At 45.6% G+C, this 71,575-nt stretch overlaps 2 protein-coding genes across 2 annotated transcripts; both read right to left on the bottom strand.

Annotated features, from left to right (window-relative positions):
* Positions 1-34,000: 34,000 nt before the first annotated feature.
* Positions 34,001-56,642, bottom strand: MCM5 (minichromosome maintenance complex component 5). Its single transcript, XM_066633410.1, has 17 exons — positions 56,571-56,642; positions 55,058-55,233; positions 54,696-54,822; positions 53,446-53,574; positions 52,023-52,195; positions 50,997-51,152; positions 49,926-50,092; positions 48,669-48,840; positions 47,452-47,563; positions 45,790-45,933; positions 44,155-44,220; positions 43,448-43,624; positions 40,277-40,389; positions 37,515-37,643; positions 36,445-36,587; positions 35,526-35,653; positions 34,001-34,384 (listed from the first exon to the last, which is right to left on the bottom strand). Exons 2-17 carry the CDS (start codon positions 55,222-55,224, stop codon positions 34,283-34,285), a joined length of 2,205 nt encoding a protein of 734 aa, XP_066489507.1. The 5' UTR covers positions 55,225-55,233; positions 56,571-56,642; the 3' UTR covers positions 34,001-34,282.
* A 4,072-nt stretch (positions 56,643-60,714) lies between these two features.
* On the bottom strand, positions 60,715-70,741 carry HMOX1 (heme oxygenase 1). The gene is made up of 5 exons (XM_066633570.1): positions 70,502-70,741; positions 70,146-70,266; positions 64,223-64,714; positions 62,835-62,940; positions 60,715-61,358 (listed from the first exon to the last, which is right to left on the bottom strand). Exons 1-5 carry the CDS (start codon positions 70,519-70,521, stop codon positions 61,228-61,230), a joined length of 870 nt encoding a protein of 289 aa, XP_066489667.1. The 5' UTR covers positions 70,522-70,741; the 3' UTR covers positions 60,715-61,227.
* Between the last annotated feature and the right edge of the window lie 834 nt (positions 70,742-71,575).

The raw sequence follows: 71,575 nt of genomic DNA, 5'->3' as shown, positions 1-71,575 counted from the left end.
GGCAATCTACCAGGTGGTAAGTAAAAATATACTTAAGTAAAAAAATATTTTACTTAAAAATATTTTACTTACCTCCTGCTGGCTGTCCAATGGCTCCCCCAGCATGGCTACATCAGCACCAATGGTGGGGGATGCAATTGGGCAGTACCTGATCAAGTATATACTGGCAGATCTCAGTTCACATGGTCTTAATTTGCACATTTTTGAAATAGTGCAAATTAAGACCAGAAGTGTGATTAGTGCAGGCTCATTTTTTGAAATAGTGTAGTGTGTGTGTTGTAGTTTTTTTAAAATAAATAAATAAATAAGAAAAAGAAATAGTGTAGTGAAGCTTCCTGTGCTTCCACATGTTTGACCAGCAAAAGACAAGTGTGGGATATTTAGTGTGCTTTTTATTGTAAGACTGTATCTAGAAAGCTTCCATCTGCATTGCCCGGGGAACCTATAGCACAGAACCCATTATAATGGAAGTTAAGTTAAATGTGATCAACCAACTCCAGAAAGGGGATCAAATTTTCAATGAGAACGAAATAGTTCTGTTTTGGAAAAGAATGCCAGCACAAACATAAATTTTTCGGGGTTGCACCGCGGCTGTACCAGTGCTGGAAAGTTGGATCGGATTGGGCCTTTGGACTCTCACAAAGAAGAGCTTACAGCCCAAGATTTGCTTGAGCTTGAGAAGCAGAAGGAACATGACGAGGCGGAGAGCAAAGAGGAGGTTGGTGTTGAACAAACTCTGACAGCTAAGCAAGTGACAGAGGCCGTCAATTTAGTCACGAATGCTTTGGCTATATTTGATGAGGATGATCCAAATACTGAATATAGCTCCAAAGTGAGTAGAAATGTACACTTGGCTATGTAGTGTTACCGAGAAATCTGTTGGGGAAAAAATGAAATCCTACTTCTCAAGAACACCTAGTGACAATGAACTGTTGGAGCCATTGACAACCTCGCTGTCCCACTCTCTGTAGCCTCCCTTCGTAATCTCCAGTTGCAACATGAGCGCTCGCCGACTTTTCCCCTAACCCATACCAATCCCTTTGCTCCCTATGGGAAGAGCCGTTTGAAGGTACATGTCTGATAAACGCTTCATTTTCCAGGAACGTAGATTGAGAGCTGCCTGTAGCTGGTTCTTTCCATCTTGGAAATCTCATTTCTACCTTGTATTTTTTCATATTGTTCTCCATCCCCAGTCTCCCTTCCACCAGTGAGAGAGAGCTCTTCTCTCTCACTGATATTGCTTGGTGTCCCTTCTGCAGCTTGTTTTTATGTGTCTGCACTACAGATGAGCTGACTTTGCAAGTGACTTTGCTTCATGGCAACAGTGAAGTCTCAAATCAGACAGAGCATGCTGGTTGTAGGCAATTTTTCTTTACCTTTGTTTTAAACTATTGCCACCCACTCCAAGAATTTAAAGCTATTGCATAGACATCTTGTGCAAGTCCACTCAAAAGTTAAGTCCCATTAAATTCAATAGGTTTTACTCTCCAGGAAGTGTTTATACTAAGATTCGAAGTAGAAATAATTAGCTGGAGATTAAGCACTTTTGCTGAAATGTAAAATTGATTTTTGTGTTATGTAGTTGTAGTGGGGTGTAGTTGTAGTAGGGTGTGGCTATAGGAGGTCATGATAAGCTTCTGTGTGTCTTGGCAGAGGATAAGATTATACTGTATGTTACGGAGCTTGGCATCCTTCTGAGCCAACTGACAGTGAATAATTGACTTTCTTCAGTGACTCGCAGAGCAGTAGCCAAGAGGGCTGGCTGCTGTAAGCACCCACATTGGTTGGGTGAAGAAGCTGGTGGTGAGCCAAGGTTTTCCAAAGTGACTGAGGGAAGTAAAAAGGCCAATAAATAAACCAGTATGGTGAGGCCACAATTGAATTGTTGGACATTGTCTCTGACATTCTGCCTTGTTCATGTCCTTTGGATGCTGCAATCACACATATTTTTCCCCATAGCTGGAGAAAGCAAACTCCTTCTCTTCCCTCCTGTTCGGAACTGTCAACGTCAGTTGCCCTCCTTTGCAATAAACAATCAATGTTTCAACTCGCTGTTCCCTCCCACGTGGATTCTATAAGTAAATCCCTCGAGTTTCATCTCCACCATGTTGTTTATCAGGGATGTCAAACATCCAGTTCATGGGCTCGATGACTTATCATATCTGTCCACCAGTCCCTTCCCCCTTGACAGATCACGTCGGCTTAGTCTATAACATGTTGAAATAGGAAAATAAACTTCATCTGTATGGCTGCAGGACAAAAAAGAAAACAAAAACCTTAGCACTTCTTGAATAGCCTCATAAAAAGGCCTTCCAAGCATCATGCAGAATCGAAAGAGACCACTGACACCAAACTGAGTTTAAGGCTTTTATTAGAAGGAATGGAACCTGAACCAAACCAAACCAAACAACCTTGTTCCAAATTCCCGCAACTGGCACTAGGCACTAGGCAGGCAGGAGGCAGCAGGGCTTGAGGCAAAGGCTGGATGGTTGTTCCCTGGTTCTCAGAGGCTCTCCCAGGGGCTCCATCCTGCAGCTCTCTCCTCAGCTCCTTTCTGTAGCTTGGTCTCTCCCAGCTCACTCCTTGCAGCTCCTTCTCTACCAAGCTTCCCAGGTGGTCCTTCAGCTCTTTGCTTGTGCAGCCCCTTTTATAGGCCTCAGTTCCTCTGCACACAGCAGCCTCTACCTTTCCTCTACTGGTACTGCAGCCTTCTCTCCTGCAGCAGTTTTCCATTTGGTCCTCCTCAGACAAACTCAGACTGACTGTCTATTGGCTCATGTTCAGGCTACAATCCCCTCAGGCCAATTTACAGCAGTCAACTGAGCCCAAGTTCTGCACATATCACAAGTTATCTACAGCAGTGGTTCTCACAACTTTTAGACCGAGACCCACTTTGAATGACAATCTGTCTGGGACCCACCGGAAGTGATGTCATCAACCTGGAAGTTATGTCATCAAGTGACATCATCAAGCAGGAAGTGACATCACTGTTCTCACCTAGTAGTTCATAAACTGCAAATGACAAGAGAAAATAGTCCAGCTCAGAAGCTTGTTTAAGTTCTCACTGCACCCCCCCCATTGCTACTAAGCATCCCACCTGCTCACTGTATTAAAGGGAGAGTATCTCATGGTGTTTTATTAGCTTGGGTTGGGTTATTTCTCAGCCATTGTCCAATAGCAAAGTATAAGGAGAAAAAACCCATTTAAATCTTGTCACATATTTAAACCTATTTAAACCTCCCCCATTTCAGGGATCTGCTGAGGTTTAAGTGCCTGGAGGGGGGTGGGAAGGGCAGAGCTGGGCTGGATGCAAGTGAGGGGAGAGGGGGCTGGATCATATTGCAGAGCTTGAGCTGGAAGGAGGTGGTGAAAGAGAAAGCAAAACAAACACACCTGCCCCTCATTTGCAGGGAGAGGCTGCAGCCCACCTCAAGACAATCCAGCAGCGCTCCCTGAGACACTCAGCAGCCACACTCACTCCTGTGCAAGCCGCCCTTTTGCTCCTGGGAGGAGCTGTGACTACAGACAAGCAAACTGAGGCAAAGGCAGTTCCAGTTTCAAGCTAGCTGCCTGCCCTATTTGCCAGCCTCCAAGATGGCGTTGCACGTACACAGAAAGCTGAGGCAAAGGCAGTTCCAGCTTCCAAGATGGCGCCGGCTGCCTAATTTGCCAGCCTCCAAGATGGTCACACAGATACAGAGCATGCTTAGGCAAAGGCAGTTCCAGCCTCCAAGATGGCGCCGGCTGCCTAATTTGCCAGTTTCCAAGATGGCCACCCGCATCTTTCTGCGACCCACCTGACCGCAGTTCGCGGCCCACCAAGTGGGTCCCGACTCACAGTTTGAGAAACCCTGATCTACAGGAAAGTTTAATTTTTAGACTAATGAGAATGCAGTCATCCTTCCCCCAGTGCACAACACACAACAGTCACTCTGAAAGTTGCTGCAGTAAAAAGGACAAGAAACAATACTGGTTAGACAACAATCACCCACCCATCCTGCTGGTGACTCAGCTCCATAGTCATTGCTGCACGGAGCTATTAGGTCATTTTCACATGTGAGGCTTAGGCAAGCTTTGATTTAAATCAGCTCTGCTTTGAACCAACTCCTCATGCAAAAGTCAAAGCAGCACCGGCTGAGATACACATTTGATTTCCTCCAATCCCAGTTAAATGCTCTCCTGTATCAACAGCATTGTTGCATGACTCAAAAGTGTGATGAGAATAAAACAGGATTCTTCAGTCTAATCCAGTGGTTCTCAAACTCTCAGGGAGAGTTTGAGAGCCACTAAGCCTTTGCCTCCAAATGCAGGAGGGCAGGGGGAAGGCAGAGATGCAATGCTCAGCATTGCGCCTCTGATCTGGGTGCAGGGGCGTGCTGCCACTCACCCCTGACTGCAGCAGCCTCCAGGGGGTTGGGGGAGCCTGGCGCCAGCCTCAGCAGGGCTCCCCACGCAGCGCAGAACCCTCCAGAAGATGATCACGACCACCTCCAGTATTGCGATCGTGAAACCGGAAGTGGACGCGAGCATCTTCTGGAGGGTTTTGTGCTGCGTGGGGAGCCCTGCTGGGGCTCCCCCAAACCCGCGGGAGGCTGCTGCAGGCAAGGGTGAGTGGCAGCATGCTCCTGCACCCAGATCAGAGGTGTGATGCTGAGCATAGCATGTCTGCCTTCCACCGGCCCCTCCACTTAAGGGAGAACTAGCCAGGGCTCTCGTGACGCCCCAGTCTGAAAACCACTGGTCTAATCCTATGAAATAAGGCCCAATGAGGACCAGAAATGAATTTTTTTTGCAATAATGAGCCATGAGTAAGAGTATGAATGAAAACTATCCTCTGCTCACCTCCAAGTTGCTGCTTGAAAAAAATGTATAGTACTTTTAGTACTTTTAATACATATACTTACCAAAGCAAATAGTTTCAGGGGGAAAATTTTGTTAGGCAAATTGTACAGGGAAAAAGGTTAAATCCCTCTTCCGCAAATCACTGCCCTGATACGGATCAAGCCCCCTGTAGTTGCTATTTCCCAAATCAAATCAGAGAGAGTGAATCTCTTGGAGAGAAAAAAAGACAAGTTAGTGCCTGCTAGTCACTAGGATACCAAATCTGTGCAGAAATCCAATTCTTTTGTCCATTAACTTCAGTCTGTTGTTACTAACCCTCCTGAATGAAGCTCACCTGTACAAAGCTGGGTTGCTAAGTCCCAGTTTTAGCACTGCACAATGTAGTGATGGTTGGCAGGCCTTAAGTTTTGGACAGTGGTGGGAACACGTATAAATGATGAGGGCCACTCAGGTTCTCAAATTTAGCATGCTCCTAGATATAGCACTGTGCTTGAATAATGAGGGTGCTACCACAGCTAGTGATGCTTTTATCAGTCTAGTAACGGTAGCTTTACTCTTCATAACCTCAAGGGCTGACTGCAGTAATGTAGTTTTGAGTTGCTTAGCCAGTAAATCAAGGGCGTCCTCTGCCTTCCAGAATCAACACCATGGCAAGGGGAAGACAAGACTGCCCCTCATCATTGATCTGAGACATTTCAGTCTGGAGCAGGAAATGAAAGTACACTTAGGGCTCTTCCATTGGCAGGTTGGTTGGCAACCTTCAGTCTTGAAAGACTATGGTATAAGCCTACAGCACACGGTATTCCCAGGCAGTCTCCCATCCAAGTACTAACCAGGTCTGACCCTGCTTAGCTTCCAAGATCAGACGAGATCAGGAATGTGCAGGGTTGTACAATACATCTAAAAATAAATAAATGTCCATGTGGTGTTGTCTGTGAAGGCCATTTGGGGAGGGCAGCTGCTCACCTCCTGATGGAAGCTGGCCACTGAAATTGAGCACATTCTATTCATCATTGCTCCAACAGCTCAGGTAGAACATTGGGGCAGAATTTAAGGTGGTGTTTTGCCTCAGATGCAATTTCACATTTCAGACACCACCTCTCACTGCACGTCACACTAAGATCATCAGTACCCATTGGGAGCTTCCTTGTTACAATACCATCCTTACACCATGTTTGAAAGTCACTGGGGCCTTTTCCAGCTAGCATCCATTTGCACCCGTTATCTGAAATCAGGCAGATTCAAATGTTGAGACGTCTACCAAAAAAAAAATTTAGAGACTGTGCAGAAGCTCAGAATACCAGAAACTAAAGTGCTAGAACGGTCAAGGATGTCTTTTAAATGAGTGTGTTGTATAGAGGTACAAAAACAGAATGAGTCATTATCCATCTTAGAATTATAGGTAGAAGAACAAAGATGGTCTAGATGAGATAACTAATTATAGCTAAACATACCTTAATAAACCATTATGCTGTCCCATCTTCTTAAAGGAAACTTTAAATGGTACAAAAGGGCTTTAATTGTACAGACTGGCTTTGTACAAGCCAATTTTTCTGTAGACGTGATGCTAAATACAAAAAAAAAAGCTCCCATTGTGGATGCCATACAGAAAAAGCAGAAGGGGAAAGACCAAAAAAGGAAAAGTATTTCCCATAATAAAACTATCAAGGAGAAAATAGGAGCTGGAAACTGTTGCAAGGCAAAGAAATTAAGCAAAATTACTGCTGGCATCCATTCCAAACCACTCGAAGTGAAAAGGCATTTCAATTCTCTAATTAAAAGAGAACATCTCAGAGTAAAATGTGTGCTTCTATCAACTAAGACTGTGGTTTTCAAACTCTCCGGGAGTTTGAAACCCGCAGTGTCTTTGCGGGAGCAGGGCGGGGGCAGGGGGGAGGCGGCAGGGGAAGGCAGCGATGCAATCCCCAGGATTGCCTTGCTCAGGGGGCTGCAGGGACTGGGATGCACTCACCAGTCCCTGCAGCAGCCATCCCTGTGTGCGGGGCGCCCTGCGCGAGTGTCTGCAGGGTGCCCCAGCTCAGGGAAAGGGAGAGTGGAGCGATCTGCTCTGCCCCTGAAAAAGCAGAAGCGGAGCGCAACCACCCCACTCTCCCTTTCCCTGACCTGGGGAGTCCTGCAGGCGCTCGCGCAGGGCTCCCCGCACACAGGGATGGCTGCTGCAGGGACTGGAGCGTGCACTCCATTCCCTGCAGCCCTATCAGAAGGGAAAGTGGAGTGATCGTGCTCTGCTTCCAGTTTTGCGGAGCAGGGCGCAATCATTCCGCTTTCACTTTTCCTGACCTGGGGAGCCCTGCCAAAGGTTGCGCAGGGCTCCCCGCAGCCCTAGGAGGCGGCAGGAGGCTTGGGCAAGTGCACCCAAGCCCCTGCAGCCCCCCTGAGTGGCATGATCCGCTGCCTTCCCCATCTCCTGGCTGCCCCTGCCCCTTAAGGGGGCAGAGGCCAGGACCCACAGGCTGGGGCGTTGCGACGCCCCAGTTTGAAAACCACTGAACTAAGTCAACTGAGCAAGAACTTCATGGAATGTCAAGTCAGATAAAACAGACATATCAGTGATTTTTTTTATTTTTTGTGGGGGAGGAGAGTCACAAGCAGGACCTGGTTAGGAATGTTCCAGACATCTAATTTATTTGTATTTAATATCAATTTATAAGTCAACCCACTTCTGGGTCCATAAGGCACCTAACATATAAAACACCGTCACATATAAAATATAATCACATTTTTAAAAGTGTTTCTCAATGTTTGTCCTCTGCCAAACCACTTCACACGGTCCACCTATTCAAGGTACCACCAGAAGTAACTGGCAATGGCATCATTACCAGTTACTTCTGGGTTGGGAGGCCGGATGCAACTAGACAAACACCAGTGAGACTATCAGGGTGGATGGGAGCAGAAAAGCATGCTTCCGAGCCTTCTACTGCTGATTGTTGTGTCATGTTCCTGGTCTCACTACCAGGCAGCAGGTGTCCACGGATCTCAGGAGTACCACCAGACACCACCTCAAGTACCATGGGCCATACCATACCACTGGTTGAGAAACACTGCATTCAAAAAAATGCACCCTAACATTCAATCACATACCTTTGGAAAAGCAGGAAAAAATGCCTTCATCTCTAAAGGCATTTTCAAAACACATCTCCCTTTTCTTAGGAATGAGTTTCAGTCTAAATGCCCTCTTCTAATCTTTCACTTATTTCAGGCACCTGTTCATAGAACAGGCTTCAATTGCATGCACACTTTCATGGGAGTCACAGTAGGACTTAGTTTTGAGTAGACATGCACAGGCTTGCTCTGCAAAACTCACGATCCACCTGGATCTGATGAAGAGGAGAAATGGATCTGGGTGTCACCAGCATACCTGTGAAACTATGCCAAATCTCTGGTGGATGCACCCAGTGCCCATATTGATAGTGAAGGGGGGGGGCAAAATAGACTCCTGTGGGAGATATCACCGCTATCCCATGCTAAATAGCAGTCTCCTTGCACTGTCTTCAACCTGGAAGGTAATATTTGTTAAAATTATTTATGTAGCACTACCCACATTCTGAACTCTTTCCAAAGAGAATGTTAGAACCATTGTTGGTTGGATGCCTCCTTTGTTTTAAAATCTCAATGGGTTGTTGCCTTAAACTTGAAGGAGACTTGAAAGGGGGCAAGAGATGGAGCTTCATGTCTTCAGAAGAGCCAGGCAATCATAGCTGCTCTGCCTTCTGCCAGTAATTATCTGAACTGGTTTCTCCTGAGTTTGATTGTGTGTCTGCCCCTAATAAAGTGAGCATGATTCTGTAGTGATTTAACTGTTCTAATTAAAGTGAGAGGCACACTTCCTAGAACAGAGCTTTTATATAGGTTGCTGTAGTAGGTATAGTATAATACTTACCTAGCCAAGAGCAGAAGTTGATTTGACATACCTAAAATGGATTATTCTTCTTGTGTTCAGTGTACCAACTTTGTCTTAAGTATTATGGCTGTCATGGCAACTGGGAATGTTACTTCGCTGGTGTCATTTTCCATTGCAATTTTTTGTAAGGTTAGGTGTGTGATGATCAGCTCCTCTCACACTCTTCTCTCTCTTGATCTATTCACCTTAAGGAAAGCCTCAGCATTAGCGTCAATAGGAAAAAGTCTTCTTTGAAATAGCTTGAAATCATGCTTGTCAGGGTGCAGGCTTTCAACATCTGCAGGCTGATTTCAGGGTAGTAGATCTAGTGGTTAGTGCTCGCGCTTGCTTGCGCGTGCTCTCTCTCTCTCTCGCTTGCTCTGCCCCCCCCTTCCTTGTTTGGACATGCAACAGAATGGGAAAAAACCTTGGTAGAATGTATCTGCTGGCCCCAAACCAGAAGATCAGGCTAGACAGAGGGTTTTGCTGGGCAAAAGCCCCCTCCCAGGAAAATACTGAACCTCAGGGGGTCCTATCAAAATTACTCTCACTGTACAGTAGTGCCTGGAGAGCGAGAAGACCTGATAATCCACTGTACATCCTGTACCAGCAACCAAACAGACTCAGGATTAAAATATAAATATTTTATTAAAAATCTAGGAAAAAAATAGGGTTTCCTTCCACCCTTTCCTCTGTGTTGTACTGTGAAGGGGAAAGTCCCCCTTCCCCCAAGGAGATCTCCAGAGGCCCTGGCACTGCTGCTGGATTCAGTGGTAGCCATTTTGGCACTGCTGCATGGAATTAGACCGCCCTTCCCTGTTTTAATTACCTGAAAGATGGTACCTCCAGCCAGTGGCATTGCTAAGGGGGTGCAGGGAGTAACAGTTTCACCAGGCATCAAGTTTTAGGGGGGCAACAAACTGAGCTTGACACTAGTAACCAAAATTGTGAAAATCTTGTTATGTATGAATAATACCACCATGTTATATATCATTGGAAAGGTAATTTAATGCAGAATGCAATGAAATAAACTGCATTGAAATATCTGCATTATATCAAAAATTATTACCAGTTAACCAGAAAATGAAAACACAACTGCCTTATGGAACAAAAAGTGGATTTTCTTACTCACAGCTGACCTATGAGACTGATTGTTCTGAGAGCCAATGACATGTTATTATGTTATTGACATGTTGCAAGACATGTTATTATGATGCAGCATGCAACCAATAAGGTGTCAATATGACTCAGCTCTCATTTCCATGTATCATAATACAGGGTGAAGAGGCACTTTTTCCAGTGGTACTCTTCTTATATTTCACAGGAGGAGAATAACCGTCCCTCTTCACCCTAGCACAGTGTCTAGAACAGGGGTCAGCAACCTTAAACACTCAAAGAGCCATTTGGACCCATTTTCTGGAGGGAAAAAAAACCTCAGGAGCCACAAAACCCCTTTGACATCTAAAATGAAGATAATACTGCATATATAGTTTTTTTTTTACCTTTATGCTCCTATAGGTCCCATTTTTATAATGTAGTCCCCTCTTGTAGCTTTTAGTTAGTTTTGTCATACATTCTTGTCCTGTGTTTTCAGACGCCTGGTCCTCTATGGTGTTTTGCTTGATTCCAAGGCCATTCTCTGCCTGGAGAATTATGCCCACTTTAAGCAAATTAGCTCCCCTTCTTTCCCCCAACAAATGACCCTGGTTCTGCCCTGTAGTCCTGCTGGACCCCACCTCCAGGGTAGCTCGCCTGTTCAACCAGCAGAGGTCCTCTCTCCTGCCAGCAGCCTCCCACCACTACAGCAGACCCTGGGTCCTCAGCAGGTCTTGGGCACAGCAGCCACGCTTCAAACGCCAGTGTCTCCAGCAGTTAGTCACAAAGTCAGTCAGAGCATCCAGGGCAGAGTCCAAAGTCAATAAGCTAAGTCACAGTCCAAGATCAGATTCCAAAGTAAGTCAGTCAAATCAGTCAGAGTATCCAAGTCAAAGTCCAGTCAGTCAGTCTCCTCTCCTACCTCCAACCTGCACTCTTTCTACAACCCACACCCCCTTCCTCAGGTGCTCCTTATATCCCTGAGGGCCCTATTGCCTTCAAGTGGCTGCAGCTGTGCAGCACACTCTGCTGGATGCCCAGGCCTTACCCTTAAAGGGGCCACTGCTGACACCACATCTACCTCCTCACCAGATCTTCCAGGATTCCAATACATATGTCAGTTATGACATCTGCTTATCTTACATGGTGTTCTGACAAATATCCCAACTCCCTTCTAATGCCCACTTTTTGGCTAATTAACACCCTCCTTTTCCAGGAACAACAGCTGCAGTGTGCAATGGAATGAACACAGAACTCCTTATCTATAGCAAATAACAAGAATTTATTGCTACAAACACAGACACTCCCTGCAAGGCCTCTTGTCCAGAGGCTTTCCCTCCCCAAAACTCCACTTAACTCCAGGGGTAACGTCTGAAGCCTCCAGTCCAAGTCCAATCTGGTCTCCAAAACACAGTCCAGTCTTCTGCAGTAGAGTTTCTCCTCTCCAGCAGTGTGTCTCCTCCAGCAGGGTCCTGGCAGTCCACTCTTCCTGTAGGTCTGGGTCAGGTAGCCCTCTTGGTCAGTGTCCAGCTTCCGGCTGGGTCAGCGTCCTGCTTGGCCAGCCCTTGGCTCCTTCTGAAGCTGCCTTTTATCCTGCAGCCCCTTGTTAAGTCCAAATTCAGCTCAGCTGTGAGCTACCTTGTTAAGTCTAAGTTAGGCTCAGCTGAGCTATCTCTTCAGTCCATGAGTCCATGCAAAGTCCCATCAAGGTCCAATGAAGCTCAGGTGTCCATCCAGGTCTCCATTGGCCTTGATTGATTACAGCTGTGGAGCCAGCCCTGCCCTTCCCAGAGCTGTCAAACAGCTGTCAAAACAGGGAATCGCTGTCAACTCCACATCATCCACCTGATGATCTTCTGATCTTCCATTACACATGGATAAGAACTCCCCCCACCTTCCAGAGGCACCCTGCTGGAAGGAAGAAAGGACACAGACTCCAGAGGTGGGGAAGAGAAGAAGGGGGGGGCAACCACAGGCCAGCTTCTGCCCTGCCTGCCTGCCCTCCCTCACTCAGGTTGCAACCCTCTCCACACTATCCTGGGAGTAAGCCCCATTGGCTACAATGGGACTTCTGAGCAGACAAGTTGGTTGGAGCTCTCAGGTTGCAGTCCTCTCCACACTTTCCTGGGAGTAAGCCCCATTGGCTACAATGGGACTTCTGAGCAGACAAGTTGGTTGGAGCTCTCAGGTTGCAGTCCTCTCCACACTTTCCTGGGAGGAAGCCTCACTGACTACTTGTGAGTAGACCTGCATAGGATGGGGCTGAGACTACAGCCCTCCACACCTTCCTGGGAGTAGCCCAGGGACTACATCGGGGCTTGCTCTCGAACAGACCTGTGCAGGCTCCCACTCACCCCTCCTTGCACTTGGCCTTGAGCACGCTCCAAGGCTGCCATCCCAGGCACCCTTTCCTGGGAGTAAGCTTCATCTGCTGTAATGGGGCTTACTACTGAGTAGACACACAGGATGTCTCCTCTGCTGTGGAAGAAAAGCCTCTCCTTGCACTGAGTGGGGACCTGCTCAAGGAAAGGCGGGCTGCAAGGGCTTGCAATGGCTGAGGAGGAAGGCGGCTCAGGATTGGCTGGTGGTCAGCCAGTGAAGGGCCCTGAGCCATTTCAACAGAAAAAGCCAGGAACCTGCTGGAGAGTTGGGGAAGGGAAAGACCTGGAGCTTAAGCCTGCAGAGCGGGCAAAATTGAAAAGGGAAACCAATGTGGGGCAGGTGGGGGTGAAGGGAGAGGAGGGCAGTGAGCTCAGGGGGCGGAGGGAAGCAGCCTGCCCTCCCAACACAGGTGCCTCCTGTTAACCCCTTTGCCACTTTCACCAAGAGGAGCCGACGCAGACAGCTGAAAGAGCCACATGCGGCTCTAGAGCCGCAGGTTGCCGACCCCTGGCCTAGTTAGTCATGGCTGCTTTAAGCTGGGGAACCTTTAACAGGTGCTGCTACTCATGGAGGTGGGACAGGAGGTGGCAAGGAGTAGGGCCTTCTCCTTACTGGCACCAACTCTATGGAATTTCCTCCTTTTCAGTTTATGAACTGCCCTCTACTTAGAGGTTTTCCAGGAGGACCTTAAGACATTTATTTTTACACTAGCCTTCTGAGTTTTGGGCTTTTTAATATGGAAATTTTGGGTTTTTATGCTGATTAGTTTATGGGCCTGTGTTTTTTTATTGTTTACAGCTGCTTTTCTGCTTTTTCTTGCTCTTGGCTTTTAATGAGATTTTTAGGGTTTTTTTTTTACTGGTTTTAGGAGATTTTAATAAGAACATAAGAACAGCCCCACTGGATCAGGCCATAGGCCCATCTAGTCCAGCTTCCTGTATCTCATAGCGGCCCACCAAATGCCCCAGGGAGCACACCAGATAACAAGAGACCTCATCCTGGTGCCCTCCCTTGCATCTGGCATTCTGATATAACCCATTTCTAAAATCAGGAGGTTGCGCATACACATCATGGCTTGTACCCCATAATGGATTTTTCCTCCAGAAACTTGTCCAATCCCCTTTTAAAGGCATCTAGGCTAGACGCCAGCACCACATCCTGTGGCAAGGAGTTCCACAGACCGACCACATGCTGAGTAAAGAAATATTTTCTTTTGTCCTAACCCGCCCAACACTCAATTTTAGTGGATGTTTATATAGTGGATGTTTATATTTAATGTTTATATTTTTAATAGTTTTATGTTTTTTATGATTTTTGAAAGTGGTTTGAATGCCTGTTAGGGAGATAAAGCAGGGTATAGATAAATAAAACCCTGCCGTGACTTGTGACATCACATCACAGCTAAACTTCTGAATTGCCAAATTCCACACTGGGTGACTCTGCTGGTGTGCTGATCTAGAACATTGGACAGTGGAAGGAGCAGAGGTTGGCACATCATTGGGTAAGGGGGGGCAGTATTTGGCCTCAGGCATCAGGAGGTCTAGTGCTGGCCCTTGTTCTAGTTGTGGTCAGATGATGTGCTTCACAAATTCTAGGCAGAAGCAACACACTGTATCGAACGCCATTCCCCAACAAGAAAACCTTGACAAACAGAACCCAGAAAAATCTGTCCAATTTCTCTTGAATGCCTGTCACCTGCTGACTGCAGCCATGATTGCAACCAACAGTTTGAAAAAGCTTGAAGAGATCAGAGAGGGATAATTGATGAATCATACTGATGTCAAGACCTGGAAAAAAGAACTAGGGATGGAACTATGTGAGCAGTACGCAATGCCATCGAGTGTAGGCTGGCTGGTGAGCAGATACCATGGAGATAAGTACCAGAGTTGTACAGAAACACACAGAAAGAAAACAGAAAATACAGAAAGTGTACTTAAGAGCAATGCATTTTTTTCAGAGTGGGATTTAATGGCCAGACATTGAAAATAACTTTCTTCTTGTTCAGGCTGCTGATGAGACATAAAGGCAAGTAAATTTTCAACAGCCAGCCAGAGACCTTCAAAGGAACTGTCTTGCCACGCAAAAATCTAATTAGTTTTGCATGTGTTTGCAAAGGAGTTCATTTCTCTCTCTAGGGCCAAAGGATCACAAAAGTGGGAGGGATGGAGGGAGGGAATAAGGAACATTTTGCAGAAAATTGGAACAAATCTGAGATTCCCCTTCCCCCCTTGGCTATGATAGGGTTACAGCATTCAGCAAAGAAAGGAATTATAATGAGAAACATGGAAAGGAAAAGAAGGTCAGGCTGTCATTCTGAGCTACCAGTATGGATATGATACAAAAATGGTACAGATCTCCAGCTGCATTGGTGCAAAAGTAACGGAGGAGCCTCCACAGTGCTGGGGACCGATGTGCCCCCCAAGATTAAAGATCCCCAGGATCGCGTTGCTCAGGGGGCTGCAGGGACTGGGGTGCACCCTCCAGTCCCTGCAGCAGCCGTCCCTGTGTGCGGGGAGCCCTGCGCGAGTGCCTGCAGGGCGCCCCAGGTCAGGGAAAGGGAGAGTGGAGTGATCTGCTCTCCCTCCGCAAAAGTGGAAGTGGAGTGCGATTGCCTCACTCTCCCTTTCCCTGACTTGGGGCACCCTGCAGGTGCTCGCGCAGGGCTCCCCGCACACAGGGACGGCTGCTGCAGGGACTGGAGGGTGCACCCTATTCCCTGCAGCCCCATCAGAAGGGAAAGTTGAGCGATCGTGCTCCGCTTCCGGTTTTGCGGAGTGGGGTGCGATCGCTCCGCTTTCACTTTTCCTGACCTGGTGAGCCCTGCCAAAGGTTGCACAGGGCTTCCCCGCACCCCCGGGGGGCTGCAGGAGGCTTGGGCAAGTGCACCCAAGCCCCTGTGGCCCCCCTGAGCTGCCTTCCCCGTCTCCTGGCTGCTGCCGCCCCTTAAGGGGGCAGCGGCCAGGACTCACAGGCTGGGGTGCCACGACACCCCAGTTTGAATACCACTGAATTAGGGCAAGGATCTCATGGGTTAGATGCAGAGTGCCAGAAGTCCCCGTGCCTGCTGTGTAGCTTCCTTCAAAGCTCCAAAATGGGTCCACCAGTTTGTGTCCAGAGATGCTTTCAGCAGCCCTGTCTGAAAATGAGAGAAGCTTTTCTTGTTGGGCTTTCCATGACAGTAAGTGCAGGACATTTCCCCTCTCGTTATGGAAGCTGACAGCCTTTTAAATTATCTCTGCTTGTATAAAATGTGGGTTTTCAAATCTCAGATTTGCCTTTGCATGACCACAGTGAAGAGTTGGTGTCAATCTGTGTCCCGGAGACTCAAATCCGTTTCTGGTTTGAAGTTTCTGGTTTGAATCTCTCTTCTCCCATAAACTCATTAGGTGGCATTAGAGAAGCTATTCTGTTTCATGCACAGTTCTCCATCTGCAATATGGGGATCATCAAGACCAACATGAGGACAAGGCACCCTGGGCAATTGCCAAGGCTCAAGAGTCTCAGGGGAGTTTGCAACTGATGTCTTACCTGGGCTGCCCAGCCAGCAATCAGCAGCCGCTAGTTGGGCGGGTCCCTGTTATGACTTGGTCCCTTATGACTTATGCGCTTGGAACTTATGACTATAGTCTTATGTTCTCTTCTTTTAGCTTGCTGGCTGGTGTGGCAGCAATGTGGGACAAAAATTAGAATCCCCCCACCCTACCTGCCACCACATTAAAGGGAGGAGAATCCATGGTGGAAGAAGAAGTCCTTGCTGAAGACTCCCTTAAAGCTGCAACTGGCCTTGGGATGATAATACCTTACAGCAGTGGTTTCCAAACCAGGGGTTGTGACCCAAATTAAGGTTGTGTGAACATTCCTGAGTGTTGTAGGAAGCAGCATTGATGGAAAGCTGTGCTTCTGTACGGCTGGAATTGAAGCCCCACGCAGCGTCCCTCTTGGAGCTTAGTGAAGACAATGACATCATTGCCAACCACTCCAGAGAGTGTTTTTATTATTTATCTATTTATTGTGATTATTAAGAATATTTATATGCCGCTTTATGATGTGTGCAGAATACAAATTTCAGTCCATGAGACAATTTGGATGACATGAAGGTTGATTAGCCTCAGTGGTGTCGCTAGAGGGGTGCAGGGGGTGTGGGCTACACCAGGTGTCATGTACAGGGGGTGTGTGACACCACTACTGGCCAAAAATTTTTAAATCTTGGTACTTTCGAACAATACCATCATGTTATATATCGTTCAATGTGCAATTTCAAGCAGACTGCAGTGAAACAAACCATGTTGAAATATGTCTATCAAAAGTTATAGCCAAAAAACCAGTGGGGCAGGGCAATCGTGCATCCCCACACCCACTGCCCAGAGTGTTGCCCTGCCCACTGCATGGCAGGAGGTCCATCATGGGGTGACATAAACTCTAGTGATGCCACTGATTAGCCTGCATGCTCTACATATGCAGATTTGGCCAAACCAGATATCCCAGCATGGGGTCAGAAAGTAATATGAACTATGGTGGGCATGCAAAATCATCAAGACTGCAAGGCAGAGCTGTATATAGAAGGGCAGCTATGTCTCTACAAAGCTAACTTACATCACAAAACTCATCACTTTGCTGCAGTTGCCAAATGATGAAGTGGTCCTGTGAATCAACTTTCAACTCAACAGCACCATATAGGGCTGGCTCTTGGTACTCAATAGGCAGCAGTCCAGAAGGCTCTGGACAGAGCCTATTAATACATAGTAGACCCCCAATCTCAAAGGGTATGAGATTCTGTTTTCCAGAAAACCAAAGAAGAACAACCATGCTTGAAATAACAGAGTAGGTCAGTGCTTCTCAACCAGTGGTATGGGTACCACCAGTGGTATTTGTGGGACCCTTGGACATAACAACAACAACAACAACAACATGGTATTTATATACCACCTTTCTGGTCTTCAGATTACTGACTTTATTCAAGGTGGTTTACATAGGCAGGTGTTTCTAAATCCCTCATGGGGATTTTTACAATCATAGAGGTTCTCTCTTTCAAGAACCAACAACATTTCAGAATGGATCTTCCTGGTTTGGTCTCACTTCTGGCCTCCAGTTCTCCCAGGCAGGCTGACAAGCAGCTCCATCTCTCACACGGAGGGCAGCCAAGATGCTTCTTGCTCACACCAAGAGCAGGTGGAATCACTCAGCTCGGCTTCTTAGTTGCTTCAAGGTCTTGCCATTCTCAGCCGTTCAGGGAGCTGCCGGTGTCCTCGAACTGGCCACCTTCTGATGTTATCTTCGGGCTAACGGAAGCTCTACCCTCTAGACCAGACCTCCTGCCCTTCTACTGCTTGGCAGCAAGACAAGTGATGTGACATGACAAACATCAGTAGGAGGTTGGCTTGATGGGCAGAACTCCACAGCATGCTTTTCACACACTCTAAAAAGCCCTGTCCACCCTGAGCCTCTTGCTGGTGTTTGTCATGTTGCATCTGGCCTCTCCACCCAGAGGTAACTGGCAATGACATAATCACCAATTACTTCCAGTGGTACTTCCAATAGGTGGATCATGCAAAGTGGTATGGTGGGGGATAAATGTTGAGAAACGCTGGAGTAGGTTAACAGATTGGAAATCAGGCCCATTGGCAGTTTGTGTACTGGCGTGATTTCAACACACGCTTGAGTTTTCAGGTTACTATCTTGATGCCTGAAGTCCGTGGTTGTTGATAGAGCTGGTGAGAGAACAGGACAGGAAAAGAGGTCACAAAGACTCACCGTTTTAATTTTTACTCCATCACGGAGCCCTACTTTCAGCTGTGCAAACAGCTTTGCAGCACAGGCCACTGTTTCCCAAAAAAAATAGGTTGGTGTGGCATTTGAAGACAAACAAGTGATGAATGCTAATTAATCCTGACCCAGGCTTTTCAGACAATGACTGTGGTTGCCAGTAACACCTGGATGAAGGAGGCAAGTAAAATAACATCAGGTGCAGAAAGACACCGCTGACACTTTGATTGAATCAGTGTTGATTCTTTGCTCTGTGCCTTTAGTACTCACTTCCAACTACCACTCTCAGAAAAGACAAATGAAACTCTGTGGCTATTTTTACAGGAGTTGGTGATTTATGCCTATGTTGCAATGACTAAGAGAACAATGAATTGACCTGATTTATTGTTGACGATGGTGGCAGAAAATGCATGCAAGATGGGTAGAAAATTTGTACAATATGGATTTGAATTGTTTGAAAACATTAGGTTCCTCTCTTTGGGTGTGTATTGTGTGATTATGGATTAGCTGTGTGATTTTTGTACTTGTATATTGTCATGATGTATATGCCAATAGAGGTCTCATCATCATCATCATTTGAGAAGGTGTGCATGTTTTATCTGTAAAGTTCAATATCTCACCCCCCCCTTCCCATTTCTGCAGCAGTCCACACTTATTTTTAACTGAAGGCACAGATAGGATTGCACTCTGAGAAATAAATAATTCACACAAATTAACAATGATAGATGATTTTACTTGCTCTTGTGATACAACTGGGAATCAACAGTCTTTGCTGATCTACTACAAACACACATAAATCTATCAGAACAGTCCAATCTACCTTCAACACACCCTTGTGTATTTCTGGAAAGCATGATGGACTAAGGTTGGAGAATTCTGGATTCAAATCCCCACTTAACCGGAAAGCTTCTTGGGTCAAGTCACCAGGTCCCAGCATAACATACTTAGGATTGCTGTGATTCTCAAATGGAGGAACTATGCATCTGAAACCAATTCTTTGATTCCTCTTCCAAAGAGCTGAAATATAGAATTCTCATCTTTTTGAAAGCACTGTGAGCATCGGAAAGCAAACGGTGGCGTGGCAACCAGGAATTGCAGGGCAAACCATGCCTCATCGACCACATTTTTTGCTGCCGCTAATTCATCCTCCTCCTGCCACAAGGGGCATCGATCGATAGCATGTCGCTAGTCTGCACATGAAAGCGCTGCAATTGCATTCAGAGATAGGTCACCCCAAGCCACATATTTCCAATTGGGAAAACATTGGAATGTAGCAATTTTGCAGTGGTATCTGGATTGTCTGTGACCATCGAATGAATGGGTGTAAATCAGAGAGAAAATGGCTTGTGTGGAAAAGATAAGTTTCCTAGAATGAGACATCACAGTGCTGCTGGGTGGGTGGGGGATATCAAACCCATTCTTCAGAGGTAGTCATTTGATTAACTGCTAAGACCCAAGCAGAAAGTTTAAATCTGAAAGTGGCCTTAAACCAGTGTAAGAAGCACAAGCTCTGTTAGTTCATGGAACCAAATCCATCAGCCACTGACAGTAGCAGCAGTGGCGACTGCAGCTGCTATCTCTGGGATAAACAGGAAACTGGCCTTATTCTCAAAGGAGCAAAGGGGGTTAAAGAGTCAATTATTCAGACTTTCCTCATGCAAAGTGAGCCAGATACATTTTGCCTTTTTCTCACAAGCAAAACCCAAAAAAATAGCAGGGGTGCATTCCCATACCCTCCACATTCGTCATACGAAAAAAATGAATGCGTATTTTATATGAAACAAGGGAAGAGCTCTTTACTGAACAATTAGGGTGAACAAGCGGTTTCCACATGGTCTGGTACCAGCAAACCCAATCCAAGAGTTTGATTCAAATGCTGACTTCAAAATGTCCTCCAAGCCCTGTTCTCACAATATTTCCAGGGAGAGTGAATTTGCGCAAATGGACCACCTACATGCATGGGTTGCATGTACATGTGTACAGATGTTCTCTCAGGTTCTCTCAGTAAGGCTATTCATATATTATGGTGTTCATATGTACAGGTATCTATATGTACATGTTGTGTGATTACACTTGTACATGCATTTAATAGTGAACTTGGGACTGGGCCCTTCAAATGTTGGGTGCAGACTGCACGTTCCAGTGTGTGCATTCAGAAAAAAAAGCTCTCTTTGGGTGTTCTACAGTTGGGTACACTGTACCTCCCAAGCGGGGGAATGGGGACATGCTGGCTCACCACATATGCCAGCACCAATGATTAGGACCACAATGGGGTCAAAATCCCTCCTCCTCTCTCACTGCAGTTCCAGTCCAGATCACCAAAACAAAAATTTCTGCAAATTGTATACAAAATTTCTGCAAATTTGGAAAATTGGTGATACATACATGGAATATACACAGCCAAAGTGCATGTGAAAAGTATAATGCATTGTTTGATGGATGTACATCACAAATGTCCATATGGAAGCCTCTTGTGCCCAGCTTCAGTTTCTTAGCATAGATGAATACCCTAGAACAGTGGTTTCAAACACTTTAGCACCATGACCCACTTTTAAAAATGACACTCTATCGGGATCCACCTAGGTTTACAAGACTTTAAAAAATCTAGAAGGAAATAATATTTTTACTTATTTACATGTAATAATAACCAGAAAAAAGATGCTCCAACATTAATCTCCCTGCACATGCTTTCAAACTGCAGGAGCTCTTTGCAGGCCAATTCTGATTTTTTGAAAAGCTTCGGGGCTGAAGGCAATTAGTTATCTGATCCTTCCATCACCTGTGTTTTCATTGGAGACTCTGCTATATATCAGCTACTATGGGACCCACCAGTGAATCTCCACCCACAGTTTGATAACACTGCCCTAAAAACTTGTATTGGTTTTATACCACTTTTAAGCCATTTCTGCCCAATATTGCATATATGCAACAGGGATCAAATGTGTACACCTGTGAACTGGGCAGAAATGGGTTAAGTGTCATGGCTTCCTCTGAAAGAATTTTGGGAACTGTAATTTGGTGAGATTTCTGTTAGAATCCCAATCCCCCTAGTACAGTGGTTCTCACACTTTTTGCACCGGGTCCCACTTTTTAGAACGAAAATCTGTCAGGATCCACCGGAAGTGTGTCATGACCAGAAGTGCCATCATCAAGCAGGAAAATTTTTCACAAACTTAGGTTGCAATTCTACACACACTTACCCAGGAGTAAGTCCCATTTACTATCATGTACACAACAGCCTGTTAAAAGAACAGATCTGTAACATTTCCCCAAATGCAGTCACATACCATGATAGCATCAAGTCTAATATATTAAAAATTAATTTATTAAAATGAGTGGGGACCCACCTGAAATTGGCTTGTGGCCCACCTAGTGGGTCCTGACCCACAGTTTGAGAAACACTGCCCTAGTAGAATTACAGTCCTTAGGACTTCCTGGAGAGGTGGAATGACAGACTTAAACTGATTCAAAAGTGGTGTCGATGTGTCTTGATGTGGAAAGGTCAGAATCTGTATCTGTGAAGGTTGAGATATAGTGTGGAATTTTGCCAACCCACATCTCTCTGTCTACAGATCATGCAGTCTGATACACTTATGGAAAATCTATATTGCAGATGTGATTATCTGCCCCAAAACACCTATCATGGAGTTGCTAGGGGGATGCGGGGGTGCAGGCCACACCAGGTGATGCGCACAGATGACACCACTACTGGCCACCACTACTGTTGGCACTTTTGAATGATACTATCATGTTACCGAGCTAAACAGACGCATCGGCAAAGCAGCTACCACGTTTTCCAGACTCGCAAAGAGAGTCTGGTCCAACGAGAAGCTGACGGAACAAACCAAGATCCAGGTCTACAGAGCTTGCGTCTTGAGTACACTTCTGTACTGCAGTGAGTCATGGAGCCTTCGCTCACAACAGGAGAAGAAGCTGAACGCTTTCCACATGCGCTGCCTCCGACGCATCCTTGGTATCACCTGGCAGGACAAAGTTCCAAACAACACAGGCCTGGAACAAGCTGGAATCCCCAGCATATATACAGTGCTGAAACAGAGATGCCTGTGTTGGCCTGGTCATGTTGTGAGAATGGGCGATAGTCGGATCCCAAAAGATCTCCTCTATGGAGAACTCGTGCAGGGAAAGTGCCCTGCGGGTAGACCACAGCTGCGCTACAAGGATATCTGCAAGCGGGATCTGAAAGCCTTAGGAATGAACCTCAACAGATGGGAAACCTTGGCCTCTGAGCGTTCTGCTTGGAGGCAGGCTGTGCAGCATGGCCTTTCCCAGTTTGAAGAGACACTTGCCCAACAGACTGAGGCAAAGAGGCAAAGAAGGCAGGCCCATAGCCAGGGAGACAGACCAGGGACAGACTGCACTTGCTCCCAGGGTGGAAGGGATTGTCAGTCCTGAACCGGCCTTTTCAGTCACACTAGACACTGTGCCAGAACCACCATTTAGAGTTTACTATAGTTTACTATAGCGATACTATAGTCTTTCGAGACTGAAGGTTGCCAACAAACTATCATGTTATATATCATTTGATGTGTAATTTCATGCAGAATGCAATGAAACACACCGCATTGAAATTTCTCTATTCTATCAAAAGTTATAGCAAAAAAAACCATTGGGGTGGGGCAACGGTGCATCACCACGCCCACCACCTGGGGCATTGCCCCACTCACTGCACGGGAGGGGGTCCATCATGGGGGTGACCCACTGGCGTCCTGGACAGGGTGATGCCAACCCTAGTGACACCACTGATCATGAAGCTTAGCTACCCTGGCGCTGGAAAAGATCTGGGCAGATGATTGGAGTGAAAGACGTTTGTGTAAGTCATCCTGAATAAAAAACATGTCTCCTACTTAGCAGTTGGTAATGGGATTATAAACCTATGGATCTGACCAGGAGATTCTGCTCTTGGAAAGTGGAGGAGTCTGGACTGTCTGAACAGTAATTATTAGCCTCTATTCAGGGCTTCCATGTTCACAGAGCCAGCTCTAAATGGACAAGAGATGTCCATTAGCATCTTGGTTCGCTCAGGAACATTAGCCCTCCATTTTTTAACTTTCCTTCTGTCCTTAAAGTCTACGTTTCGATGGAGCCACTACTTGGGGAATGGGCACCTCGTTTCCAGGTTACGGTGTTGATGTGAATGTTGCTGTGGAAACCACCAGGTCTGCATTGCCTGACTTTAGAAGTTATATGCACAAGAGCTCATCATACATGTATCTGTATGGTTTCCACAGCAACAGTCACTTCACCACAAGGAAGAGTAGGCCGACCCACAGCTCTGCTACTGATGTTATGGGTAACCTCTGGCTGGTTACTTCCCTGTGAAATAGCTCTGGTTTCCTTCCCACGCCCACTCTAGCTTACAACCAGTAGAAAAAACAGTGTCGGAAAGAAGTGTTCCGTGTGTGTGTGTGTGTGTGTGTGTGTGTGTGTGTGTGGTTTTTTTTAAGTGCAGAGCATTCCCCCCCCCCATTGAGAAGCATATGATGCTGTGATTTATCCCATCTACAGCCTCCAGGGATTATTGTACCCCTCCTCTGCTGTTTGCATGAACTAGGCCTCAGCAGTGGCAGCCCTAAGAGAATAGGCAGTGGCACACCAGTGGCAAAGTGCATTTCAGGGGACGGTGAGCTTTGTGGAAGGGAGAATGTAGGGCTGGACCAAGACACCCTCTGGTGTCTGGTGTCTCCCCAACCAGGTCGGGTGCCAGCCTCCCACTCTCCGGGAAAGGGGGATGGTGTGGAAAAAAGGGAAAGGGGGATGGTGTGGAAACGTAGAGGAGCCCACCACTCTCTTCTCCTCCATGTTTTCTTGTTTGCTTTGCTTCCATCTTCCTTTTCCACAGCAGGAAAGCAGGAAGAGGTAGAAGTGAGTGGGTGGACAAAGGTGGTACCCCCACTCATCCCTAGTCCAAGTGACCATCTCATTTGACCCCATGGATGAGCAGCTCTGGGAATACGCCAAGAGTGCCTTTTCTCATCATGGGGTCCAACAACAGGGGCACAAGCTGGCACTTGCCTACCTCTTATGTCACTTATGGGCCTCGGCATGCCTCAGGATATCACATAGCAAAAGTTACATGCAATCTGAAGTTGAGAACCAGCAGCTGTCTTCACAATCTTCCTTCTACACCCACAACATTCTCCCATCTCCAGATGCTGCTTTTATCCTTGAAGACCTTGTTGCCTCTAGTGGCTGCAGCTGTGCCACACACCCACTGCTAAAAGCCAAGTTTTTAACCCCATGCTTCCCAGACCTGTCAGAGCAAGGGGCTAGTGTTGACACCACATGACACCCTATCTCCTCGAGGGATCTTGTGCATTTCCATTATAGCAGCTTACAAAGCCCCATAGTAGAGCACAAATGAGTTTTTACAATAATCGTCTTATTGCAGCTTATAGAACCCTTCCAGATGGAATCCTTCATGGTCAACCAGGACAGTTCCTGCTTAGCATTCTTCAAGCAATCTTCTGCTCAGACCATGGCTGCTGCCTAGGTGGCCCATGGGATTGGGCCATTAGTCCTATTGAACTCAGTAGTGTTTACTTCTGAGTGAAGATGTATCAGACTGTGCTTAATAAATCCAAAATGGAAGAGTGTTCCAGGATGGAAGTGAGAAAAGAGGAAAAGATTTCCCAGTTATAGTCATTCCTCACTGGAGCTAAGGAGAAGCTGGGCTGCTGCATGCTCTATGGAAAGGGAAGGGAGGATCTGGGCTTGATGTGAAGGCCCTGCTGTGTGTACCCAGTATAGCAGCAGCATGCTTTGCATGGAGGTGACATCGCAGGTGAGGATTTAATTATACTCGAGCCCTGTGAAAAGCTGCTCTGCCCCCTCCCTGCTCTCCCTATGCATAGATTTCCTTTTGTCACAAACTGTGTGGTCAAGACCCTTTCATGATGTTGAAATGGGCCACCCAGAATATTCAGATATATATATATGGAAAATCTTACCGATATATTTTAATTACTTGCAGCTTGGCTTCAATTCTTTCATAGAGCCACACTGTGCTAATACGCTACATGCCACCCTCCTAACTGTTGCTGATCTCACAACCCCTCACTGAATTCTCTATTATTGGCAAACAAAGGGGTACAGTTAGCAAATTGCTAGACTATTCTGTGGCACCTCCAAGATAGGTTATTTCTAATGTGCAATCCTAGAACTTCTTTCGATACAGCTCGACTCTGCATACATTAGCTGGCAAACAATAAGAGTTCATTTGCAAGCCTTACGCGCGCTTATGTAACCTTCTGCAGCATATAATCAACGCACTTTGTAATACCAAACGAGATCCATCATTCTTTCTTTAATTGTCAGTATATGTTATTCCTTTGCCAGCACATCAGGGTGCTAAGACTTCTAGAACTCAGATGGAAGCTACATTCCTTGCTCACCCCCAGAGTGTTCCTCTGAAATTTTGTTCTACACTTAACAAGAAAGTTTATCTCTTCTAGAGAGCAAAGCCAATACGAGTGATCAAGCGGTATTAATGAGAGGTATGAATGAGAGAATGGGAGGGAGGGGGGAATGACTGAGGTCATAACAGAATCCCCTAAAGCAGGGGTTGGCAACCTACAGCCGGCTGGCCAGATCTAGACTGTCACCCAACGTCAACTGGCCTGCATGGAGCTTGGCTTGGGAGGCGAAGCCCTCGTCCCAGTTTGACGCCTTCTGGATAGGGAATGCAGATTTGTGCTTATGACATAACACATGCAAAGCATATAAGGACCTGGGAAGATCCCTAACCAGTGTTAGTTAAACCCTGGGTCTTCTAAACCTTTCTGATGTAATGCCGTGTGCCACACATTCTTTTTTGATCTCCATTCTCACACAGCAATTATACTGAGAAACAAAGGGGCAGAAACTTTCTTAATATTATACTGATTGTCCAGAAAAGGAAACCAGCTGTGATATAGAACATTGCTCCTTTCATGCTCAGTGAACTACCAATAGTTTTAATTTTCCCTCTCCCTCAGCTCAGTGTGCGACTGTACATTAGGAGGTGCATTCCCTGAATCATTTGTGTTTTAAAAACACAGCACAACCTATGAGGGGTTACTTAACACGCCCATTTTGTGTTGTTTTTCCCCTGAAAAACAGCCCCTTCCTTTTTACTCTGCTCTTGAGAAAAATATGCAAGCTATATATTTTGCAACTAAAAGCATGGTTTGGGTGATTTTAAGTGGGGAAAATAGCATGGGGAAAAAGTTATGTTAGGGAAGTTGGAGGGTGGCCAAGGGAAGTACTGCCTAGTGAGCAGTGCTCAGCATATCTTTTTCTGTTCTCTACTTCATGGATGTACTGGGTCCAAGGCTGAAGTTAGGGATGACAACTGAGAGATACCTGTGGCCCCCATTCGAGACTGGAAACCAGGCAGAGTGAAACTGGGAACTCCTCTCCCAGCAGAGAAACTAACAGTTATGTTTGAAACCAAATCACAGTAGTAAAGTTGCACATACCCATCATGGCTTGTCACCTGTGATAGACATTTCCTCCATAAATTTGTCCAATCTTCTTTTAATGGCATCCAAGTCAGATGTCATCACCACATCCTATGGCAAGGAGTTCCACGGACTAATTGCACGCTGGATAAAGAAATATTTTCTTTTGTCTGTCCTAACTCTCCCAACATTCAATTTGAGTGGGTGTCCCCTGGTTCTGTTGTTGTGTGAGAGGGGAAAAAACATCCCTGTATCCCTATCCATCCAAATACATAATTGTATAAGTATTCCAAGTACATAATTTTGATCCCACCCTTTCCTCCAAGGAACCACAGGTGACGATGTAAATCAACCTCTGCATTTTGTCCTCAGAATAATCCTGAGACAGAGTTTGGCTGAGAGCTGGTGATTGACTCAGTGCCATGCAAAATGCTTCATGTATACCCAGGATCTGAACTCAGCTCTTCCCAGTATGCTACCCACTGCGCTCCACACTAGCTCCCAAGAGAGTGAAATGCGTGCTTCGTGACATAGCACAATGACTGAGCTCCGCAATCCTGGTGACATAAGCAGTTCCCTTTCCTCAAATTATGTCTCGGCATACAAATAGCTCTTTGTACTTTCTCTCTTTGGACAGAACAGACGTCACCAGCTGTATCATAAAATCAGTGGCCTGCAGGGAAAATAAGAGCACTTGGGCTGCAATCCTATATGCACTTACCTGGGAGCAAGTTCTGGGGCTTTCTTTGAGTAGAATGCCTAGGATTGCACTGATACATTGAGCTCATCATGTTTCAGCTCCTGGTCAAGGTGGCGGCAGGAGAGCCCAGCAATAGGTTGCCTTCAACCTCCTCCCCCTTGCCCTTCCCGTGTCTCCTTGAGACCTTGCAAAGAAGAAAGGGGATGCTGTTCACATTCCATCAGTCCCCCCAGCACATGGCAGACCCGCCTGCTTTTCCATGTGCTTCTTTTTGCCTGCTACCGTCACAGCAGGGCTCGGCTGCCGGAGGCCATTTGCAAAGAAACGAACAAGAGCACAGAGGCAAAAACACTTCTGGATGAAGAGGCTTGGGGAAACTGCCAGCGGTGGGAGGCCAAGGTGTTTGTATTGAGTGGCTCCCCTGACAACAAAATGCTCTCACCAAGGCAGACTTCTCAAAACAACATCCCTGCGAGGTGTCAAAAGGCAGCGTGCTGTGAGCTTCCTCCCAGCACTCAAGTGTGTAATTTTGCTTGATTTGTAAACCTGGCAGACCTCAAGGGGGCTCCTTTCTCAGTGTAATGTGTTCCTGATACACCTCAGGAGGATTTCAACATGGATACTTCCTCTTGAGCCCAAAACAGGTTTGGGATTTGCAGCTGGATGGCTGGCAAGACGCATCCTTGGGAGGTTCCAAGAGCTTGTTTTGCTTCGGGGAAACTGACGCTCCTTTACAGGCGAACACTGGCTCTCCAGATGCCTGCCTGCTCCAGCAAGCTCAATATGCATGCATATAAATAAACTGATATTACAGAAACATCATAAATCTCCAGTACTCCCTCTGCACAGAGGAACTGTCCTTGGGGCTTCCTACTGCTCTGGGAAATTAGTATTATGTCACTGCTTCCTGGGCAAAGAGGCACCTTTTAAAGCAGTGGTTCTCACACTTTTAGCATCAGGACCAACTTTTAGAATGAGAAGTTACGTCATGACCAGAAGTGATATCAATAAGCACTAAATTTTTAACAATCCTAGGCTGTAATACTACCCACACTTACCCAGAAGTAAGTCCCATTTACTATCATTGTTAAAAGCATCCAGAGTAGCTCTGAATGTTCAAAGTACAGGTCTGTAACAGTTCCCCAAACGCAGTCACATACCATGGTAGCATCAAGTCCAATATATTAAAAATAGAATATTGAAATGAATGGGGTCCCACCTGAAATTTGCTTGCGACCCACCTAGTGCGTCCCAAGCCACAGTTTGCGAAACACTGTTTTAAAGTATTGCCGGATCTCAGGGTTGGACCTAAAACTTCAGGGTTTTTTTCAGCCTCCATTTCAGAGTCTCCAGGAGACACAGTAAGATCTCAGGGTAAGCGATCAGACGCTGCCAGCCCAACCATGAGGTCATCTGGTGCAGGGGCACTCAGGGTTCTGCCACCTGAGTCGGCCATGATTACCTGCCTCCAACCTGCTGCCAATGCAGACCAATAGAGCAGCCGTTTTCAACCAATGTGCTGTGACACAGATGGTCTGCAGGTGTGCAGTTTGGGGAAGGATCATTTGACAGTAGGGCTACTGGGGGATGCAAGCCCCTACTGTCAGTGTGATGTGCCTTGTCAACTGTCAAAAAACTGTTGGTGTGCCTTGACAATTTTAGTGCCTTCTCAGTGTCCCAAACATTTTGAAGGCTTGTGGGGGTGCCCAAACCCTGAGTCAGATTCCCAAGAAGAACATATCTGCCATTTGTCCAGCCTCCGGGCATAATTGAGGCAGACCCAAGGCCTGTGCCAGGCTATTTTACATCCTCCACAAGGTTAACCGCTTGCACACACACTTCCACACGCACTGAACACACTGGCTCTGGCACTCTTGACATGCACAGAGGCACACGCCAGCCATTACAGTAGGTCCTTCTGAAAAACCTCCCCCCCAGCTACTGTTTTCAAAAGGGTAGCGGAGCATGATTTGGCCAGGTCCAGGAAGGATCAGGAAGTGGGGCTTGTAGCTTTCATTAAGGGCTTGCCTTTCTTATCACCTCGAATTTGAGCACTTTCTCATAGTACGCTATATCACATTTCATAGGTGTGTGGATGTACACAGGCGAAGTGTGCCAATCCAGTGTTTTTAAAAGGATTCTTTCTCTCTTCCCCCCCCCCCCCGCCCACAACCGCAGGACGAGGGGAGTTGGGAAAGGACTTGGGAAAGAGGCAAAGATGAATAGCTGGACAAGGGAGGGACAAAACTAAATGAAAATGTGATAAAGATGTGTCCGGACAAATACACTTGGTCAATACAGGGTTGCCTTTTAAAAATGTTTATTAGAATTCAGTTAAGAGACATTGCTTGATGATGTCCCCGGAAAGTGGGCTCCGGTATCTAAGGAGCTGAACATTTTAGTGAAGCCAGCAGCCAGTGCTACCATGAAGTGCTCTGAAATGGTCGTGTGCACTGTTGGGCTGGGAGCTCATCCCTACGCCACCTCTCCATCTGTCCACTGCCATTGTCCAAGTGCTGCTGGAAAACAAAGGGGGGGACTAAAGTCACTGTGGCTCCAGGTCTCCTCTCCCCACCTACTTGGTGCTTACAAAGCAGCGCATAGGCAGGGACAGGTGATTTGGAGCCCTCCCCCTTCCCTTTACTTTTGAAGAGTATGGCGTGCAGCCTCCCTGCCCTGCCCTGCACTGCACCACTTTTGTTTTCAAGGAGCAAGAGCAGGGGGTGCTGGTGTGCTGGATGGGGAGCACACGGTACCTTTGTATGTTCACCCTTCCCCTCATCCATGGGGGATGCACAGATGCACAAACATGCAGGTGGCACAGGGGCATGCATCACCTGCTAGCTTCTAATTAATAACCAGATCCTCCAAATTGGCTAGCGGGGGACAAGATAGAAAGAACACATTGGATCCTTTGCTAGTGGGACTCACCTTGCCTCACCTGCCTCCCCACCTACCGCACGTCCCTGAAATCAGTACTCCCCAGTCATATTCCAGAGTAGTACAGTCCCGTCTGTTTCAAAGGGGTGTGTGTGTGTGTGACATGAAATGTGAAGACGAAAGAACTGAGCAGAGTCCCTTGTGGTGTCAGAGAATTTGGAGGCTCACATTTTATGTGATACAGTGACTGGTACCTTCCCTTGCCTATACTGAGAGCGTGTACTGGCAACAAAGGAGTGTGTGGTTCATTCTCGCTTGGGCTGGTCAGCCTCCACCCACAGGAATCACTGGGTCTCAGTTGGTTGGCCCTGACAATAATACGATTGTAGCAACTGCTTACAGCCCTTTACAATAAGCCCGTTTTTCCTCTATAAGCCCCGTGTTTTTACAGGTCGTGCCTTATTATCCACTGGTGTTCCATTTCAGAAACCACAGTGCATTTAAAAAAAAAAATCAGTGGAAACAAAATCAGTGGAAAAATAGCTTTAAAGACCCACTTCCAGGTTTCTTGCTCCTCTTTTGTCAACCCAGAGTGCACTGGTATAGATCCTATACCATATTCAGCCACTAGCTGGGGTGAATAATGGAATCTAATGGAATGAAATTATAATTATTTAACAGTGCAAAGGTAGAAAATTGGATTTTGGTGCTTTTTTTTTTCCTCCTTGTTACAAGGCATTTAAAGGTGGACCTCAGTATCAGTGGTGAGTCAAATCACTGGATCGCGAGGTCCCACCTGTATGTAAAAAAAATGCTGAAGGGTCTTCTGATACCATGTAGGCTTCTTTGCATCCCGCCCTGAAGTCTTGCCTTTTTTGTCTACACCTGGGCATGTGTTTATGTTGAGGCAGGATACGGGCATCTAAATTGGTCCTGCAGAACCTGTGTAAACAGAGGATTTAGGGTTTCTGTATCAGCACTTGAAATGGAGGTGATGAGAAAAGAGAGAACACAGTACCTCCCCAATATACGAACAGGCCTCTTGGAGATTAGGCTGTTTCTGCTTCACAAATATTTTAAAGTTTTAACAACAAGCAGCATCGGATTTTAAATTGCTAGGATTTGTACAGCAATGACTTTGCAGTATTTTCCTCCAAGACCTACCCGAAGCACAGCATTCTTTCAAGTAAAATCAAGGCTCCAAGCCACGAACACAAGTGTCACCGCACATCTCTAAACCCCACCAAGCAGTCATCCTGACAAATTCTGAATAATTCAGTCCTGTCAAATGCACTTTTATCTAGTAAAAGGTCTGAATCACAGGAAGGCACTGTTAGTAGTGTGATGAAGTCATCAAATAAAACCAAACATTGAGGCAACTCTTGGAGAGGTTTGCTCTTTGGACACAGCCAGTAAAGTCTTAGGGGGAAAAAGAATACTTTTTAAATTTGCATGTGTATTTGTCTGTGATTGCCTGAACCAGGAAAGGAATAGAAGGAACAAAATGTAACTTTGCCTTTAAAAGAGAATTAAACAGATTTCTGGAAGGAAAAGTCCATCACAGGTTACAAGCAATGATGAGTATTGCAGCCTCCTGGTTTTAGAAGTAGGCTACCTCAGAATACCAGATGTTAGGGAGGGCACCAGGATGCAGGTCTGTTGTCTTGGGTGGTCCCCAAGGCATCTGGTGGACCCCTGTGAGATACAGGAAGCTGGTTTAAATGGGCCTTTGGCTTGATCCAGCAAGGCTCTTATGTTCTCACAATCAGTTAACGCAGCAAAGCTCCATGTCTTTACTTGCAGTAAACAGCAGCTGTTGCAACCTGTCTTTGAAGAGATGCAGCTCATCTTTTCCTTGTAATCTGGTAATTTCGCAAGCTAAGTAAGGCATAGCAACCAACAGTTTGTGGAGATCCTGTCCCGGTTCTCAAAATGCTAGCACCCTCTACTGGCTGTAAGGATGTGCAAATAATTCCCACTCATTGGTGCAGGGTATTTTTTTTCCCCCATGGGCAGGGCAAAATTCCCCATGTTTCAACAGCAGGGGTGTTGTCCCTCACAATGGAACCACATTGAACCACCAGGTGCTACACAAAAATAAAGAATAAGAACGGGACCTACCCTCAGGCAAGCACTGTAATCAACCACCTCAGGAGCTGGTTTGGGTACAGAGGCTCCCTGGGTAGTCAATAGCAATTTCAGCTATGTCAATGCAACTGCCTGATAAAGAGGTCCAACTTGCCCCAGTAGGAGGGGAGCTGCTTCACACATACAGCATCCCACACCGAATGATACACTTGTGTTCTCTTTCCAGAGGCAATGGTGCCCCATTGTCATGTTAGAACGCACAGCTGCTTCCAAAACACCCTGTCCAAGTCTAAAGCTCTGTGCTCACGCTTCAGACACATTAGTATATATTTGCAGATTCCCATTGCACATCTAGGGGGCTTTAGAAAGAGTTAGGATTGTTCCCCTCTTCCCCATGGTAGGGTAAAGAAAGAATTGTGGAAGGGCATAACTGAAAAGATGTTCAACATACCTAGTAGTGAGAGGAATTGTTACAATTACAGTGGAGGGGTTAAAGACTACCCACAGAGGGCAGCATAGACCTTGCGCACCTCTGGCTTTTGAGTCTTCACACCAGGTTCTAGCCACATTTCCCCAAACCATTTCTACCCAATTTTGTGTTTCTTTTTGAAGAGAAAGCTTTGATGCTATTGACAGTTCTAAACTAGGCTCAGGCCCTGCACTAGTTTCCCTCTGACCATTTGTTTTTAAAAATATACAGGTTGAGCCTCATTATTCGCATGGGTTTGGTTCCAAGCACTCACATGAATGGCAAAAAATGCACTATAGCAAATCAATTCAAAAAACAAAGTCTCTTTGCTCCAGTGATTTTAAAACAGCCTTGCTGACCTTTGTGATGCAAGGTAAGAGTCATTAAGAAGACAATCCATCAATCAGTCCTCTAAGCGCTTAAAAGGGGCTTCACTCAGCCCCTCCCTTCACCAATGCAAAGTGATCACCTTTCTTTCACATGCTCAGGGGGAAGGGAGGGGTCCCCTGCAGAGAGAAGGATTGATGGATTGTCAGCCAGCTGCCCTCTCTCTCATTAAGGAGGCTATTGTTAAAGGACTGTTCAGTTTTTTAAGCTGATTTTAAAGGGGTACATTTTTCCCCTTCTCCAGGGATCAGCACATTCCTTCTCATTTGCAGGGGCCATTCGTGTTGAGTCAAAGTCAAGTTTCTTAGCTTGTGTGCCTTTCCAGAAAAGCAGCATAAAATTATGAGACAAAAGATTAATAAAAGAGACATGGACACATCCTCTGCAGTGGCAGTACGGTTTCTCTAAACAGAGTATGCTAACAGGTAGGAAAATGACTTGCGTGTGCGTCCCACTCACCTCTGAGCATTTGCCACCTGACCAAAGGGCAGGAGACAGGATCGGATATAATTTAGTTCATTTATAGGTATGCCATTTTCCCCAGTGCACGTAGACTTGCATTTGAAATGTCAAATTACTCTGTTGCCTCTGCCCCTGCATTGGTCGCTAGCTAGAAGTACCTCAATACAGAAATAAGGAATTATCTAAATGCCTGCTCTGAGATCATCAGCACATTCACTTCCTTACTTCTGCTCCTGGACAATACAAACAAATTACTGGTTACAGGCTAATAAGTTATTGATGCGTCACCACCATGCGCAAGAGTCTGGTTGCATGAACATGCCTTGGAACTCTCAAGGGAAGGATCTTTGCAGAAAACACAGCCTTTGCCCCTGGGGTGGTAGCAGTGACTTCAGTGTAGGTCACTGGAGATGACAATATAGTTTACTACATCTAGCAATGAAACCTCTTGAGTGTGCAAATTGAAGGATCTAGTAAAGACACAATTAGATAAGGTTTTCTCTTCGTATGTGACAGCTCAGTTTCCTATTCCACTCTTCAAAGAACAGAAACCACCTGTTACAAGCAAGTCATAGTTTTAGTTTTTTTTGAAGTTTTAATGCAGCTGAAAAGGCTTTTAATGTGCAAGTAAAACATCAGTGACATTTTAATAGGGAAGCTGAAACAAATAAAAACAAGAGCCCTTATCTCTGACCCTGGCAGAGCTCCATGCCTGGAGGAAGAGTTTCTGTACCAAGGAAGTAAGTTTTTCCCAGATCTTCTGCAACTGTTCAGTGAAGCGTTCTGCTGCAGAAAGCTGGGGGTGAAAGGCAAGCAGCTTGGGATGACATACATTTCAAGAACGGCCCAGAGTTTCATTTGATGCGGTAAAGGACCTTGCGCTGCATACGATGCTGGATCTCTCCACGGCGCATCATCAATTGCAGCACTCTGTAGATGGCATGCTCAGGATATTTCTGGGAAGGAACAAAGAAGGTCCATGAAGAAGCAACTACTGAACTTAATGGGGAATGTTGGATGAGTTTTAGGAAGCTAGCCCAAGCAGTTACCACGCAGCTCATTTGGACAACTTCTTGCTCTACAGAGTATCTTTGGCTTTGAAACATAGCACTGGGTTTGAAAACAGAAAAAGGATGCTTCATTCTGAGCATACTAATTTTTTTTATCTTGGTAGGATGCGATCCTTTCAAGCACAAAAGCACAGTACAGCCAACCTCTAGGAGGCCTTATTCCCACCATCCATCCACCCCTGCATGTGTGCAGACAACACGGTATGCTGTTTTGGGGAAATGGGAATTCTCTGCACATCTATAGCCACCTGGATTCCCATGCTCTTTGTTCACTCAAAGACTGAGCAGAGGAGGGGAACTCAAAGGACTATTCTGACTGAGCAGAGGAGGTGAACTAGATTTGGTTATGAGAGCCTACACACTGATCTCTCATTCCCTAAACTGCTAATGCACATGCACCAAGAGGGTAAAAGGGGAGAACCAGAGCTCTCCTGAGCCCTAATATGTTCCCTTTGCATGCTACACTGTCACATGGGACAGGACAGTGATCTATTTCCCTCTCTTCCTTCCATGAGTTCAGAGCAATCTGAACTGCCAGGCTGGCACAAGTCCCTTGCACTGGCCCAGGAGGGTTGCAAACGTGCCGTAAATTGTCAGTTCAGAAGTAACACACACGCACACACCTCACCTTTGGATATTTCCACTACACAAAGAAGCTCCAAAAGCCAAAACATTTTGTTTTTTTAAAAAAGCTCCCATCATTTCGAGGTTATTGGTTACTCTCGAGCAGAAATAGCTAAAGGGCCTTAATGAGCTCTGCTAGGTTCTCTTCAGCAGCAGGAGATGTTCATATGAACTCCAGGCCTGCACAATTTGTGTCTCACAAAGCTGAATTTGTGGCTCCACGTACAGTACAAAAACAAAGCAGTTTTCAGTTTTGCTGGTTTCCTGGGACTGTAGCACTGGTGAAATTTTAATGGCCGAGGGGCTGGAGCGGCCTTGAGAGGTCACAAGTTTAGTAAGCCTGCTCTAGGTTTACCATGAGGTGTCTCGTTTCCCCCTCTTCTTGTGTGCCTAACCCACTTACCTGTTTCACAAAATCCTGGATAATGCTGTGTTCAGATACTTGAGAGCCAATTGCAAAGCGACGCTTGAGCTGTTTTTCAATGCGGGATAACATCTCTTGGTCCTCCTGAGTAGTGAAACCTTCCACTCCTAGAGAGAAAAGCATGCCCTTAAACACACACCCTACAGAAAATTGCTACAGTGATCTCTGATCTCCACCGTACCTCCTAAAGTCACAAAATGTACTGTATCCACATGAGCAGTTTTGTCCTTCAACAGGACTATGTATACTGGATGCAGACCAAATGCAGTGAACTGGGTAATCACGATGACATTTTCCCTGAATGTGAAAGCACAGTGCCATTCATCTTGTTAAGAGCAGCCTGGTGTTAATGCTAGTTCACTTATTATTTCTTTAGATAAAGGCTTTTAGAAAAATATGCCAAACTACCACTGCCATCAAGGAACTAGATCTTCTTGGAATTTTTTCTTCTGGTGAATCCAGCCTTGCATGTAATAATAGCAACAACCAACATTTGTATGTGCTTTAGAGTGCTTAAAGAGCTTCGCATACATGCTCTCAGTGCTTCCCCTTGCAGCAAGGAAGGGCAATTATCCCCATCAGGGTGAGAAAGTGGTTTTTCCATCTAGTACATTTGTGGCAGAGACAAGATGTGAACCAGAGAGTGTCAGCCAGGATGCCTCTTCCCAAGTCACAGGTGCATAGTGTTACAAATGTGCAGAGCAGAACACTATTGCCACACCAGGAGGACAGCTGAAATGTGCAAAACACCAGGCTGACAAACCGACCTCCTCTGCTGGGTCTCCTTCAGAATAGCATGTTAGCACTCATCCTCTACCTCTCTGAATACCAAGCAGCCTCCAGTCCGTGGAGGACACAGGCACTGTGCGGGTGAAAGGTATTTCTTCAGTCACCTTACCTGAGAGGTTGCCCGACATGGCTGCATCAAGAGTAGAGACCTGGAAGAGCCGCAAGGCTTCCTCGACATCAGCCTCAGTGGCAAAAGGCTGAAGCTTCATCTTGCTGAGGGACTCTGCAATTCGCACAATGGCCTCCAGCTGCCTGCACAACACAAACAAAAGACCCCATAAAAAAAAAAAGAATCTGTCCATAGAAGGTCACTATGAATTGCAGCACCCTGTGATCAAAGGAATACAAAAAGGTATCAAGAACCAAATACGTCTTAAGGAGAGGGGGTTCAATCCTATCCAACTTTCCAGTGCCAGTGCAGCCCCTGAGGAAAGGGAACAAATGTTCTCTTACCTGGAGAAGGCCTCTGTGACTACTCACCTACTGCAGGATGCAGTGTGTGCCTCAATATCATGCCTGCACCAGCACTGGAAATTGGGATAGGATTTGGCCCTGAGTCAGCTAGCTAATATAGTGACCAAGTAGTCTTGTGTTGCATGCATGCAGAAGGTCCTCTCCAGCCATAATGCAAAGCACTCAGGCAGTGGAGATGAGCTGTGCAAGCACTCGTATAGATTCCCAGAAGACAGGGATGGGGTGGGGCTGCAGAGGCTTGCTTGGCACCGTACAATTCACGTGAGGCTGTGCTCCAAGAACAAGAGCGTCTCGACAAAAGTTTGGCAATGCAGAGCTCCAAAGGACAAAACAGCACAAAACATTCCAGGAGTACCACACTTCTGGCCCAAGAAGGCAGCTCCCCAAAACAAGGCCTCGCTTAACAGTCACCACAACGCAGGTGCAAACCCCTCCCAACACATGTAGAAGATTCCCAAAAAACACCAGAGATGGTACAGGAAACCAACACACAGAGTAAGGACCACACACAAAAAACGAAGGACAGGATGCAGTTAGCAAATCTGGAGGGCAGGATATAGACTGGCTTGCCCAGATGCAAGCTGGAGAGTGGCAACAGCCTTCGTACCCGGAACGGGAGACTGGGCGTTCAAGGCTTCCTTGACTATCCACCTGCAGTATCACTTCCTTCCCATCCATGACCCAAGCGGGAGGCCCTACTCTCACCTGACTGTAATAGGAATGCTGGAACGACGGTCCATTTCCCTCTCATGCTGGCGCGCACCGCTGCGCATCAGGATGTAGCGGTTCTTCAGCTTCTCTGCAGCGGTGGCAGAAAGGCGAGGGCCGCATTTCCTGCAGAACAGATGGAAGAGTTCAGCAGACCAGAGCCTGTATCAGAGATCCGTTATTCTGTCTGTTAACTCTCAGCCATCAGGAAGAGCTATATCACCACCACCAGCTGTAACAGCTTTAAAATGGACCCGTTCTCTTTGCTGGCCACTCTTGCATCCTTACTTTCCAAAGAGCAGACAACCAGGGTGAGGCAAGAGGTAGATCTGTAAGCCCTCTTTATATAGAGAGATTTATACGTTTATAAAAATATAAATTTATATTATAAAAACTTAAACCTATTAAAATTTACACATTTTGTAATATTCTTCTAAAAACTCAACAAGCAACACAAAACAATCCCCACAAACGGAAACGGTTTCAGACTTTGGGGCAGATATTCCAAGACATAGTCAGGCTAAGGCCGTAGTCCTACCCACACTTGCTATCCAATCCTATCCACGTTTACTATAATTGGACTTCTGAGTTTATGTGCATAGTTGTGGGCTCTTTGTGATATCTACTGCATCATGAAACTGAGGCAGTGCTGAGGGCGACAAAAGCTGACACCAGAAAGTGTTTTTTTTTTAAGTTTAAGGTACCAGTGGAAGCTGATGCTCTTGAACAACAGGCCAATAGACAAAAAGAAGAAAGGAAACACTTGGGAGCAGAATCCAATACTCACAAAAAAGCTTCAAATTGTGATGCTAATTACTATACTACAGGAGTGGCCAGCCTTACATCTGTAGGGCTCCTGGGCCTTGAACAATTGTGTACCCAATAATTAAAGGTCCAGGAGCCCCAAAGTTGAAAAGTTGGCCACCCCTGCTGTACTGTAAAATCTAGAAAAAGAAAATTAAGTGCCACAGATAATTAAGGCAGGAGGTCTGGTCTAGAGGGTAGAGCCTCCATTTGCCTGAAGATTAACATCCACAAGGTCGCCAGTTCGAGGCCACCGGCACCGTGCGACCTTGAAGCAGCTGGCAAGCTGCAGCTGAGCTGTTCCATCTGCTCGGAGCGTGGGAGGATGGAGGCCAGAATGTTAAACCAGATCGGAGTGTAACACCTTGAATGTAGTGGTTCTTGAAAGAAAGAACCTTCTTTCAATTTGTAAAAATCCCTGCGTGGATTTAATAAGCCTGCCTATGTAAACCGCCTTGAATAAAGTCTTGAATAAAGACCAAGAAAGGCAGTATATAAATACTGTATATTATTATTATTATTATTATTAAGGCAATTAAGCCATTTCTGCCCAATAACGCATATATGCAACAGGAACCAAATGTGTACACCTATGAGCCGAGCAAAAAATAGGTTAAGTAAATAGGTATACCCAAAGATCTCTAAAGCCCACAGTCTGATATCACATCATGATACTGTAGCAAGGAAAAGGAGCAAACATCACAAGTCCAAATCATGCATTTAAAAGAAAATAAAACTTGCAAAATCCAGCTCAAAGAAAGCTTCCATATTCCACAATAAATTCAGTCTCTTCCAACTGATGAGATACAAGATTCTACAAGGCTTTGCAATACATCTTCAGAACTATCCTATGCTCAAGTTCAAACCCAGGCTGCAATCCTATCCATACTTACCTGGGAGTAAGCCCCATTGACTATAATAGTACTCTGAGTAGACATGCATAGGATTGGGTTCCTCGTCTTAGAGCGCTCGGGTTTTTCCATCAGCTATGAAAAAGTGAACTTGCTCCTACAAAGGCTCCTCTTACCGGAACCAGAACATGAAAATACGATAGTCCCACTTCACTTCAAGCCCCTTCCACATCATCTTTTTGCAACAGACCAGCAAGGCAACTACCCCCCTGGAGTTTGTTTTCTGCTGGAATTCTAGAAGCATCTTAAGAACAACTTGCTCACAAGTGTCATTGTAACTCCCAGCTGGTCAATTAGTAGGAAGTTTCTGCACTGCTAAGCCCCAAACTAGACACGATGCACAGCAACATGCAGCCTCAGGGGGCAGACGTTTTGTAGAGAAGGACCAGTGCGAAGGTTGCTTAGCCCTTTTTCCTTCCAGCTCAAAAACCACTACCCCACCTGTTTTTTTATCTGCAAAGGAAAGTGCAATCAAATCTTTGCCGCCGCCAGAAGTAGCTATCTATACATGCGATTTTGAGCAGAAAAGGGGCTCCCTTGCATGGAATCTCCACTGAAAGATACACCTTCCTGAGGTTCATTGGTTTAAAAAGAAGAAATAGGGATAAAATACAGTCGGACTGCATCTTATGCAAAGGTTAGTTCTAAGGTTCTAGAGTCAGCATATTAAAGCTAAAATCGTGTGTACTCAAAGTTGCCTTGAAAATCCCTTACATCTGAAAAATATGTACTGACTCTTAAAAATTATGAGATGCAGGCAGGAACTGAGAGCGACTAAGGGAACAGCCATGTTCTCTAAACCCACGCTCATTCCAGAGTATGCATTTAGTAAGTGGAATGATGGGCAGAATCACCGGCACTATTTTTTTGTTTGCTGAGTGTAACTAGTTGAATCTGTGCAAGTAAAGTGCACCCAAGGTGAGGGCCAACTGTATATGTAACTATGTGTTATGTCTAGTCTGGATCTCCGTTTGCTCTGCGGCCTGCTCCGAGTTATACCATCCTTCCTGAGTGATCAGCGTCAACATTCCAGAAGAGACTCACGTTCGGCAGTAGGCGATCAGCTTCTTCAGTTTGTTCAGCTCAATCTCGCCTTCAACAGCTTGAGTCTGTGTCAGGGCACTCACGTGCAGCGACATCACATGCTTGGCCAGTGTCTAGGGAGAATTACAGAGCAAGATGGTCAAAAGCAAAAAGTAAACACAGCCCACTACCTTTCTCTTTTAGCTAGCAGGGTACCTGTGGTTGCCACCAAAAAAACCAATTTACAGGACTTCATGCTCACTTCTTCATCAACGGCTCTGCGTTGGCTTTCTTCTACTATTTATCATACTGAAAGTACTTTTGCAAAATAAATTTTGCAACTTCAAAATAAAACACCTTGTACATATAAGCAGGTATTCCCATTCTACAGAGGCCAAGACTGTCCAAAGTAACACAAGGACTCCAGGGTGGAGGTGGCGCTTGAACCAAGTCTTTGTAGATCCAACACAAAGTCTCTAACCACAGGATCACTCTGTCTTTGGACTTTCAATTCCAAGGAAATGCTGAATCTTGAAAGGAAGCAATGCTTTAAGGTAATCTGGCCCTGGAAAGACCCTGGGTGTGCCATTGCAATGTCTGAAAGGTGAGCTAGTTTTCTCCACAGAAGAGTTGATCAGAGGCCCACTCATTCTGGATAGTTTAGAGCAGTGCTTCTCAAACTGTAGGCTGGGACCCACTATGAGGGCCGCAAGACAATTTCAGGTGGGTCCCCATTCATTTCAATATTTTATTTTTAATATATTAGACCTGATGCTCCTACAGTACGTGACTGCACTTGGGGAAATGTTACAGACCTGTCCTTTTAACAAGCTACTCTATATATTCTTTTAACAATGATAGTAAATGGGACTTACTCCTGGGTAAGTGTGGGGAGGATTGCAGTGTAGGATTGCTAAAAATTTTCCTGCTTGATGATCTCACTTCCAGTCATGACACCACTTTCGGTGGGTCCTGAAAAGATTATTATTGTAAAAACTGAGTCTCTGTGCGAAATGTGCGAGAACCACTGGTTCAGATGGTTTACTTTTAGCTAACGAAGCTGATGAGGGCACAAACAAGGCTGCCTAAGTAGCCCGAGAGATAAGCGTAGATCAGGGGTGTCCAAAGTTTTTGGCAGGAGGGCCACATCATCTCTCTGACACTGTGTCGGGGTCAAATTAATTTACATTTCAAATTTGTAATGTAAATGTACATTATAATGTGCAAATTAATTTACATTTCAAATTTGAATAAATTTACATAAATGAATATATTAAAGATGAACTTATATGAATGAATGAAGGTCTTGCAATAGCTCAAGGCCTATAAAAGGCCTTGCACAAAGCAAGGCTGGCCTTTCCTTTCACATCACAGACGTGAAACAACAAGCAGTGGAGGGAGCCCTCATCCCACAGCTCACTTGAGAGGCCAAACAGTTGCCTCATGCTGAGAGCAGTTGCATCGGGCCAGCGTGGGTTTCAACAAATCTCCGGCGGGCCAAAGGCTCATTGGAGACTAGGGGCTCCCTGAGGGCCGCATTGAGAGGCCTTGAGGGCCGCAAGTGGCCCCCGGGCCGGGGTTTGGGCACCCCTGGCGTAGATAATGGCTTCTCCTTGAACGAGAGGATCACAGTGAAAGTAGGCTTTGGATATCATGAGACCAGGCAGTAAAGAACGCAATGGCTCAGCTTCACAGATTAAGCACACAGAGAAAACCAGGCATAGTAAATATTTTAAAAATGATATTGAAAACAAAGGGGACTTAGTAAAGGGCAAGTTGTGCTGAAAATGAGACACGTGGCAATAGGTCAACACAAACACACAATATGGAACTAGAGTCTAAATATGGTAGAAAACAGACATACAATGGAATGGGGCATGAAGCTGAGTGAAAAGTAAAAGACTAGTATATTCACAGAAGGAAAAGGGGTACTTTTCCTTTTGTCCTTGGGCGATTCTTTGTTAACTCTTCTTTTTAAGCCTGGCACTTCTCCTGGTTGCTCTACGACAGCCATTTTCAACTGCTGTGCCATGGCACACTGGTGCACTGTGAATGGTTCACAGGCGTGCCAGAGTAATTTGGGGGGAGGTCATGAGGCATGTGAGCCTCCCACTGGCAACATGGTCTGCCTTGTCAATTGTCAAAAACCTGAGGGTATGCATTGACAATTTTAGTGTCTTGCCAGTGTGCCATGAGATGAAAAAGGTTGTAAACCACTGCTGTAAGACCATGGACACAGTTACACTTTACTTTTTAATAAATCTCTTATTGAGTTATTTTTTCATAGGTTTTTTTCTTATTTTCCTGCTTTTGCCCTAATTGGATTTTTTTTTTCCACCTTAAGAAACATTTTTCTCAACAAGTCCATGAACCAACTTTTATTTTTGGGTTGTTTTCATGAATTAATTTGTTCTCCAGAGGATCTTTCTCCATCCTGACCTAACAATAGTCATGCAGGTGCGATAGCTAGGAACCTTATTATCTATCTTCCTTTAAATTACGGGGCGATGGCCTATTGGGTTAAATTCATGAACTTCTACTGCAGTCCTGTACAGGATTGCTCAGGGCTGAATCTCATTGTATTCAGTGGGGCTGGTTTTCTAGGTAACGCGTTTAAGATTGCAGCCTGAAACTAATCTAGCAGACTTCTGGCGTTAAGTATAGGGCAGGAGGAGTTTAAGTGGGCTTTGTAAACCTGTATTATTTGGTTATGCTGTGGTGTGTAGTTAGATTTGCATTTATCATTTTGATTATTCTGTAATAGTCGCTTTGTCAATTTCATTTTAATTGGGTGTTTTCATAATCATAAGTGCCTTGCTGTCTCTCACATAAATCAATAAACTCTTTGATGCATTTCAGTTACAATTGTGGTCACTGGTCTTTTTTTACTGGTTCAGCTTTAGCCGTAGGGGTGTAAAAAGAACCTAACTTTCATCTCCTACAAGGGCAAGTCAGTGAGAAAACATACACTCTTGGCCATGTGCAAGATTACTTGATCTCATACCTATTCTTCCTCCTGAAGTGTCCTGGAAGCGGATCAAAGACACACCAACATTACTTGAAGAAATGACCCCCACTATCCATTTGGCTGAGAGAAGCAGGGCAGAGTTTTTCCTGCAAGTTCTCTTCCTAAAGCAAGCAGCTCTACAGTGCCAGAACTCTGTTCCCCTTCACTGCCCTTAGCCCACCTACCATGTCTCTTTCCTCATTGTGCTCATCCTTGACAATGAAGATCATATCAAATCGGGACAGGATGGTGGGCATGAAGTCTATGTTCTCCTCGCCTTTGGTTTCATCCCAGCGCCCAAAGACGGAGTTGGCAGCCGCCAACACGGAGCAACGCGAGTTTAGGGTGGTTGTGATACCAGCCTACACAAGATAAAAAGAAACTCATATTACTAGGACTAAGAACAGTAAAACAGACAGGTACAGTAGCCCCACAAGCAAGGATTTATCTGAACTCTTGCTGAAGGGAGACTGGACCCATAGGTTAAGGTTACAGAATGCTCGAATCCATGTTGGAAGCCCACCATGCCAGTAAATTGAAACCTATGTTGTTAGATTTTAGGGGAGAGGCCATAGCTCAGTGGCAGAGCTCATACTCTGCATGCAGGAGGTCCCATGTTGAACCCTAGCATCTGCAGGTAAGGCTGGAGACACCCATCTGGAAGCCTGGAGAGACACTGCCAGTCAGTCTCTCTCCAATACTAGCAATACCGAGCGAGGTGGTCCAATGCTTGACTCTGTAGGGCAGTTTCATATGCACATATATTTACAAGTTAAAGCCAGAGTACAGAAGACTGTGAACCTAAATACAAGGTCCACACATGGAAGGGAGCTTAAAGAAGGAAGCAGCAAGCCAGGACTCAAGAGGCCAGTGTAGTCTACCATGAGCTCACCTTGGCAATGGAGATGGTCTGCTGCTCCATCGCTTCATGGATAGCCACTCTATCATCCTCACGCATCTTTAAACAGGGAAAAAGATAAGTAGGACAGAGTGAGTACACTCTGCGTACACACTCACACTTGGGAATGTGAATGAATGCAGAGCACCAGGTGCTCTGGCAATGCTCTGCTCTTTCAGAGACAGGCAGCTGGTGCCAGATGCAGACCTGCCCCAGGCCCCTGCAAGAATTGAAGCCATTCAGTGCCAAAGAGTACAAAACATCAAGAACCAGCAGCCCTCATACCATTCTCCCCAACTGAGAGTCAGATATTCCTCAGTCAAGGCGTCACTGAGCTCTGTGAAAGCTTATCCCTTATTAAACAGTTTAACTATCTCTTATTATTAACAATGAAAGCAACACGGGGAACCAAGCATATAGTGTCAATTGGCTAGTTCACCCTTTGGCAGGCACCTCAGTCTTACCTAGTTCAGGAGTCACTTGTTGCTCATTAAGCTTGTTCAAGCCCTGAGAAACATTGGCACCTTCTCTCAGCGAAAAGAGTGTCAGGCTGTGGGCCCAATCCTAACCCCTTATGTCAGTGCTTTCCAGCACTGGCATAGCGGTGCCAATGGGCCTTGTGGTGCATCCTGCACTTGGGTGTCACTCATGGAGGCCTCCTCAAAGTAATGGAATGTTTGTTCCCTTACCTCAGAGCTGCAATGCCCTTATGTCAGTGCTGGAAAGCACTGACATAAGGGGTTAGGACTGTGCCCTGTGTGGCATTCACAATACATTTAGGGCTCTGATAACAGAGCCTGCATCCCTTTACCTTTCATTCTTAATTCAATAATTTGGTTTCAACCTGTGCACATTCATGCCCAGGGATACCAATCCTTCATCCCTGACCACTTTGTGTGGCTGATAAAAGCAGCCATGGCTCATGAAAGCTCGTGCCACAATAGGCCAAGGATTCAGGTAGCCATACTGGTCCATTAGAAAAACACCTAAGGAACAGTGTTGAGACTGCAAAAGATAAACAGGGCAATACAAAGCTCTGGGATTCTCCAGAACTTATCAGCCTGAATGTTAAGCAAAGCAAAGGATGGGAGAGGAGTAAAGAGGGGGGAAATGTTGGGCACAGTGAAGAAGCCCCAAAGTCTGCAGCATATACAGAATTCAGATGGAGGGCAACAGGAGTTACGACTGAATTCACTCACTAGCACCTAGTGGGGTAGATTTCAGGATGCACCGAGAGCTACTGAGTCCAAGAAGAGCTGCTATTCCCCATTCACAAAAATATATAGCAAACATCTAGCAGTTACTTGGCTCTGTCTCTAGCAGACCTCAGCTTTTCCCATTAGGCCCAGCTATATCCCCCTCTCCTTTTGGGTTTTCATCCTCAACATGCAGCCTGATAAAGAGCGTTGATGTTTTGTGCTCACTTCTTTCCGTTGCTCCAAAAAAGTCACTCTAGTCTCTTTCCTGCCCACAGTGTGCTGAAATGCAGCTGAAGACTTATATTAAAAACACCATCTGGCCCTTCTACTGTCCATTCTACCATCCCTGAAACTGGCAGAAAGTACACCTCCATCACAGTTCCTTGGCAACGTCAGAAAACAGGCTTTCGCTGTAATGTTCCATTTGTACCTTGTCAAACTCATCAATGCAAACCACTCCCCCGTCAGCCAACACCATGGCTCCCCCTTCCATAAAGAAGCTCCGCGAAGATGGGTCTCTGATCACTGAGGCTGTCAGTCCAGCTGCGCTGCTGCCTTTTCCAGAGGTGTACACCTGAGAGAGAGGAGGAAAAGGTGGGACAGCATGTCACACTCCACAGACAAGCCAAGGTAAACATCTGAACACAGCTGTCAATGCCCAGCCTGCCTGGCAGACAGAGGGGATGATAGGAGCTTGACTCCGAAACTTTGCACAGTAAACTCTTCCAACAGGTGAGCTTGCACAAAGCAAGATAAGGAGCAAAAAAGGAATGCAGTGGACAGCTATGTCAATTTTGCCCATGACTGGGCTAGCTTACAGAATGGGTCGAGGCTGGAAAGGACTTGAGATGAGGACAGATGATTGCGGGCATTAATTAAGCTTTCAGTTGTTGTCTATATGAAGCTGCAGTCTACTGAGAGGCCATTGGTCTACTTGAAGATGCCAAAGATTGAACCCAAGACTTAAGAACATAAGAAGAGCCCCGCTGGATCAGGTCAAAGGCCCATCTAATCCAGCTTCCTGTATCTCACAGTGGCCCACCAGATGTCTCAGGGAGCACACAAGGCAAAAGAGACAACCTGTGTCCTGGTGCCCTCCCCTGCATCTGGCAATCAGAGGCAGTTTACCTCTAAAACCAAGAGCTTGCACATACCTACTATGACTTGTAACCTGTAATGAACATTATCTCCAGAAATTTGTCCAATTCCCTCTTAAAGGCATTTAGGCAAGATACCATCACGACTTCCTGTGGCAAAGAGTTCCACAGACAAATTACTTCCTCTTTGCAAAGTATATTCCCCATGGAGCCACAAACCCCTCCCCCCAACAACCACAGAATAAAAAAGATGGAAATTGAAGAGAAAGAGGGTAATGAATGGTGCAATACATCATGACCCTATGGGGTTTTTTTCCAAAGTCCTTAAAATGGTTTCGACAACATGATTAACCCAGCCCACAGGTATGCACATTTGACTCCTATTGCGTATATGCAACGTTGGGCAGAAATGGTTTAATTATAGCATATTCAGTGTAAATAATGCACTAGAGGAACCAATGTCCTGATCCTGTATAAGGCAGCTTCATATATCCACACTAGCCAAAAGTGGGGAGAAAAAACACTGCTGTGAATTTTAACAGCACTGGGATAAATTATTTTCCCATTGATAAAAGAACATTTTGTTCTTTGTAGTTTACCACTTGTTTTTCTTTTTGTTTAAGGCCACGTGGCTAACAGAGGTGTGTATGGGCAGCTGGGTTAGTAATTTGGAGGTGGGGAGAAAAGAGCCTTAACAGCAATGCCAAAGCCTTTCAGAGATCCTCAGAGATCTTCATCATCATTCCTGCTTCCTCATTATCTCCTCTACTTGTGGTAAAATGAAAGACATTCACAGCTGTTTTGCCCTACCCAACGAACCCTTCCATTGTTACCAATGCTAGGTTCTGAGCTAACCATTTATCATCTCAGGAGTCCTCTTTTCAGAAGGCCACAGACCACAGAAAATGAAGAACCAAGCACCTAAACACTCTCGAGAGGGCCTGCAGTGAAAAATCTCCAAGCCACTGTACAGGACTGGCAGGAAGGGCACTCACCCCAATGGGCGAGCATCTTTCTACAAACTTCAAGAGCTGGGACTTGGCTGTGCCGGGGTCTCCCAGCATGAGCAGGTTAATGTCGCCTCTGCGGGTCAACCCATCTGGAAGCCTGTAGAACAAGCCAGACAAGGGAAAGGAAGGTTAACTATTTCTTTAGAAAATACACACTCAACACTGAGCACAATACATCACTATTCCGTGACATGTTTGTCTAAAAGCAACCACTTCAAGTGGGAAGTAATGGTGGTGCTTTTCCCCTTCCACCCTGCAAGAAAAGAAAGCCTTTTTCTTTAGCACATTCTTTGGCCAATAATGAAGTTCGACCCAACAGGAACAGGCACAACACATTCTCTTCTTTACTTCCTCTTTTACCACTTTGGGTGCCGAGGGAGATACAAAGCTGTATGAAGGCAAAAGAAGGTCTAAATCATGGAAGCAGGGGGCTGTGCTACAAATGGGAAGAGAGGGCAAGTTGGAGTCTACTTCCTTCCAACACAAAGGATCATGGGGCAACTTCACAACTAGTCCATACACTTTCAAGGACTAAAACCCACTTCTCCAGATGCGCAGTGTCATTGTAGTCGGCAGGTAACACTTCCTGTATCTCATGAGGATGACATCATTAGCCCATGAAATCAGGGACAAGGACTAAAACACAGACGAAGTAAGCAAGTCTAGTGGTCTTGCTTTTCCTGGTATAAATAGTGCAAGGGGGAGTGATGCAAATTGGGACCACAGCAGAGGGTAAGGGGCTTTAATCCTACACCCTCACCTCACAGTCCCAATCATACTCCCATACATTACTTACTTAGTTTTAAAGATTTCTATCCTGCCCTTCCACCCATTTACACAAGAAGAAAAGCTTTAATTGGAGCCAATGGAAATTTTTTTATCTTGCATAAACAGAATACATGGGGGCTGCGATCTAGATCAGGACCACAGTTAGAGAAGTAGGGTTAACAACCTTCTACTTCTGCCATGATCCCAATTCACATCTTCTTCCCACATGCTATTATACAAAAAAAAAAAAAAAAAAAAAAAAAACACCAAAAAACAAGTCCCCTAAGGGCATGACTAAGATTGGGTACAGTTTGACCCCAACCCAAAAATCTTTTAAAGAACCACCAAACTCTGCTTTTGCTGAAAAAGACTACCCCCCCTGGAATCCCTCTGTATGACTCTTTCACTCCTCCCTTGAAGATCACAGCTGGTACCTCTTTCGGGACCCTCCAAACAGCATGCATGCAATCGCCTTTTTTATATCACTACTGCCATAGATGGAAGGGGCAATGCTCTTGGCAATGGTCTCGTAAATGTTGGGCATGGAAGCAAGACGTCGAAACTCCTCTTCTTCTTGGGGAGTCACAGGGCCACCGACACTGCGGCCTGAAGAGACACAAAAACGGAATCACGAGGACCAGTTTCACAAGAGGTTGGACTCTTGTTAATACCTCTAGCATCTTCTGGAATGTCACATCGGCCTGCATTTTATATACTCAAACATTAATGTTGTCTCCATTTTTTTTACATTACCAGAAGTGGCCACATTATCAGAAAAAAAGAGCCCAGATGCTACATTCTACATAGATAAGCACGACTGCTTGTATTCACACCAGAAGTTCCTGGGCCTGTAGCTGCCATAGATTAGCTGACCAAAAATATTTTACAGCAGGCAGCACATGAGTAGATGACCCTGACCAAGTATGGGGAAGGGTAACCCCAACAAGCTGATGAGATTTAGCCTTACTTTTTAGGACTTTTGGGGGACTGACAAGACTGGTTGAGATGCATTATTGCAGTCAAGTCCTGCATTTTATGCCATACTAACAAGTGTGTTCATTTAAGTATGCATGCAATTTATAGCCTACTTTTCCACTCTAGAATTGGGTGCTCAAAGTGGCTTACCACAAAAAAGGTATAAATTACAACAAGGTTCTTCAATACCACAATACAAACACCCCCACACAAAACCCTCCCAGTCAAACAGCAAGAAGCCAAATGGAAGTGTTTAAACTATGAGGCAGAAGACCAAGAGAGATGGAGTGCAACAGTTCTTATAGGGCAAGGACTTCCACAGGCTGGGAGCTGCCATGGAGAAGACCCTTTCCCTTGTGCCCACCAACTCCACCTCAGCTGGTGGTATGATGTGCAGAATGCCCTCTTCAGCTGATTGCAGGGAGAGATGGCGCTTAAGGAACCAGGGCCCTAAGTCATTTAGGGCTTTAAAAGGTACTAACTGAAACCTTAAATTGTGCCTGAAAGCAAACTGATACCCAGAGTAGATGGAAGAGGAGCACTGGGAATTCCCTTCAGTGAAGGAATTCCCTTCAGAGAATTCAGTGAAGCATCCTCGGGTCTGCTCTTCAAGCAAAGGTACCCCACCAGATGATCAAAGTTAAGAGGAAAGCAGATTGTCACCACATTAATGACTACCCAAACAAGGCATCAGAACTACCCAAGAATGGTTTTACCTGAGCCTTCAGTGTCTACTTGGATTCCCACCACACGGATGTAAGAGCTTCGGATGCCCACTCCAACATTGTCCCGGCCCTTGCTCTTCGTCAGGCCAGCCTTCTTGATAGAGTAGATCCCCATGATGGTGACTCTGTTCCCAGGGACAACCCTGTCACACAAATACCTAGAAAAAAGGGGAAGCAAAAGGGTTGATAAACTAGAACAGTCCCTTGATTTCCCCCGGAGTTACAAAGTGACAAACCACAAGCACTGCAGAACTGGGCCAGCAGGCACGAACACTAATAGCTTCCGTCATCAGCGGAAAAGAATTTCAGCCACATTGCGATGAATTGGACTGCACTGCAGGACAGTACCTGACCCTGTCGGGGAGTTGGAAACTGGACAACAAGATGGTCTTTTGGTTCCTTCCAAACCCATGAAAATGCTTTTGGACAAAGAAATCAGAAACAGATTCATTCCTGCACCCCTGCAGGAGAGTTTTTCAGATGCCACTCATTATTCAGTGAATCATTATTTCATTGTACAGAGACTCCTCTACAGGTTACACTCTAGAAGTCTATTTTTTTTTCTTAAGACCAACATCAATATCATAGGTAGTGAACGTATGAAATATGACAAAGAAGTGCATTTATAGGACATCTAGTATAGGACTTTATATTGTGTTGTTTGACCCTGAAAAAATGGGTTAATTGGACTTGCTAGAGATGACTGGATTAAGATGAGAATGTTTGGGAACGCTGAGATGAGCATCAATGTCTATGTCTATCAATGACATGAGCATATGACTATGGACATATGGCCAGGCATGTTTGCATCTCAAAAGTTCTTAAGTAGGGGAGCTTTTGTACTAGTTTCCCAAAGTCTGCAATAAAGGTGAAGTTTCAAAAAGTTATTTGCAAAGAATGGAACACTTAAAATTCAGGCACCTTCTCTCCAAAACTGAATTGGCCGAGACAACAGAGGACACCTGTACCAACCCAAGTGTTCCATGTAACAGTCAATGGCACGTCAGTCAACATCCTCAGGCCAAAGTCACCTTCTGGAAAGGATAATCGGCGAGGCCTCACCTGTCACAATAGAGCTGCATGTGCCGAGGCATCTCCCCATGAGGGACGGCATCTGGTGACTCCTGGAGCTTCAGTGTCTGGAAGTCCACACACTTGCACTTGTCTGGAACAATGAAGTAGGGGTCCAGAGGGCACTTTGTGAGGGCAGTCTGCTCCCTGGGAAGGGTGTACAGATGCAGGTCAAGTACTAGCTGATTATATAGCACATTTAGCATACAAAGAGTGCTTTGAGATTTGCCTGGTTCCCTCTCTTTCCAATTCAGCAGGGAAACTGCCTGAGAACCCCCATTTATGCTGCCTTTCAGTCCCATAGCGGATGAAAGGCGAGCTATAGGTAACATAAATTCCTGTTTGGCCAGCTGAGAAAACAGGGACAGGAGGTGGTCAAGTGAGTGACTTGTCTATGACATACAGCAGGATCTGAATCCTGAAGTGGGCTACCTCAGAATGCCAGACGCAAGGGAAGGCACCAGGATGCAGGTCTCTAGTTGTCTTGTGTGACCCCTGAGGCACCTGGTGGGCCACTGTGCAATACAGGAAGCTGGACTAAATGGGCCTTCGGCTGGATCCAGCTGGGCTCTTCTTATGTAACCCCCAGGAGCTCACAAACTTGCTTATCAGACATGTCCTGGCAACAGTCCTTTCCCCCTCTGGGGTATGTGCCAAGTCACCAGCATCACCTTCCTCAAAGCTACATGCATCCCCTCCACCATTCCTATTCCTTTCAGGGTGAATTGCAGGGGGCTTAAGTGTGCAGATAAGCTAGGGGGTACAGATTGGCACCACAATCATACACCACGTATTGCCTAGAGCTGAGAGATGCTGGAGAAGGAAGAGGCAGCTGTGGTTGTTTTATATCTTTAAATGTACATAACCTGCTGGGTTTCTCACTGAAGAGAAAGAGCAGGATATAAATTTGCACACAATCAAAAATTAAAACAACTGAAAGGATTTTGGCAGACAGGAGGAGACAGAACAGCAGATCAGGCACAGAACGGAAAAGCAAGAGTGGGTCTCTTCTCTTACGTGCTGCATTTCCGCGGAAGGGCATATCCTTCCAACCCAGGGCGTAAGGCAATGTTGGGGATCACGTTCCGGCAGGTACGACACTGGATGGTGATCTTGGTAGCTTTGGCTCTTACGGCTGTTGCGGCAATGATGATTCCCGGGATTTTCACCAGATGGGACATCTGGTCAGACTGTAGAACAAGAGGAGCCCACAACTGTGACACAGCTGCAAGGAAACCCTTGCCCACAGAGCAAAGCCAAACCCAAACCTAAAGGATGTACATTTCAGCTCTTCCTCCCTCTTGTATGCTAAACAAAAATAAATCACAGCACAATATTCCAGCACAGGGAAGGGAATGAAACTTCAATTACTTGACAAAAAGCATGGGAAGCAAGATTTTTACATAAATATGCCCCACTTGCATTATCTACTTCACTTACAACATCTGAATTTTACTTTTTTATTTTATTTTTAACTCAGAGTTCTAAAACTCTGAACAAAGGCACGAAGACTCCTTAGGGTGGCTTTCTAAGCGCAGATCAAAGACAGTTAAGTCCATGAAAGCCGACAATATGTTTGATCATCAGGGATACCGACAAAGGAGAAAGCTTGAGAAGAATGGAAAAGGAGACTTGTGCGTCACTGGACTGCTAGCAGAGTCATGATGTTCTGGGAACGGAACAACATGTCTAATGCGATCCTATGTTTAGTCAGAAGTAAGCGCTAGTGAAGTCAATGGGGCCTCCTGTCAAAATTAGAGCGCACAGGTCTGTGTCCTTACGCCAATGAGACGTCCGAACAAGCCAATTATTTTTTTTCCCTTGCAGGATCCAGTGAGTCTCACATGAAAAGATCAATAAGCAATCAGGAAAGCACATGAGTTCTCCCACAGCACTTACCCACACCAAGGAAAGCCCCCACCCATTCTAAGTAGCATGGGTCTTGGGTAGTAATTACTAATAATTTTTTAATGGTACAGCTATAACTCAGGAAAATAAAATCAAGGTTATTATTTTAAAGGGTTATTTGATATTCTGGTTATTTCTTGCTGCATCCGAGAACACTAGAAATTTGCTTGCCATTGATAAGGAGGCATTTTCCCCACACGCCACTGTCTAGGAATGCCACTAAAAGCAAACAAGTTATAAACCCATTCATGTTTTCCTGCCAGAACTGAAAGGGTGTTCAGAAGACCACACAAGTAAACAGCTAGTGCTACTTCACAGTGATAACAAGGCTTATGGATGGGAATCTGGATTCATTTGCAAAACTAGAGCATGCCATCCACTCTGGAATGACTTTTGGCTTACCCGCTAGAGCGTGTCATCACTAATTTTGGTGATGATTAGGCATGAAGTAAACCACTTTTCCAAATATTTTCTCCACACTAATGTTCTAGGACAGCTTCACCTCTTTCCTTTCCCAAAACCAGCAGCATACCTTAAGGCTGCGGATGTTGGCTGGATTGGCATCCGATCTCAGCATGACCTGAACATCCTGAAGAACCTCCTCTCCCGTTGGACGAGGGCGTGTTACTTCATCAGCAACTTCCTTTGCTGCTTCCTCTAACTGTGGAGAAAACTCTATCACTTAGAGGACCGTACCAAACTAACAACCCAGCTGATCTGACTACTATCCACTACTTGACTACTGTATGAACTATGTTCTATTGTCTTATAACACCCCACACCAAGGAGTCACAGCAAACCTGAACCCCAAAACTTGGTCGTCTTGCACAGCACCAAAACTCCTAAACAGAAGATGTAACTAGTTTAAAAGAAGTGGGTGAACAATCAGACACCCAGCTCCCAATTGTGTGGTCAATGGTTTGTTTTTTTGTTTCTATCCTGTTGCATGCAGTTTGTTAGTAAACTTTTCTCAAGATTGAAAAACAAAACAGAAAAAAATATTTTTTCTCAGGTTCAATAGTTCTCACTGTATTTTTTCTACAGAGGTGCATCACGCAAGAAGAGCAGCACTGGATCAGGTCAAAGGCCCATCTAGTTCAGTTTCCTGTATCCCACAGTGGCCAACCAGGGGACACACAAGACAAGAGACCTGCATCCTGGTGCCCTCGCTGACATTCTGAGGAAGGCTACTTCTCGAATCAGGAGGTTGCACATACCCATCATGGCTTGTAACCTGTGATGGACTTTTCCACCAGAAATTTGTCCAGTCCCCTTTTAAAGGCATGCAGGCGGATGTCATCACCACATCCTGTGGCAAGAAGTTCCACAGACTAATTACACACTGGGTAAAGAAATATTTTCTTTTGTCCTAACTCTCCCAAACACTCAATTTCAGTGGATGTGCCCTGGTTCAGGTGTTGTGCGAGAGAGAAAGAACACTGTATCCATGCCCTGCATAATTTGTTATGTCTCCATCATGTCCCCACGCAGGTGCCTTTTTTAAAACTGAAGAGCCCCAGACACTGTAGCCTTTCCTTGTAAGGAAGGTGCCCCAGCCCAGTAATCATACGCAAGAGAGTTTCATATTATTCTGCATGAAATTTATTTAAACCAAGTCAAGTGTGTAAACTGTTTACTGAACCATTTTTGAAGTTAGGATCTGAATCAGAATGGTTCAGTAAAATATACTGTATACGGTAAAATATACTGATGAACCTGAATTGGGAGGGAACAGGCATTTTCAGTGATTTGGCTCCTCCTTTCACCCCATCCTATACATACCAGTTGCAGATGCTCTGCAGGATTTTTGTACAGGTGGTCTGCCAGGTCTTCATCAAAGCTTGCCAAGTCTTCCATCTCCACCTCAATCCAGTACTCGCCCAGGTTGTAATGCCGTTTGAGCTCATCTCTGTGCGCACAGAGAGAGAGAGAGAGAGAGAGAGAGAGAGAGAGAGAGAGAGAGAGAGAGAGAAAATAGACAAGTAAGGGTGTGCAGCAGGACTGACAGCAAGAAGCTCACATGCTGATATACACTTGCCGAAACTTGACAGCAAGTTAGCTATTGCTGACCCTAAACCAGAGGTAGAGTTACACCAGGTATAATGTATGACAAAGAAGGAAAACTTATAAAGTGGAAGGGTCACCTGTATTTGAAGGTAAAGCCAGTCCTATCTGTTCCAACTCGGTACTGTCTCAAGAACTCTTTGAAGCGTTTCTGTAGCTGGGACTTTCGAACTTGCCCCTCATCTGCCGTTGGTTCACCACCAAAGCTGTCACTGTAGAAGATGCCCGGATCGTCAAAGCCAGACATGATGAGTCACTGTAGAGAAAAAGTACCAATAGTGTGTGTGTTTGGGGGGGGGGGGAGAGAATGCATATCTGGAAGATAGTACTGTATGCTGCACTGGTTAAGAGTCAGACTAGGAAGAGGAAGATCCAGGTTTAACAAAGCTCACAGGATGATCTGGGCCCATAGGGTTCTTTCATAATAAAAGTGGTTGGGGAGGGAGGGGGACATGGTCATGTGCTCCCTGAGGCATCTGGTGGGTCACTGTGAGATACTGGAAGCTGGACTAATGGGCCTTCAGCCTGATCCAGTGGGGCTTTTCTTATGTTCTTATGTTATGATCACTGTAAGGAACAAGAGTGGCCAAACAGCAGCTTGAGAGCCACATGCAGCTCTTTGACCTATAACATGTGGCTCAAGGAAATACATTGGCTGAGCTCCTTTTTGCATCACAATTAACATAAAAGGTAATTAAGAACTTTTCAAGCTATATAATTATCTATCAGGTATTCACTGAGAGTCCACTGGATTAAAACAAATGTTCACGGTGAGTAAATATATTTAAGAAGTTAAATGTTTGATTGCTGGTGGGTTGTGAAACTTAAACTGACAAGGAAAAGGTACTGAGCCCTAGTGAGAGTGAAACTGAGCTGCACCCGCACATTTACTCATGAATAGGCAATTGTGCCTTGGAACTTTTTGAAGGCCAGGTGAAAGGGAACACAAAGCCACTAGAACAGTCCTGAACAGATGAACATGGAGCTCAAGGAATGCTCCAGAGGGCTGTCCTCCCCCAATAGTAAAAAAAAAGGATAAAAAAAAGTATAAAAACAGAGGCTTGAGCAGCTGGTAAAGTGAACCCTTAATGTTAGATGGGCCCCGATGAAGTGTCGTTTTAAAAGTGGGTCCCAGTTCTAAAAAGTTTGGGAACCACTAATCAAAATCTTATTGCACATGGCTCATGTTAAACAAGTTTTGCCACCCCTGGTATAGAGAGGGTCAAGGTACAGAGGTGGTGGCACCATCAACGATTAGGAGACACACTTCTTCCTGGTCAGAACTGACAACACAACCTACACGTGTCTACTCAGAAGTAAGTCCCACTGAAGTTCAATAGAGCTCACTCTCAGGAAAGTATGTAAAGGATTGCAGCCTGAGATTCCCATTATATGATTTATTTTTTCCCCTGTGGGCAAAGAGCCTCTTGCCAGCCCTACATGCTCTTTCCATAGCCAAAGGGAAGAGGGTGCCAAAGAGTAAAGAGGCCCCCCCCCATACTCACACACAGCCCTGATCCCTGGCTTCCCACCCCTGACCACTAGCATCCCCCCCAGCGGCCCCACCACTGCAGCCCCCCCAGCACCACTCACCTACTTTCCCAGGGGTAACCTCTATACCAGGGGAAAGAACCTTCCGCTCAAGAGGCCACAAGAGCTTTTCGCGGCAAAAAGTAACAAAAAAAGGTTCTATGCCCGCCCTCTGACAGGCATTCTTCCCTCCCATTGGTCCACAAAGATTCCAGCTGCGGTGATTGGCTCAGACGCAGAGCGCCTAACTGCTCTCCTGTCAGTCGCGAGCAGACCGTGAGAACAGAGGAGCACGCCGATTGGAGGAGGTGGTAGTGAGAGCCCGCCCCCGGACTTCTTTTTTTTTTTTTTTTTTTTTTAATGACGAGTCCTGCAGAGCTGGTTTGGCGCGAAAAGGGAAAGAAACCATGATAGTGGTGGGAGGGGTCAGGATGCGGAATGGTGCTTGTGAGCAGGGTGGGGAGGAGCTGTCTCATGGTGGCTCCACTCCCTACTGGTAGTGCTCTGTCCCGCTCCTGGCTTCATGCTGTCAGCCGAATCCTATCCACACTTTCCTGGGAGTAAGCCCCACTGACTGTAACGGGACATACTTCTAAGTAGACATGCCTAGGATTGGGCTGTGTGTCTGCTAACTGGGCAGAGCAGCAGCCTTTGTAAGGGTGTTTTCTCTTGCATGTTACAGGAGAGGGGATTCTTCTGTAGTGCTGTCCTAAGCATGCCTACTCAGAAGTAAGCCCCATTGTGTCCAGTGAGGATTCCTCCCAGCAGGAAAGTGTGTACTGGTAGGAATGTAGCCCTGTTCATCTCAGCCCTGCCCTGGTGGCTGTTGCTGCTGTCTATTATTGTGTCTGCAGGGGCTTTACAAAGAGGACAGGTCCCTGCCCCAAGAGGTTTACAGTCTCAGCACTGGCACAAGGAAGATGTCAGAAGAAAGGAAATGGGGCAGGGGCAAGAGTAATAGGGGGAGAACGTGCAGGTTTGTTTCAGGTATATGTACTTTAACTTACAGCCCAATCCTGTCCATGTCTACTCAGAAGTAAGTTCCATTGAGTTCAATGGGGCTTACTCCCAGGAAAGTGTGTATAGGATTGCAGCCGAAGTTGTGGGAGGGAATGGGGATGAAAGTGGTGTGCTGAAGCAGGGATCGCCAACCTATGGCCCATGGGCCAGAGCCGGCCTGCCAGGCAAAGTTATCCAGCCTTCAGAGAGCTTGCCTTGGGAGGCAAAGACTTCCGCCCAGTTTGCCATGCGCCTGATGTTATGTGCCAGGAAAGAAGGAAGGGGAGGGAGAGAGAGAGAGAAAATAAAGGCAGCCATTATCAGGAAATAGGCTGGAAATACTGCTGGAAAATGTGGGAAGCAATGGAGGGAAAGAAGCACACTTACTTACCTTACAGGGTTGTTGTGACAAAAGGGAGGGCACCAGGATGCAGGTCTCTTGTTATCTGGTGTGCTCCCTGGAGCATTTGGTGGGCCGCTGTGAGATACAGGAAGCTGGATTAGATGGGCCTTTGACCTGATCCAGTGGGGCTGTTCTTATGTTCCAATGTTAATATGTGTGAAGTGCTTTGAGCTTGAAACAGTGCCATACAGTATTTAAATGCTATCGGATTTTGATGCAATGTTATGACCATGTCTGTAGATGGAGCTATTTCAACTCTAAAGAGATGCATTCACTAACAGGAATTCACAGGAAACATGAACTGTGGTGGAAACATTAAGCGAGATGGAATTAATATGAGCAAGGCAGAGCCAAGAGAGAGAGAGTTCGTGTGTTTATGTGTGTGAGATGAAGATGCGGTGATTGCATCCAGATGGCCTCTCTTTTCCTTGAAATTGCATCTGAGCACTCAATGTTCTATTGAATTACTGAGATAATGCTATTCTCCCTTGTCCCAACTTTAGCTGTGCCACTGAGATCAATACTGAAATGTGACTGCATATGTTCATTTATATGTGGGTTCAAAGGACATACATATGTAGAACAGCTCCTATGAAGTCTGTCCTCAGCTGGACACAGAGGTCTTACCACATAACTTCAGCCTTTATTCTGGGTACAACACAGGCTGAACACAGAGGGCGCAATCCTAACCCCTTATGTCAGTGCTTTCCAGCACTGACATAAGGGCAATGCAGCTTCAAGGTAAGGGAACAAACATATCCTTACTTTGAGGAGACCTCCGTGAGTGACATCCAACTGCGGGATGCAGCACATGTCCCGTTGGCACTGCTATGCCAGTGCTGGAAAGCACTGACATAAGGGGTTAGGATTGCGCCCAAAGAGATTCAAGAGAGGCAGGAAGTGGACTCCTTAAGATGGACTGATCTATATCGCACCATCTATATCATCCACATTTGTTGTGGGTGCCTCACCTCCTATACCAGCGTCATTTTGGATACATAAGTTAAAATGATTTCTAAATACATCTTTAGCGTCAGAGCACTTTCTTGTAGTAGACAGTGAGGGAATAATCATGTTGAATGATTAGATCATGTAGAATCTTCAGTCAAAATGCAGGTAAGGGAATATTTGTTCCCTTACCTTGAGGTGGTCTCTAGAACTGCCCCTCCCTGCAGTATGCAGCACACGCCCTATTGGCAGGACTGTATCACCTCTGGCAAGTTGGATAGGATTGGGCCCTGAGTGTGTTGTGTGATTGTATTGGGATGTGTGTGTAACGGGTGAAGAGAAGTAAGGAGGTCAGTCAAGACAACTTTCCCTCCTTGGGGAACTCAGCATGTGGGCTGCTGGTAGACAGAGAGACCCACAACTGGGTGGAAGACTTGGTTCATGGCCTTATTTCATGAAGCTGATAGTAGTGGAAAATGTCCTGGGCATACATATGACAGAGCATGTTGTATGGGGAGAAGCAAAGATTTCTGGAGGAAGATCTGGCAATCTCCAGGGTAGCACTGAGTAGGCCACAGAAATACACTAGTTTGCAATTAATTAAACTAGAATAAATGCATGTGAACAGGTCTTTGGATTGCAGGCTTAATCCTGTATCAAATGAAACCTTTCTGATTTATTGCTGGTGAATCTATAAACATACATTCCAGTCTTGATGCATGAGCTCCCTAGAGCTAGTGCATCAAACAGGAGCACTTGGCAATGCACTGAATGTTTCTTCTTTGTGTAATCACAGATATTCCCAGAATGTTAGTATTTTGAACAAAACGTGTTTTCCTTGACCCTGCCCAGGCCATGTTAAAATAATTCTTGCCAAGATTGCGAACGGTACAGTGGGACCAATCAATAGGCATGGACCAGGTCACTCTGAAAGGCATTACATTTATGGTTCTCAGGCCATTCTCTCTTAAGATCAGATGGCACTATGATACGTCACCCCTCCTCCCCATCACACTATTCTGTATAGGTGTTTTCAGAAAGGCCTAGCTTTCCAAGGACAGATGGGAGGTATACCACCTGCATTTTACAAAGACAGAAAGTGTCAGCCCAATACTATCCACACTTTCCTGGGAGTAAGCCCCATTGACTCTAATGGGACTTACTTCTGAGTAGACATGCATAGGATTGGGCTGTGTGGTCCTTAGAGATTAAAGACTAGAATCTTGTGCCCAAGGTCACAAAAGTTTGTTTTAGGTCTGAGCACCAATCTTGCTTAGCATCAGCTAATGCAGGGGTGCCCAAACCCCGGCCTGGGGGCCATTTGCGGCCCTCAGGGACTCCCAATCCAGCCCATGGGGTGCCCATTATCTCCAATGAGCCTCTGGCCCTCCAGAGACTTGCTGAAGCCTGCACTGGCCCGAAGCAACTGCTCTGAGCGTGAGGACGACTGTTCAACCTCTCATGTGAGCTGTGGGATGAGGGCTCCCTCTGCTGCTTGCTGTTTCATGTCTGTGATGCAGCAATAGCAGCGAAGGAAAAGCCAGTCTTGCTTTGTGTGAGGCCTTTTATAGGCCTTGAACTATTGCAAGACCTTCATTCATTCATATAAGTTCCATTTCTAATATATTCATTTATGTAAATTTGAAATGTAAATTAATTCTTCCCCCCCCCAGCCCCTGATATAGTGTCAGAGAGATGATGTGGCCCACCTACCAAAAAGTTTGGACACCCCTGAACTAATGTATCTTTTTTGAGGACTGAGTCACTTGTTGCTTAGCATCAACTGATGCAGTCAACAAGAAAATGCCATTGCTCTCCACCCCAGATCTGATCAAGATCAAGAAGTACACAGTTCACTCAACTCTCAGGGAGATTTAATGATTAGGTATATAAATTACAAAGCAATGTCACAAATATAAGAAATGTTTTTATGGTTTTCAAATAGAAACAGATAGAAAAATAGATACATTTTTAAGACTGTCGTTTGAGCAAGCCTTGCATCTCAGGACGAAGAGAAATAGCAACACAACATCAGGGAGTAGTACAAAGCAACAGTAGACAAAGGACCAGCAGGTCCTTGGGTAGCTCAGCTGGCAAGCGCTCAGTCTTTTGCCTTTGTTGTTTTCTCCTTGTTTAAAGGCAGGCCATGACATGGTATTTCGGGATCTATAGAGAAATGTTCCCCGTGCAAGCTTTTGAATTCTTTTGAACGGTTTATGAAGTTGTCTGTCTGTTTTGTTAGTAAGTCAAGAACACCTAAGCTCAGACCACCCAGGCTGGGGCATCCAAGCAGGTCTTCTTCCACAAAAGAAAGCTCTCTTAGTTTGGGAAGAGCAGGTGGTGCTGAAAGCCATTTAACGTCCTGGCTGTTCACATGGCATACATGCCCACAGCAATGGTTGCCGCTAAGAAGAAGAGGGCAAGTGTCCAACGCAGGAGTGGTGCGCCGGGCAGAATGTTGCTGTGTGTCATCTGGGCTCGATCCGTTACGGGAGCTGGACCTAGATTCAAAGACATGAAACTCGTCAGGCTGGAAACCCCAGTGAAGACATTTTGTTTCTAGAATGTCAGTAACGCTCCCAATCGCATCCAAAGCATCACCGGCTGCACTTTGAGCAAGACAAATGATACAAAAAAGATAATACTACAATCCTTAGCACCAGCAGCATGGAAAGAAGCCTTAAATGGGTGCTGCCAGAAACCTTCCCTAAGAGGTCAAACACCCAAGTGGCTTTACTGGTTTTGCTACATTTCATACTGAAGCATGGAAGGCATCAAACTGTGGGAATGATTGTATGGATGCATCCTTATAAATAGCTTAGTTACTGTGGCATTTTTTTTGTGCTAAGGCAGTGATTTTCAACCTTTTTCATCTCACGGCACACTGGCAAGGCACTAAAATGGTCAAGGCACACCATCCGTTTTTTGACAATTGACAAGGCGCACTGTGCTGTCAATGGGGGGGCTCACACCCCCAAATGGCCCTACTAATAAATGACCTTCTCTCTATTTCCCACAGCACACCTGGGGACCATTTGTGGCACACCGGTGTGCCATTGCACAGTGGTTGAAAATGGCTGTGCTAAGGTTTTACTGTACATGGTTGTCTCAGGGGAACCTTTACGGATGGGCAGACTACTGCTAGATAAGCTCTCCATCCAGGGTCTCTTGGGGCGCAGTTCTATCCAACTTTTCAAGGCTGATGCAGCTGCAATGCAGCCAGAGGTAAGGGAACATTTGTTCCCTTACCTTGAGGTGGCCTCCATGACTACTCCCTCCCCCCCTCCACCGCAGGATGCAGGGCACTCTGCCCTGTGCTGGAAAGCTGGGTAGGATTTGGCCCTTGGTCACTTGTGTAATCCAGTGCTGAGGAGAATTTAACCACACATCACGTATAGATCATAGTAACATGGTATATATTTTGGTCTATATTTTTATTTTAAACCAGTTTTTAAATCTTTCCATGTCTGCAATCATGTCTGTAGTTCTGTATAAAGAAGAGCTGGGATCTCTATTGCAGAATCCTCAGCATCTTCACCACCGGGTGTTTTGTGCGGAGGATGTGGTCGTTAAAATGATGACAGAGCAGTCTGGGTTTTGCATTGGAGAGGTATGCTTAGTTTCATCTTACACATTACAAGAACCTTGGAAAGGCTGGCTTAAAGCAAGAAGTCCCTGTTGTAAAACAGGAATAGTAACCCAATCCAAATCAGGACTTCGAGGAGAAGGTTTCTCACCCAGAATCCCTTAATGTAAAGTGTGGCTTGATCTCAAGCCACACACTGGCTGCTTCACTCATGCAGCTCGTACCCATTGTGTTAGTCAACAAAAGGCAACTATAAGTTACAAGTGCCAGGGGAAATGAGGTATCGCTTTCCTTTCCACTATGTAGAAGATTCAAGGGAAATACCAAAAGAACGCAGTGTAATTGCAGGAATAGCTGTGACTCTCAAGAAAACATTTTAAGAAGCTCTTACTGTGCATTTTGTTTCCTCTTGTGCGAAGCTCTGGTTTTGGTTGCGCAAAGTAGCTATTCTCCATTGGCTGCTTCTGACTCACCAGCCTCTGCAGCTCCTCAAACACCTGATTAAATGGATCACAGTTTTGAGAAGTGTTATCTTCTTTTCATTGACTCTACAACGACTTTTCAAGAAATCTTCTAACAAACAAGAAGGACCTCTGATCTTGGGCCCCAGTCATCTTCATATAGGAACATAAGCATCTAGTATACATTATGAATTTGAGGCATCTTGCTGCAAATTTGCCACTGTACACAGACACTGTATACAGACAGTGTATACTTGAGCGTGTCTGCATGTTGGCAGAGCAGGGTTTGGAAGAAGCAAGTATTGCACCATCAATTAGGAGAAAGGAGGTTTCAACTCACCCCCTCAGATGCAACTTATGTTAACAGTGGAATTGCAACTTCCTTTAGAAAAGGGAAGGTAATGGGTTCTCAATTAATTGGATATTTATTTAATTTAAAATTGCCCACTGCAACATGTGGATGTGGGCTTGAAATGAATGTAGCTCGAAAAGGGAGAAGAAAAGACCAGATTCAAGTTAAAAACATGCAGAGAGATTAGACAGACCAAGTTAAAACGCTAAATGGAAACCTTGCAGATTATGGACAGACAATAAATCTCAAGGAACAACAGTTCAGGCAGACTCAAATAACTGCTAGATTTTGTTTTCGGAGTTGGTCATTACTTTGTTCCTGCATTCCTTAGTGAAATTTGTGATACTTCCGATTTGACAAGGGCACAATCCTAACCAGGTCTACTCAGAAGTAAGTTCTGTTTTCTTCAATGGGGCTTACTCTCAGGAAAGTGTGGTTAGGACTGCAGCCTAACCTAATTAGTCTGCAAAGAGAGTTTAATTACTAAAGACTGGAATAGTGTCATAACTGGAGGCGTTAACAATACTGTTTCTGTCCCGTCCCCCCCCAATATATAGACTAACACAGATGCCTGCATTGGGGTGGGGATATTCATCTTAAGCCATTACTGCCCAAAGTTGCATATACGCAACAGGGACCAAATGTGTACACCTTTGTGTACGCATGTGGGCCAGGCAAAAATGGGCTAAACCTTGAACATACTGCAAACCGAGCTCACTATCATGACCACCCCCACCAGGAATATATTTTCTTTTCTCTTTCCCAATTTAGCAGGCAGCCTGAGGAAGTATTCTGTGAAACAGAAACCTTAGGCATTGTTTTGTCAATTTCAGCATACAAGAATCATTTCAAGTGGGAGAAGCTCAGTTCAGCTCTTATGGATCTTCTTGATCTCCTAGGATTGTCAACAGGACTTCCCAAGGGAGTTACTGCATACTGCAAAGCTGCAACTGGCCAGTTACTCACTTCTATATTGAGCAGGAACGATTTCCTGGCCTCTTGGAGGATTCTCTCCTCTGTAGCACTGTCCATGGGGATGCTGTTCATCCTAGCCCGATAAAGCTGCTTGAACTTGCTAATATTGGTGACTCCAGGGAAATTGAAGAATGCCAGTCCTTCTCCAGTACTGGGCAGATGGAGAGATTTCTGTGCAATTTTCTTCAGAATCTGGCCTCCAGACAGATCTCCCAGGTACCGCGTGTACGCGTGGGCCACCAGGAGCTCAGGTTCATATTGGCCCACGTGATGCAGCCTGTTCACGTAGTTCTGAGTTGCCTCGTGACAGCGAATATCCTCCCTCCAGGAAGGGCCATAGAAGTACTGCAAGTCTTGCTCTAGAGCAGCCGTGCGGTACAGCTCGGCTGGGAAGTGTACAGGGGCGTAAACTGGGTTGTCTTTGTTCCGCTCAGACTCTTCTTCCAGAGCACAGTAGATGTAGTACAAGGATGCTAGATAGAGCTGGAGGAAAAGACAGAGAGCAAAACAAAAGCTTAGTTCCAGACCACTCTTTAATAGCACAGGCTAATCAGCATACCTATTGTGTATGTGTTACACATATTTGAGAACTAGCGCCTCGTTGTCCACTGGGGTTCGGGATCCCCAGTGGATTAAAAAAAAAAAAATCAGTGGATACCAAATCAGTGGAAAAACAGCTTTAAAGACCCACTTTCAGGTTTCTTACTCATCCATTGTCACCGCAGAATGCATTGGTATAGACCAGGGGTGCCCAAACCCTGGCCCGGGGGCCACTTGCGGCCCTCAAGGCCTCTCTATGTGGCCCTCAGGGAACCCCTAGCCTCCAATGAGCCTCTGGCCTTCCAGAGATTTGTTGGAGCCCACACTGGCCCGATGCAACTGCTCTCAGCATGAGAGCAACTGTTTGGCCTCTCGAGTGAGCTGTGGGATGAGGGCTCCCTCCATTGCTTGTTGTTTCACATCTGTGATACAGTAGCAGCAGGAAAGGAAAGGCCAGCCTTGCTTTGTGCAAGGCCTTTTATAGGCCTTGAACTACTGCAAGACCTTCATTCATTCATATAAGTTCATCTTTAATATATCCATTTATGTAAATTTATTCAAATTTGAAATGTAAATTAATTCGGCCCCCGACATGGTGCCAGAGAGATAATGTGGCCCTCCTGCCAAAAACTTTGGACACCCCTGGTATAGACACTATACTGCAATCAGCCACTAGATGGGGTGAATAATGGAATCTAATGGAATGAAATTATAATTATTTAACAGTGCGAAGGTAGGAAATAGGATTTTTGTGCTTTTTTTCTTGTTATAAGGCATTTAAGGTGGGCCCTGGTATCCGTGGTGAGGCAAATCAATGGATACTGAGGTCTCACCTCTATATATTACTGCACAATTGTATGCATGTCTACTCAGAAGTAAGCCCCATGGTGTTCAAGGAGACTTACTCCCAGGAAAGTGTGGATAGGATTGTAGTCTTAGATTCAGCCAGGTTCATCACTTCACAGAAATGGAAGATGCTAACCAATTTAGCATACTGTACTCCTTTAGCTCTAGCTAAATGCAAAATACTACAGGCAGTATTTGGTTCCTGCCTAATCTTATCAAGTATGGTGCACTACCACTAATTCATACTGTAGGTAACTGATTTATCTTACATCTTCTTATCCTGCACTTAGACCTTTGCCTACCTATTACTCAAGTTGGGAAACGATTGCTCATTGCACTTGGATTCCAGGCAAGAAAGATGAGCTATATAGTTAATGTTTTAGAAACATTGTACTGGGAAAGGTCATAGCTTCTGTTAACAAACAATAGAAATTATAGTTCTTTTCTAACTAGGCCAAGTGCTAGGTGTTTGCCTTCTGTGGTTATTTTATATCAGGATTTTTCAGTTCACTAAGGATGCTTGTGCGAATGACAGGGAATGGCCACTTCCCCATTTTGCTTGTATCATCAGCATCACTAGAGTTTGCATCACCCAGTGCGGGAGGCCAGCAGGTCACCCCTATGATGGACCTCCTCCCGTACCAGTGGGTGGGACAATGCTCCAGGCGGTGGGCATGGTGACGTGCCATTGCCCCTTCCACACTGGTTTTTTGGCTATAACTTTTGATAGAATAGAGATATTTCAACACAGTTTATATAGAACATGATTGTATTATTCAAAAATACCAAAATACCAAGATTTTAAAATTTTTAGCCAATAGTAGTGTCTCCTCCCCATGCGAGTCAACCAGTGCGGCCCACACCCTCCCTGCACCCCCCTAGTGATACCACTGACTTGTATGCTATAAGATTTTCTTAAGCCTAAGAGCAAATTTTGGGTCTTGAATATGGCTTAGTGACTTAGATCACTAAGGCTTGTACCTGAGAACCTTTTTTTTTTTTTTTGTAGTGAGACCATAGCTTAGTGGTATAGCTCAGACTTGGCATGCAGGTAGTCACAGGTTCAGTCCTTTAGAGTTAAAGGATCTTGGGGCCAAATCAAATCTGTTTAAACCACCCAGAAATATGATTCTGGGTTGGCACTAAAAGTTCAAAAAAAGTGCAATTCAAATTTCAGAATTCAGAAGAAACATCTGAGAATTGAAGAGAAGCCAAAGACTTTCTGGGAGATATGTGACATTTCTCAGGAAACCGAAATTTGTTGCAGGGTTGACCAGTCATATATTTGCACCCTAAATCTGTATTAACATCAAGGAATCCGATTTGCGCTCTTTGACTTGAACTCGTGGCACATTGCTAGTGAAGTCGGTAGATCTGAATCCGTCAAACTCGTGGGCTGCTTCCTTTACAGGGGAACTACGAACTGTTTCTATGCTGCCATTTTACAAACTCTAATCAGTACAATCAGTCCCAAATAGCAATGCCAAAGCAAAACAGAACTGGGTGCATAGTAAATACTGATGGAAATTCTGGGAAAGATGTGGGTAAACAATACAAGGTAGCCTGGAATATCGCCCAGCCATTTGAGAACATATCGATGGGGCCACAGGTCATAGTGTTCTTTCATGAAAGTGAGTTTTTACTGAAATAGACAGAAGTTCCATGTAATGCCATTGAGTTGAAATTCTAGAATAGCTACAATTTTCACTGCTGATTAAGGGCCCAATCCTGTCCAACTTTCCAACATTGGTGCAGCTGCAATGCAGCCCCTAGGCAAGGGAACAAATGTTCCTTTAACTTGTGGAGGCCTCCATAACTATCCTCCCACCACAGGATGCAGCACACACCCCACTGGCATGGCTACACCACGGCTGGGAAGTTGGATAGGATTTGGCCCTAGGATACTTTTTCGTGATGCCTCTTCGCAAAGTGGTTCTTAGGGAATGCTTCTTCCTGCCTGAACCGTCCCAGCAGTTAAGTTTTTTAAGTGTGACTTGCGTTGAATTCCATTGCTCATGGAGGTTAGATGCACATGGAGGTCTCCACAAGAGCTAAGGTTGTCTTTGTTGTGGCTCCTGTGCTTTGGAATGCCCACTCTAGGAGGTTTCTGTGGCCCTATCAAAGGTATCAAAGGCCTCTCTTTCCCAAGGAGCCTTTGAGATTGGCTGATCTAATCTTTTCATACTGACAGTTTGTATTGGTTTTATGTATGTGAAACTTTTTCTTTTTGCACACTGCTTCTACATTGCTTTAGGGATCGATAGATTATTGTATCATATATTACTCTGAAATGGACCATTTCAGCGACGTGGAGAGGGGGGATTTGCTGCATGGGTAACAGCCTATCCTCCATACCTACTTCACCCAGGCTTCGCGGACTGGAGAGGACACTCTGTTCCAGAACCACCATTCAGAGCGTGACACCATAGTCTTCCGAGACTGAAGGATGTCAACAACCTATTACTCTTCAGGAGTAATAAATTACTCTTTGTGCTTTTCTCTCCTGCCCAGTTGGGCTAGTTACTTGGAAAGCAGCTCATCAACACAGACCAGAAGTCTCTAGGTAATATTAAAATGTGTTTTTGCTTGCTAATAGATTGGTCACCAAAGCAAGTCTCTCAAGAATATCTTCTCTGCTACAATAGTCTCAGTTCTTTCCTGTTGACTTTGTTCAACCCAGTTCCCTCTTACTGACACCCTGTTATGTATTCAGGCATACTGTCTAATGAGGACTGACAACTGGCTATACTAGAATGACAGTGTGCTGAGCTAAGTTGCATTTATTTAATTAGCTAGCACCTGTGGCCCATATAGCTCAAATGTAAAAAACAAAAAGCAGGGAATTGTGCCCATCCCTCTTGCCAGGAACAGAATGCAGTCCCAATTTTCCAGAACAGAGAGTAAGATATTAAGGATTCCTTCACACATTACCATTGCAGGCATAGATCCTAAGAGTGTCTAAGCAGGCACTTAAACAAAGAAACTTAGCATATGAATGCGACAAATAGGTTTTCAAATGTATCTTGTACATGTACATTTGTTAGCGAGGTAGGCTTGGCTGCAGCTTCTTGCTGAGTGCACCCTTGTTGGCAAACCCAGCTTTGTTGGTATGTGTGAAATGGCCCTTTAGCATCAAAGTCTGTGGCACTTAACTAGCAGTAACAGATCTGATAGGAAGGCTTTTCTGATCTCTAGGGTCACTAGAATTTGCATCACCTGGTGTGGGAGGCCAGTGCATGAATCCCAAGATGGACATTCTTACAAGCAGTGGGTGGGACAACGCCCCAGGTGTTGGGTGTGTTAATGCACCATTGCCCCACCCCACTGGTTTTTTGGCTATTACTTTTGATAGAATAGAGATATTGCAACACAGTTGGTTTAGGGCACAATCCTAACTGGCAGTTATGCCAGTATAGGTGGCCCTGGAGGGTTGCAAATGTGCCGTAAAGCACGTTTACACCTCCTTAGGCGGGAGCTGCGTCGGCGCATTCAGATGCGCCGACGCACGGACGGAGGCAGAGGCCTCCGCTGCGGCTCCCATGCTGCCGCTTGTGTTGGCGTGAGCGCACCGACATAAGCGGCAAAGGTAGGCGTGGGCGGCGTGGGGAAGGGGCGTTACTGGGCAGGGGGAGGGCGGGCCCAGGGACAGGTGCGTGGGGAGCCGGGCGTGGAAACCCCCCTCCTCAGGGCGAGCAGACCAGCTTCAAGCCGCTCCGCTCTCCTTGGACTTGTGCCACCTCTGGAGGTGGCGCAGGTCTGAGAAGACCCATAGGGGCACACAGCCCTTACCCATGGATAAGGGGAAGAGCTTCCCCTTGCCCGTGGCTGAGCCACTGCTCGCTGCAATCCCGCGTTGGATGCAGTGCAAGCCTCCTGGTTTGCCTGCTCCAGAGTGGGTTAGGATTTTGCCCTTAAATGCATCATGCATGAAATTACACATCGAATGATAAATAACATGATGGTGTTATTCAAAAATATTAAGATTTAAAAATTTTTAACCAGCAGTGGTGTCATCCCCCCATGCATGTCACCCAGTGCGGCCAGCATCACCCAGTGACACCACTGATTACCTGCTTATTTTCATTATTAGTATGGACTATGCATTCATAACCCTTCCTAACTTATTCTTTCCTATCCTTGGTCTTTTAGATTTACATCTTTATAGACTAATTAGTTCTAAATTCTAGCAGATTTCTCTTACAAGTATGTAGAAGTATGCTTCCTTTGGATCAGACGTGTGCACTGGATCACAAATATTGGGTACTATGTGAGCCAGTCAATGCTGAGATTAAGGCTGCAGTCTTAAGACTTGAAAATAAGCCCCATTTTAAGCACACTTGGAATTGTTAGTTGTATACATTCAGACTGGAAGTTCAAAAACAGAAGTTCAAGGCTCTCTTTCAGGATCCTGTATTCATGTATGTTAACACCGGTTCCTTACTGTTAAACTAGTATTGCTGTCCAGCACTACTACCCTGGTTTACACCACCAATCCGAACCCCTCCACCCCACATCAGGACTCGGATACCTTAAATTCACGAAGCGACACCTGCCCCCTTTGGAAGCTCTTCATGAACTCCGTGTTCTCTGCCTGTTCATGCACGTCTTTGGTGCATTCCTTCAGGGCTTCAGACAGGTCTCGATGCATCCTGAAGAGAAGATGAATAACATTGGCATTCACACCAGTAGCATCTTACCAGGAGAACTTTTACGTACAAGTGTCTCTACAGCAAGCAATGGAAGGAAAGAAGATGCCAGGGAAGAGGGGAAAAATCAGCACCCTGCCTGCAGAGACCACCCCCTCCTTCTTCAGGAATTCAGACTCCAAGCTCCCATCCCCAGAATGAAACTGACATTCTTCTGAACAGTTGTCTCCAAACTCACCCTTCAGAGAGCTGTGCCATGGCTCTTCCTTCAGTGGCCTTGCCTCTTTTGTTCTTCTGAAATGGTTAGTCCTTCTGTCTCGCTTTGGGCCGCTTGTTCCCTTCTCTCCAGAGCCTGAGAACCTTCTGAGTTAGACAGTCCTTCTCCTGCATCTTCCTTTATACTTTTATCACCAGATCACATGGCCAGCCCAGAAAGCATCTGACCTCTGTGTACAGCTCTCATTACATTGCAACATGCTCTCTCTCTCTCTCTTTTTTTTTTTCTCACTGGGAAAGCTCAAGCCCTGCCCTCTTCCTCCATTGGGAAGCTAAAGAAAGTCACATGATGCATCCTGACAACTAAGCACAACAACAGGCTATCCAGAGAGACTTCTGTTTAAAGAATCTTGGGCACTTTGCCCAGGTTGATTAACTCCTTGTCTCCCTTGCAATCCCAACTGATGTGCATATGGAATATTAGGAGGATTCATAAATTCTAGTAAGCATATGCTGTAGTTTCCATTGTGAGGATGTGAGATATGAGGGATATGAGAAAACCACAATGGAGTTTATTGCTATATCTGGCATTTCTTAAAACTATTACCTCCCCCCTCTTTAAAACACACTGATGCTAAATGTGTTTACTTTGACATAAAGTATGACTGGGTCCAGTGCAGTTTCAACCCTAGGAGGTAGACAGATACAGTATATTATTGCTTCAGTATTATTTATAAAAAGTTACCACAGCCCCAGTTTTTTTATTTGTAAAACAAACAACCTGATCCTAACTATACTGAAACAGCAGTAAATCTCACTGAAGTTGATGGTGGTTACTTCTAAGTAAATTGCACACTAAAAACTTTTCCAATCTTTTTTTTAAAGCATAGTTGTGACTTATCTTTCTTGAAAGCAGCACTTTGCAGCACCTCCATGTCAGGGAAAGCACTTGTTGAAGACCCCTTTGGCAGAGGCCAAAGTGGCAACCATACATGAAATTAGTGCCAGCTGGGCAGTGGAGTATCTAGGGTATGGCAAGCTAGGACACAAGCGCTGGGTGTCACTTCAAGGGGGGGGGGGTGTCAGCTGCCCCTGT

The sequence above is a fragment of the Tiliqua scincoides genome, chromosome 7, assembly GCF_035046505.1.
Source record: "Tiliqua scincoides isolate rTilSci1 chromosome 7, rTilSci1.hap2, whole genome shotgun sequence".
NCBI classification, from domain to species: Eukaryota; Metazoa; Chordata; class Lepidosauria; order Squamata; family Scincidae; genus Tiliqua; species Tiliqua scincoides.
Note: the sequence above shows the minus strand (reverse complement) of the source record. Positions and strands in the feature narration are given on the sequence as shown.

Excerpts from the sequence above, each read along its gene's own strand:
- HMOX1 (XM_066633570.1), bottom strand. The coding sequence starts at position 70,521 with ATGGCACAGCTCTCTGAAGG. Across the intron at positions 64,715-70,145 it reads TGTCGCTTCGTGAATTTAAG|CTCTATCTAGCATCCTTGTA; the intron begins GTATCCGAGTCC and ends CTTTTCCTCCAG. Across the intron at positions 62,941-64,222 it reads CGTTCCTGCTCAATATAGAA|GTGTTTGAGGAGCTGCAGAG; the intron begins GTGAGTAACTGG and ends CCATTTAATCAG.
- MCM5 (XM_066633410.1), bottom strand. The coding sequence starts at position 55,224 with ATGTCTGGCTTTGACGATCCGGGCATCTTCTACAGTGACAGCTTTGGT. Across the intron at positions 53,575-54,695 it reads CTGCAGAGCATCTGCAACTG|TTAGAGGAAGCAGCAAAGGA; the intron begins GTATGTATAGGA and ends TTTTCTCCACAG. Across the intron at positions 52,196-53,445 it reads CCAACATCCGCAGCCTTAAG|TCTGACCAGATGTCCCATCT; the intron begins GTATGCTGCTGG and ends CTTGTTCTACAG.